Source organism: Stylophora pistillata, chromosome 2, assembly GCF_964205215.1.
Source record: "Stylophora pistillata chromosome 2, jaStyPist1.2, whole genome shotgun sequence".
Lineage (NCBI taxonomy): Eukaryota > Metazoa > Cnidaria > Anthozoa > Scleractinia > Pocilloporidae > Stylophora > Stylophora pistillata.
The window spans coordinates 53,789,808-53,855,663 of NC_142520.1; the positions used below are offsets into that span (position 1 = coordinate 53,789,808).

Here is a 65,856-nt window from a genome sequence, read left to right on the forward strand (position 1 = left end):
GTACTGCTGCGAATTATTGACATTTGTGACAGGCTGTACGCATGAATAAATATTTGATTGATCTGCGTTTAGTAGGTTTTGAATGTTTTTCAACTGGCACGCGGAAGAAAATTTAGCGGTGAACAATAAAGACAATAGAGTGTTTATGTCTCGGAACTAGTATAATTGCCCTCGAAGCTTCACTTCTCGGGCAAGTATTTGTTTTAAGAACATTAAATTTTCGCGGGGCAACTATCAATCGATAGTTCCTCGACAGAAACACTCTGTTGTTTAAATAGATAGCGTTTAGGGTAGTCCATCAGATTGCAGCATTCATAATGTAGCGTTTGTAGATAAATAGTAAAAATTGTTCGGATCATTTTTACCCAATTACAATTACTTTTCAATGAGCGAAGCGAGCAAGGGTATATAGAGTTTATTTCTTGGGCTCTTTTAATGTCAATGCGTTAGACTTATGATGAAAAGGTCCAGTTCAGCCATTAGAGGAGTCAAGTTGTACTGTTCCTGGAAAATAAACTTTACTGCTAAAATGCCTCTCCCTCAAGTCACTCTACCCAAGAGTGTCCCCAGGAGTGTCCCCAGGAGTGTCCCCAGGAATGTCCCCAGGAGTGTCCCCAGGAGTGTCCCCAGGAGTGTCCCCAGGAGTGTCTTCAGGAGTGTCCCCAGGAGTGTCCCCAGGAGTGTCCCCAGGAGTGTCCCCAGGAGTGTCTTCAGGAGTGTCCCCAGGAGTGTCCCCAGGAGTGTCCCCAGGAGTGTCCCCAGGAGTGTCCCCAGGAGTGTCCCCAGGAGTGTCCCCAGGAGTGTCCCCAGGAGTGTCTTCAGGAGTGTCCCTAGGAGTGTCCCCAGGAGTGTCCCCAGGAGTGTCCCCAGGAGTGTCCCCAGGAGTTTCCCCAGGAGTGTCCCCAGGAGTATTAATGGTCCAAGTGAAATGATAAAGAAATGAGAAAAAAAATGCTGTGGAGCGACCTGTCAAGGAGTAGGATCCCGTCCAGGGGTGGGTGAAAATATTCTTGGTCACTTCATCTCACAGAAACTTAGATTGATTAGCTTTGTTCACTATGTAAGTCATTCTCTTAGGCAGACTTTTACCCTTCACCGCACGAACGACTTTATGTATACTTTATCATGTTAGAACTTCAGCTCGGTACATGAACAACATAGATTCTTTGATAGTCATGTGTTTAGTCAATTTCATTAGACTTTATTCAAACAAATCTGATTTAGCCACAATGATATGTATTTGACACAAATTCCTTCTCCTCTTAATTCTTTTTTAATTAAACCCAAGTTATAGCCTCAAGAGGACTGTAAATTTTTCACGAAATTAGCGCTCACCTGGGTACTGAGATAGCTTATAGCAGCTATTGTACTCTGTATTCTTCTCTGATTTGTCTTATTTCTTACTTTCTTTCAGTTCACAGAAAATCGTTATTTTAGTAATTGGTGAAACTCAATTTTTTGCTTTGTTAAACACATCAAGCTTAGAAATAAGGAGTTGGCAATTATGGGGGCTCTCAAAAGTTTGATACACTTAAAAGTTTAATGGATGGATGACTCATGTAACTATTGAATAATTCTCATTATTTGTAAAGATTTAAAGGCCATCTCTGGTATTAGTGTTATCAGCTCAGTGGTCCATCACCATCAGAGTTACTTCACGTTTGTGGAGCATGGAGAATGCCGGAATGCTGATGCACCACACGTAGCCTCCAGCATTTCTTTAAGCCTCCTCGGGCCCAGTTCTTCAAAGGCTGATTGGCGCAAACCCAGGGGTTAACTTTTAACCCTGATTTCTCTATTTCTTTGTTTAAGAGCCTTTTTCGGATAATAATCTCTTTTCTTTTCAGGGCATCTAATCGAAAAATTGTAGACAAAAAAAAAATCATTGAATTTTCTTTCAAAGCTTTCATATCTAAAATTGGATTTTACATTCATCCTGGGTTCTCTTAACCCACCTTTGAACAACCCGATCTCGGTAAATTACTAATACTCCTGTGCAATCATAAGTGAAGTAAGGGGCTGTGAGAGCATAGGGCCTTACTGAAAAACTCAAAACAATACCATGAGCACAGTGGTTCAACCAACTGACTGTACCACTGACTGGACTATGTAGAACAATACTTAAAAGTTTCCGGGCAAACGGAGGAATAACTATATGTACACAAACAAACAAAACTATAAAACTTGACGTGTGCTACAACCAACTTAGAATAAAACCCGTTTCCATAGATGCAATTAGAAAAGCAGAGACCTTGGAAACCGGACTGGCGGTTAAATCCTTATGTCACAATATTGTGCTCTATTGAGAGTGCATCACAGACAGTTAAAGGCGAAGTGAATATATCTTAAGGTAAGAAATATGCATAAAAAGTAATATGTACGCTGCTTTATCTCTATGTTTGGTCTTAAGTTACCGCTGGATATCTCCCTTCTACTTGTTCTAAACTTGGATGACTGAGGTTAGGTCCTGTTTCACGCTGAATCAGTCTTCTACAAACCATTCCATGATCCTAAGATCAGTTGACGATGACAGATACTGTATCTCATAAAAGTTTGCGGGAGTTTTACTTGGCGAAAGAAAAGTTTTTCTTTTCCTTTGGGAACACATTGCTGCGTTTCACTCTTGAAATTTCTGCTTTCAAATAAATTCTTGTTCGATAACTGAAGGCGTTTTCCGGAATTTCTGTCTTCTTGATGTGTTAAGGATATTCCGGCTTTTGAACTAATCTGAATTAAAATCGATCTTCTCCTCCTTATCGTTGCTTTCCTTTTCCACAGTTTTTGATCAAATGTTCGCCTTAGAGTCGCTGTAACTGAAATGGGGTGGGGAAAGGAGGACAAGTATTAATGAGGGGGTAGGGGAAGGGAGGAGGATTAGTGAGGGGGTAGGGGAAGGGAGGAGAAGGATTAGTGAGGGGGCAGGGGAAGGGAGGAGAAGGACTAGTGAGGAGGAAGGGAAAGGGAGGATTAATGAGGGGGGAGGGGAACGCAGAAGGATTAATGAGGGGGAGGGGAAGGGAAGAGAAGGATTAATGAGGGGGGAGGGGTGTACTTATTAAGTTTCGCTGTCAACAAACTATCACTTCTACATTAGATGAATCTTCGTTTGAAAATTATTTTGTCTTCTCTCCCTAGTCCCCATACCCAATCAGGGGTGTGGCGCTGATCACGGGTGCTGTCTAAAATCGGGTGTAGCCCTCAATGATCTTCGAAAACTCCTTCTTCAGAAGACCTACCCACATGGCATAGTCAACTATCATATCAACGGTGTGTTAAACAAAAACAGACACAGACAACATCCCTGTGTCTATCGTTCCCAAGAAAGATATCATTATCCTACTTCCCTACTTAGGTTTGCAAAGCAACCAAGTCGCTAAACGCCTGAAATCATGTGTGTACAAATTCTATTCTTTTGTTAACCTGAAAATCGTTTTTCAGAGCACTCGATGTATAAAATCTTTCTTTCCTTACAAGGACCGCATTAATCTTTCACAACAATCCAGAGTTATTTACAAAGCAAATTGCTGGGATTGTAATCATTGTTACATTGGTAAAACTAAACGACGGCTTCACGATAGAAAAACCGAACATCTTAAGGCCCTCGCTATCAATGACAATACTTCAGCCATTGCTGACCACGTCAAGGCCACTGGACATAATATCAAGTGGGATCATTTTGATATTTTGGCGAAGGGCAAAACAGACTACCATTGTAAAATCAAAGAGACCTTACTTATTCAGGAACTTGAGCCAGCTTTCAACGTGAACGTCGGAAGTGAGAAGCTGTTGTTTTATTAATCTGCTCTAGTGTTATTGTTTATTGTTAAGTTTTATGCTTAATCTTGGTTCCAGTCCCCTCACCTCAGTTATAGATATACATAGCCGTTTTACATTTCAACGGTTACTTTTGAAAATGTATGTTGAGTACATACGAAACGTCAAGTCATAATCAAAATGTGCAAGTTCAATATGTTTATCACTGCTGTTTGTGTCTTATTTTTGATCAAATTACGATGGCCTAAGAACAAAAGTATTTACGATACAGGTGAAGATATTCTTGGATTCTTTTGATAAGAAATTTATAGTAAGTATTAACGAATCGGCATCGAGGGGAGCATTGGGAAAAAAGAAATGCTAGTGTCCCTAAATCGTGTCATTACTGAAAAGCATATTAGTTTAGATTTTTCTGTGATTTCTGTAATTTATAAGCACTAACCGCTCTAGCTGCGTTTACAAGAAGCTTATACAAGCATAGCAGGTATTTGGGCAAATAAATCTACTCTACCAACAAAATATTTCAAACCTTGCCTTTAAACCCTGAATTGTATTTACAAATGCTCTATCGCTCCTCATGACTAACAAAATTACTCCGCGTAAATTGTTCAAGTTCGGTGTTTTCAAACTCTCTGTCCTTCTCCAATCTAAACTGCATCTAAATTAAAAAAAATTTTCTCGTGCTTTCAGTAACGTAAGTCATTTACGGTGAATTATCGTTTCTTAATGCTTTTCAGTTTTTATAGACGTCTTTATTCGGCCGAATTTTACTTTTTTTTAAACACAGATCTGAGTCGAGTATAATGACTGTGTAGATAGCCTGTCTTTTGACCTGTAAAAACAACAAACACAACAATGCGATTAGATAGCCAAGGAGAATAAACTGCATCAAATGCCGTTTGATTCTACAAACTGGAGCGGGCGATTAACCGTCAGTTAGTACTGGAAATAAGTTTATGAAAACCACTCATGTCATCCATTCTCCTTCTTTGCTCATTTGACATAGGAAAAAGGAGAAAAAGCCTTGACGTCAAAGCCTGAATTTACTGTCATCTCAGAGTTAGGAGGGGAATTTATGATTCTAAGTAACATGTTAGACGAAATACACTGACTGTATAATTGGAAAAAGAACCCTACGGCCGGTTATTTAAACAAAGTTAAGCAGCTGTTCAACAAAATCGCGCTCTGAACTATATTGAATTAAGCTCAATCTTAGATCTGTACATTTCTTCTTCTGAAAAGTGTCACTTTGTTCATACATGTCTTTGGATTCTAACCCAAGAAATCAGAGAGGTGAATAACATGTGTCTCATTAGCACAAAATATCAAAAGCACCATTTTTACAAAGCGTTGGTCTAAAGTTGAAAGTTAAGGAAAGGAGCAACTGCTGGATCGTCTTGTAACCTGTCTGTAGTTCTTTGGGGAAGTCAATTACCGTGTGTTATTGATACTTTGTTACTCACCTGGATTCAGTAATGAATCACTTGTTGCTTGTTCGGTTGACGTGTCAACAACTTCGGCCTCCCGAGTTTTCAAACTTGTGTCTCGTCTTTTAGAAGCTGCAGTTAAGGAAGAAAAGCAAATCAGTACTCAGGTTTTTTAACACCTTTTTTGCATAAGTTGTTCACGCTTTACGTCAAAATTTATCAAGAGCCCGAAAGCCGAGTAGCCCCCAATATATACGGTGTCTCCGCCCCCAAAACACCTTTTTTTAAGGATATTCAAAATATTCTCACCATGAACTATGTCCCACATCTTCTCCACAAGAATGTCACACTGTTTCTCCCAGTTGAACTTCTCTTCATAGGAACTCCTCAGTTGCTGAATCTCATGGAGGCGGTCTGATCTTTTCTTCTCTCGGACACCAGCAATTGCCTTTGCCCACTCCTTAGGGTCCTCAGACTCCACCACAAATGATTTGCCTGATGGTACAGTGCACAATGCTTCACCAAATCCTGAGTTGCCACTGACAAGAATGGGAAGACCGGCAGACAAAGCTTCTAATGCTGTCAGACCAAATCCTTCCGTTCTGGAAGGCATCATGCAAAGATCAACTTCACAAAATATTTCCTTCAATCTCTCTTTACTCTGTACGAACGTCCTCACAGTCAGCTGGCTTTTATCGATTCCGCTCTTTTCCAAATTTTTTGCAACCTCATCCTGTTTACCGTCAGGTGCACCCACGAAGATGAGACAGTAAGATCTGTCTTTCAGTTCAACTATTGCTCTAGCAGAGATGTCGTATCCCTTCAGGCTGAAGTCCTCTGAATCACCACGGCCAAACGTCAGTACCTTGAACGTTTTACTCTCCTTTGGGGCTTGTTGTACGTCAGAGAATTCACGGAAAGTTCCAGGAGTCAGTTGAAGGATGTCTTCGTGACTCTTGCATGAGCGGAGCTGAGCGGAGAAAGCGTCTGTTAGCTTTGGTCCAACTGCTATAACAGTATCTGCCAACTTACACAACTCCACTTCAGTCAAATTCTTCTCTTCACCTTTGGATCTAGCCTTGGGATAGTTTTTGTGCGTCGCAAGTTCTTCAGGTGCAGTATGCACTACCTGTATCCACCTGCACTGGTGCGATTCTTTAATAAATTGAGCTTGTTTACCCAGCTTTGCTCCATGACCCAGTACTATGTCAATGGCCAGATCTCTCGGTGGGGCACTCAGCCAGTCAAGGGGGTCGGCATAACCCGGGCGTCTCTGTGCCTCCCTCAAGGATACATTGTGACCCGATGCCATTCTCCTCTCTTCTTCAGAACAAGCAAACTGTGGGACTAGGAGTGTGACGTCCACTTGCGGATGTTTGGCCAACAGAATGGCAAGTTGTCTGTTTATGGTGGACAAGCCTCCCATTGACGAACTCCATTCACTGCCCAGAAGAGTCACCCTCAGTGCTGTGTCAGACGTAATTGGAATAATTTCAGCTGCTGCACCCTGTGATTTGGCGGTGACATTTGAAGACCAAGACCCCTGGGCAAAAAAGAAGAGGTCATATAAGGTTTTATCACAGATATAGCATCATAAGGTTTGGGTATGCTCCTTCTCATTTATAATGAGAAGTTTAGTAACATGGTACACTGAGAAATATAACCCATGAAATAAATTGATCTTGAAAACAAATGTCCGACTTATCTTTGAAATTGGAGTCATATTAACTATAATCACATTGTGCACACTTACTAGAATACATTTAATGTTCAAAGAAAGAGAATCGAGGAGAGCGATAGAAAATACGAATCAGTGAGAGAGAAAAAAAAAACACTATAACTGGAAATACCTGGTTTGTTCCTCTCGAGAACCACTTTTGAAGTCCACTGATGGTGAGTTCTTCATCCCAGATATCTCGACTACACATTGTTGGGTTACCCTTATTTGCATCAACAAGATGAAAGCAGTCCTTGTGTGTGCAAGTGGTTTTGATGTAGTCTGAGCATGGTTGAAGTGGTTCCTCTGTCCCTTGATGACAATATGGACAAGCAACACACAGCTTATACTGCAGTCCCCTCAGGTAGGGCAGTTCCTGAGGCAAAGCCTGTAGAGTTGCTTCAAGAAATTCACGAACGAAAGTTGCTAATTCAGCTGTGTTCTGACCCACAACCTGATAACTTTGCTTCTTTCGTCGCAATATTATCTTGATGAATCCTGTTTTGCAAATGAGGACAAAATCATGAATACCTTTCCCAATCATGAACCGTGCTCCATTTTGGTACAGGGTAGGTTGATGCATGTGTGGCCATGTTGCAGCACACCAACGAATGGATCGTGAGACAAGGTGTAAGAACAGACCATGTGGGACAAAGCCATGCATGAAGAGAAGATACACTGGACATGGATCAGTTGATGATGGCTTCAACTTTACGAGCTTGTCGGGTGATGACTTCAGCTGAGCTGGTACAAAGTACTTCACATTATTTGGAGAAACAGAGAACTTAGCAATTAAACCAAACTGCTCCATCATGCCTAGGATATCATCTTTGATGATACCTTGTCCAATAAAACTGGAGAAAACATGATCAACATGTTCCATCCTGAGGATGCCACTTCCTTCAAGTTCCTGCCAGTACTTGGCATGTAAAGGATCCTACAAAATGGAGATAAAAACAGTTCTAAGAAGAAGGGGAAGAAGATACTTTTATTTGGTTAGGGTAACTCCTACAGTTACGAAAACTGATATCCTTAGAGGGCCTAATAAAAAGAATAAAAGCGTTAAAAATAAATAGAACTGGTCCAACTAAGTTTATCGAAAGATATCCTAAAACAGCATTAAAGTTATTACAAGCATTGATAAAAACTATAAATTACGATTAAAAACTTCACATCTACGATAATAGAAAGCTTTTTCCGTACATTCTAGTTTGATAGAGAGAAAACGGAGATGATCACTTTGCCGCGTTTTTCTGTGTACAATATCTCTATTAGAAGAAAAGTAATCCATTAAAAATTGCGGGCAGCGGTTATTTAGACATTTTTTTCACAAGGTTTCCCGCGCGTGTCTTCCATCTAAGCCCCAGCGTAACATATGTAAGGCGAGCTAGCGCTTCGTTACTGCTGATGGTTTGCATGATAATCCTTGCCGCACGTCTCTGTAGTTTTTCTATATTATCAGCATTTACACGTCCGCAACAATTCCAAACGGTATTACAATAATCGAGAACAGGAAGCATACCAATGCTACCCCCCATAGTGCGGCCAAGAATTCCTAATCCCTTACTGACTTTGCTAATTAAATAATTCACGTGTGCGTTCCATGAAAGCGACTCATCCATAATTACTCCGAGGTATTCATACTCAGCAACCCGTGTTAGCTCCTTACCATCGATATTCACAGAGAGATTAGCATTGCTAATTTAGAACTAGTATCAAATAAAACACATGCTGTTTTGCCTTGCTGAATAAAAAACTATTGTGTATGTTCTTCCGAACGAGTTCCAGATTCGAAGCAAAACAAGTCTTCACAAATTTAACTAATTTAATTTAACGAAAATAACAAGCTGCATCAGTACAACAAAAACAACATGGCGGACATCTGACCTCACGTCAGACTAGTACCCAGTCCTTCTAAACAGTGTACAAGCCAATCATTGACCTTGGCAAGTTCACTGGTAAGAGTACTACTGATTTCTTGGGCGTCACTAGCGCTAGCGGCGAAATACATAACTGTATCGTCAGCATACATCAGAATATTGCATCGCTTTAAAACTATAGGAAGGTCATTGACAAAAAGGACAAAGAGTAAAGGATCAAGGAATAAGTAAGAGAACACCGCTCAAAGTTCACTTTGAAATACAAAATCACTGAAAGCAAGGTAATTCAAACAAATGAACGCTATTTCAAACTGTTTCGTTGTGTTACTTTTGAAATCTAGCAATGAAATCAAACATAATAAACATAAACAAGCAGAGGTGTGTTACTGGTAAATGTGCCATCCCTTAACACTTAATACTTCTGCAACACAGAGCTTTTGATCTTACACAAGTTTAAGACTATGAAATTATAATTGTAATCTTTATTATCATTATTATTATTATTGTTATTATTAATAAGAAAAATTATCAAAATGCAAAATATGATGTACCACTGCTTGCAGTTGGCTACAACTATTATAACATACTTGTAGCATTTTAAGTCAATATTGTCTGTAAAATTAACCTCCCTGAAAGGGGGCTGCAAAACAAGAAAACACTTTAAATCTTTCAGTTTAACCTAGTCAATATTTCAAATTAAAAGTGCAAATGAAAAGAGAAAGCTGGCAGATCAAAATATCATTAGGGTTTGTTGCATTCAGCTGTTATCTTTAAATAAGGAAATTAATCATGGTTTCTTCCAAATTACTCAGGTTAGTCTTTCTTTCTTATCACCTGGCTATTAAACATAACATTTTCTCACCACTTTATCAAAATGTGGTATGGTTATCAGCTGCTTGAACAGCTCAATCAACCATTGAGCCTTCAGTATAACTGTACTGTGGTGCTTGATTATCATCCCCAGGCCATGGTAAAAACTGATCATGGAGTCAAACTCATCTGGATCTTTCATTAAACACTCTTTCCTTGCATAGTATTGAAGCTGTTGTAGATTTCTGTGATAAATCTGTTTAGCCACCAAAGCTTCAATCACCTTTTCAAACAGGAACCACCTTGGGAACAGTGAAAACAGTCAAGGTGAAATTTGGAATAATACATTATGTAATTTGATTGTTTCTCAAGAAAACAGCATTTTTGTTGTTTAAAACAATTGACACTAAATACATTGAATACATGTTGATGGTGTCTTGATCATAAAAATCTGCAATACATGGAAACCAAGATGGTGGATCCAGTAACATATTTCACCTGCTTTGATGTTTGACCTTAATCAGTAGATCTGACCTACCATACAAAGCTATCTATAAATTAAGTAAAGGCTGATAGTTTTGAAAGAAACTGTTTGGGGCTGCGTCGGTGGGAGTAACGAAATAATTTGGATATATCAACAAAGTTGAAATGGTAAATTGGCCACCGTAATGATTACAAAAGCTGACGTTTCGAGCGTTAGCCCTTCGCTCCGACGAAGGGCTAACGCTCGAAACGTCAGCTTTTGTAATCATTACGGTGGCCAATTTACCATTTCAACTTTGTTGATATATCCAAAATATAAATTAAGTAAACTCATTAATTCTAGCACTAAATAGTTTCCATTTGACTCAAGACTTTTCTGTTTTACCTCTGACCTAGTACTAATTCCCATTTCCCAAATTTGAAGCACATTGCAACAATCAAAGTACATGTTGTGGCTTTAACTAAAAATGCGATGATCTTATTGTAATCAAAATGCTTACCCATGATACTGATGAACCTAAGCAGGCCTGCACATTAACCTTGAGCAACACTTCGAAGCAAAATTATTGCAAAGGAGAAAAATACAGACTACATCAAAGACAAAGAGAGCTTCCCTTCACCCCCACCCCCAACAGAAGAGAAAATTTCTTTTTTGAATAATTTTTACTTTTTGTGCATTTGGTATTCAAGGAAACCAACTCAAACTGACTCATGTATGAATGGTGGAAGGGCTAATTACAGACACTGTAAGAAACATTACAAGAACATTGTTATTTACCTGATAGGGACTTTCTCTCCCATGTAGGGTTCTTCTCTTAACACTTCCATGATTCTGTTTTGTAGTGAGTGAATTGCATCTCTACAGCTGTTATCAGCATTAATTGCATTCTCTAAAAAATAAAACAAATGTTTTTCATCAAAAACAGGCAAGTCTCAAGACAACACTACTCATGATTACAAAGATAGCCAAGTTGTTATTAGGGAATGTACGCAGTGTTCTCCAGATCTTTCCAGGTAGACAACCATAAAAAAAAACATAGCAAGGGGGAGAAAATTCATTTCTTAAAGAGAATCAGCTGCATCTACTCCACTGACATCTAGTTCCTTTTAGCCTAAACTTTTGGCTTTCCAGCATAATTTATTCCAAAATCCAGGAAATTTTGTTCACATCAAAACAAATCTCTTGCTGTTTCGTTTTCTAAACATAGGAGGCTCTTCACAACTGAATAGCTAGCAAAAACACTGGCATGTAAATGTTTGTGGAAAGCACTGCATATTGGTTATTTAAATACCTAACTTCAATTTAACTTAATATCCTAGTTAGTAGTAATACATAATTATTTTGAGCAACCTTTTGCCTTAGAGACTTCACATGGCTGTGTAAATAAACAATTGAATCATTACTACATTGATTGACGGATTCACTTTGATTTCTTCTTTGATACTGCAACTTAACTTTCACTACACTCTTAATTGCATATTATTCTTTTCTTCCCTTCACCTAGGATGTTTACTAATACTTTTGACCCATTAATTCCTATGAGTAACCAATACAAAAAAAAAACAAAAATTCAGGACACTATGAATAAAAAGGAAAAAATACAAGGAAAAAATTATCATTCCAAAAAAAAAAACAAAGAAAAAAAAGAAGCATCTGGCCAAATGGGAGGATTAGAGTCTCTGATAAAAGATATTAAGTAGAAAACCCACATAACAGAGATCTGAATTAATTTCGCTCCAGTCCAAAGTTTCTTGGTGTACCAGGTAGATTGCACAGAGGAGAAAATTGCTTACTAGGCTATGTACACAATCAGAATCAAACCAAACCTTTCCTTCACAGAAGATTGCTTGCCAAAATAACTGTTGATTCTAAATTGGCAATCTCTAATTGTCAATCACAAAATACAGTTCAACATTGTACCTGGCTGTCTTGAAGATGGTCTTGTGTTGTCAATGCAGTAGAGAGGCCGCACCACATGCTTCTCATATTCCTTGCCACAAATTCTCTCCTGGATTTGTTTTTTCATCACTGCAATGTCACCAACTGGTTTGTCAGCATGCGTGCCAACAATGAACACTGGAGGGCGGAGGTAGGGCAGTTTGTGTTGTGAATCATCATCTATGCCATCATTTAGTGGTGCTTGCGCAACACTGTGAACCGTGGCCAGCCACGACATCAAGGTCTCTATATTTGTTTCATTGTTAGAGTTTTCCAGTTTGACATCAATTGTTCCTTGTCTGATGCAAGGCTCAGCTAAGGCATCTAACGGCTTACTAAGATTGTGTACCAATATGTACACTGCTCGAGATGATAGAAAGATAGGGTGACTGGCATAATACATATGCTGCCCTGCAAAATCCCATAATTCTAAACTAAGGACAATTTCTTTGCTGATCTCAACTCTACCTCTGAAATACTCTAGCCACTGATGAAGATGTTTTATGATGTCATCTGGAGGCGAAAAAGCATCAATCTGTACCTCAGGTTCATTTGGTAAGTGTTCATGTTTGGACTCCTGAAAACGTTCACCCCTTTTGTCCTGCAGAAGGGTTCCCTTTGATTTCTTTGACGGTGAGGAAATATCTGAGTTATTTAAGTGGCCTTTAGTGTCACTGTCTGTCTCAACCTAAATAAATTATCACATAAGAAAGTAACGTAAGAGTGATAAATTTATATATCATGTATTAATCAACACATACATACAATCCCCAAAATACATACATCCCCAAATTTTCTCTTAAACCTCATCAGTGACAATAAAAATTTTTGACAATAAACCTTCTTCTGCCAAACAGCTTCAATTTGAGCTCATATTGCTAATAATAGCCATAGCTAGTTGTGCCTTTACTCAGTTTGTAATTGAAAATTTGAGGTGGGGAATTCTGTAAATTATACCATCATGCACAAAAGAAATTATTGCCAATCACCTTTTCCTTTCATTTCAATGATGCATAATGGTGCATTTTTCTGCTAACATAAACCTACATTTCTTTTTTCCTTCATCTGGAGCATTTGTTAAGGTAATATTGACTGTAGAAATTTAAATAATTATGAATTCATAAACGATTACAAATGGCCCATGTATTAAAATGCGTAATTATTAGCTGTGGTTACACTAGGCCTTTTGCCACGGGAAAGTGACACCTTACCAACAAGTCTGTGTTTTGTGTGTGACCTCTATTCCCACAGTGAAACTCAGCCCATGGGAAATCGCTATGGATACATAAAAAAAAACAAAACAATGACGTTTCCCGAACCAAGTCGTAGGGTTTAGCAGTGGTTTATCTAACCACAAGAGTAGTTCAACCAGTCGGATGGAAGAAAATGGTAAATCCGGAAACTGCAGCACATGCTGGGCATTTTTGTGGTGTTGCACTGAAATCGCAGCAAATATATATTATATATCCACACAAGTACTAAATTCAAGACATGCAGCATCAAACATGGCCAACTTTCGAGGTTCGCATGAAGTACATTTTACTTGTCTTTGCTCTGAATACTCCAATAAAAACCATAAGTTTCGCAGTTTGCGATCTCCATGATGAATTAATTTCCCACCTGCTAGGTCAAAAGTTGACCTCGGGAAATTATTTGCGATGTAACCGGGGATTAAACCTGACTGGAAACACAAACTCATCCCAACCCAAGGTTATTACACACAGGGTTACCTCGGGAAGGAGGTGAGTGTAACCACAGCTATTGTTAATACATACTGCTTTAATTATGTATAAAGATATTCAAAGTACAAATTTAAACATCAATTTTTCTGTTTCATGAGTGTAACTTCTAAACTTACTTCAGAAAAGTCTTCTTGCACTGAACCATCTTCTGAATCTTCTTCTCCTGAAATATCTTCAAAATTTCTTCTCAGCACTACCAATTTCTCTGCAACAATCTCTGCCACATCTTTCGCACATTCTAACAGTCCTGGTTTCTTCTCGTTGGTGGATTGCCAATTTCTAACTTGATCAACATCAATTTCACACTTTGAAGGATCCACTTCAATCCCCTCAGTACTCTGTTCTTTAGGGTCAAATGGAAGGCCTAACAGACTCTTCTTCAAACTGGTTTTACCAGCGCGATCCTGACCAATCAGCATGATTCGACCACGGTAAACTTTTACATACCCATCTTTCAAAGCCCTTTCATAAGCCAACTGTGCTCTGTGTCCATCTGCTATTTTTTCACTCATTATCTCTAAATTTAGAAAGTTGTAATAATTTATGCAAAGGAATAAACAATTTCTCTTTTAAAAAGTTTCAAAAAATTCTGAAACAAGCCTAGAAATAGATAAGTCAATTTAATTATATGTCTATTGAGTATAAATTTAGAGACTATGCTTGTATATAAAAGTCATACAATCAAAGTATTTTCCTGATCTTAGATGCATTGGTGAGTTTCATATTAAACACATACACCATGACTGTTATAAACTGACTCAATGAAATGAAATAAGTTTCAATAAACTGTGAGTGACCAAACTAAATGGAGGCAATAACTGTTATCAATTCTGTGGAATAGTGAGGACTCAAAAAGACATTATCTGTTTGGAAAACCAAAGGAGAAAAATTCACATATAAATTCCACAAAAGGAGCAACTTGAAGGTTCTAAAAGATTACAAGGCCAGTTCAAATTAACGATAAATAATCATCAGAATTACTCCTGGCCATAACTTTTGTATGCAGATAAGCTTTAAGTGTTGTTGAATGTTTAATTACTTCTTAGAATCTTTAATTACTTCTTAGAATCTCTGAATCTTCTTACCGGCGCGATCCTGACCAACCAGTATAACATGACCGCGGTAAACTTGTACATATCCATCTTTTAAAGCCTCTTCATAAGCCAACTGTGCCACTGGTCCTTGCGCTCTTTGTCTATCCACATGGTCTAATTAAAAAAGTCATCATGATTGAGCCAAAGGAAAAAGGCTAATCGGAGGAAGTTGTAATTATTATAATAACCCTAAAGGAAAAGCAATTTCTGTTTTATAAGTTTCAAACACAATGTGAAAAAGGTCTGATAAGTCAATTTAATTACATGTCCTTCATGCATAAAGTTAGAAACTATGCTAGTATATACATGTAAAAATCTTTGCATCGGTGAGTTAGGTAAACACATACAATATGACTATTATAAACTGACTCAATGAAATGAAACATTAAGAGTAAATTGATTAAAATGTGACTGATCAAACTAAACAAAGGCAATAATTGATGTCAATTCTGCCAAATGGTGTTTGGAAAACAGAAAGAAAAATCACATTCCCAAAATGTAGTAATTGATAGATTCTAAAATATTACAAGGGCAGCATAAATTATGGTGTAACAATTATCAGAATTACTCCTGACCAGTTAAGACAAAAGTTTTATTCCCAATAACCTGAACTCTCGTTTTAAAATCATATTAGTCCATAAATTCTGTATGATAAGCTAAATGTTGTTACATTCTTAATAACTTCCAATAAAATAAAGCAAAACTTATGGAGTTACAACTTACAGTACTACATTCCTGGATGAGAAATGATTTGTAATAATTTAAACTTAATTCTTCCTTTTAAAATTAAAATCAAATAAACAGAAAGCAAAAATTACAACAGCAATTCCTACAACTGTGAAATAATTTGCAATAAACTTCTTAAATTCCAATCAACTAGAAAGCAAAAATTACAACTTACAATTAAATCCCTTACTGTAAAATGATTTGTAATAAACTTAATCCCTCCTCAATTCCCTATCAAATTATAGTACACTGTAGTTCAACTTAACTTTCAATGTCAGCCAAATCGTTAAAATAAACCTTTCAAAATATAACTAAAACTTCCAGTACAAATGTCATGTATTTCTAAAGTGATGCAACCTTTGTTCGATCATACAGTATAACTGTGACAGCATTTACTTCATTATTCTTCTCAGGATTTATTATAAAACTATTGTCAGCTGCCTGTAATTATCAGTAACAAGCAGCATAACAACTTGCAAGTCAACCATAGAATCAATTTAGTAAATAATGCACATGTCACAACATTAATGTGAAGAGGAATTTCCTTTACTCACCTGGGACATCTGAATATACTCTGTGAATCTTATCCTTTAGCTCCATAACACTTCTCATTCCTTCAACTGTAAAAGGATTCCCTCTCACATCCAGATATTTTAGTTTCTTCAGCTGTTTTATAGCTGGACTCAACACAGTCAACTGGTTGTGACTCAGCCACAGGTCCTCCAGCTCCACCATCTCCCCAATAGCATCAGGGATGGTGGTTAGATTGTTATGTGAGATGTTCAGCCATCTGAGTTTCTTCAGCTGTTTTATAGCTGGACTCAGCACAGTCAACTGGTTGTAACTCAGCCCCAGTACCTCCAGCTCCACCATCTCCCCAATAGCATCAGGGATGGTGGTTAGATTGTTATCTAAGATGTTCAGCCATCTGAGTTTTTTCAGCTGAGTCAAACTTGTAGGGAATATGGACAGCTGGTTACTTCTAACATGAAGTACCGTAAGATTGTTTAGCTTTCCGAGATTTTCAGGTATTGTTGTAAGTTTATTCACTGACAGGTCAAGTTCCTCCAACTCAGTCAATTCAAACAAAGCTGCAGGCAATTCATGCAAACTTTCCCCAATGAGATCTAAACTCTTTCTTCTCATCTTTCCTCTTAACTCTTCTTTAGAAAGAAATTCCATTTCATTCATGGGAAACTGTCTGAACAAAAATAAAAGCTGTCATTAAAGGTGAGTAACTTAAACTAACTTGCTTTGGCATTATAACCATTGAGCCAAAAATGGAAAAAATGAGGTTTATAATTTACCTTCTACTAAACCAAAGTAATGAGTTATATTTTATTCCTCTAAGTACAATCTTTGGAAGCCATCCACCCTTCAGTGTTCTTTTAAACACTCTGAGTAAACACTGCTTATTTGTAAAAAGCTCTAGTTATTTATTTTCATGTCAGACATTTTGACTTTACTCTCACTGTATAATTTTTTTTGTCAAAAATAAACAACTGCTTGCGTTATACATGTTAACAACAAGGCTATTACGAACAAGAAAATACTTCAATTTTAAAACAGAGTTCTCCCGACTCTTTAAAAACAACATGAAGATTACCTTTATTGTAAAGGTTAATATCTAACAGGAAAGAAATCATTAGTGCAAATCTATGGTTGGTTATGTTTTGATGTGATAACCTTAAACAGTTGTAATATAAACCAAAACATGAATGATTTCCAAGCTGAAAATATTCAAACCAAGTGGCTATTTCCAGACCTGTTATTTCATTTTATCCTCTGTAAGTTGTTTTCATTTGCAATTGACACAGAAAATTACTCAGAAGATGGTTTCTTTTTTTTTAAGAGTTTGTCACCCAGTAAGATGCTTTTGAGACAACAATTTTCAATTTATGATACAATGTCATCTTGCATGAGATCTAGGTCAGCAACAGTTGTCGTACACATTATGTCGTGTAATGATGTGGTTGATGCAATAAACAATTTAATTGAAAAAAGTAACGAAAACTGATAATAATTTTTCGTTTATGTTTAAAGAATAACTAAAAATGGGAACCAGCTTCACAAAGGTACATGATGAACTTGCTTGGAAGCCTCTTAGTTTGAGGAGAGAACTACATACATTAAGCCAATTTTACAAAATAGCCAAGAATCTTGCTCCACATTATTCAACTTAGCTATTCCCTAAACTGTCAAGTGGATATGCATATTTTTGTCTTAAATCAAAAGAAAACTTCACTCAATTTCCTTGTAGAGTTCTACATTTCAAAAGTCTTTTTTTTCCATCCATTATCACTGGCTAGAATTGTCTGGACCTAGTTGTCCCAATCTCTGTATCTCTTCCCACTTTGAGATCAAACCTGGTAAATTCTCTTTCTGAATACTGACACTAAGTTATATGATTGTTCTGTTACATGGCATGCATCTGTTGATCACACCTACCTCAGACTGGGTTCCTATTTTCTTTGAGAATATCTCTTGAAAATTAATAGCTGTGCATCACCTATGTATTTCCCAGTGCAGTTTTGAATCTGAAGTAGTGAAATACTCTTTCTTGTTTTTCTAAGGTACACTGAGCTCAACGTGATGTCCTAATTCTACCTCTGCTACAAACATTCTAGGTGAAGCATGGTCACTGAGCAGTGATGCATCAGGAAACTAAATTTGTATTGTATGGTATTCAGTCTGTAAATTACAATGTCAACTGTGGTTTTTTTCACAAAGTACAAAGTTTGATAATTAATACTAATGGCTTCTCAGAGGCCATTATTTGATTGTTTAAATAATAAACCCCTCTAGCTTTGTAGGGTTAACTCATTGTTATTGCCAATGAAGGGTTGTTTGTGTGTCTGTTTGTCTGTGTCCCTGAATAAATTGGATAAAACTTGTAATATTGTAATCCCCTCCTTAGGCCTAGGTGATTTTGGGGAAAACAATGAAAAATGTGCTTAAATAAAAAAAATAAATAAATAAATTCAACATTCACTGGAAATATTTCATTTACCATGTCAAGTATACACACTTTAGTATGTTGATTGAAAGCTCTCAACCAAACAGGTTTTTCATAGTATGTCCAAAGTATAATAATCAAACTTATTGAATACAAACGGGGAAGCGTTTGTTGCTTTCGCAAACAAGAAACGTACAACAGGCCAAATACTGAAATCAAAATTTTTTGGCTTGAAATGCACATTCAAGTATGCTGTAGTTTCTACATCTTACCAAAAAAGCTTGTTAATGAATAAAAAATGAGTGAGTTCGAAAGTTTCTAAGAATTTGACTTGTACTTTTTCACTTGTCAATTACCGAAGCAGAAAGCGAGCAAGTATCAAATACGTGACATAACTGCCTGTAGATCATATAATCATGCCTACACTTGGTTACTTAACAGACCTTGGCGGTTTCGAGTACATTTCTAACTTCTATCAGTTAAAATTAAAATGAAGTACAATCCAGGGAACCATGGAAAAATTTTGCTATCAGTTTAAACACTCTCATTACTTGTTGTGAATACTAATCGATGCTTAACAACTACTAGACAGATAACGATTAGAGCTAATTGACGTCAACACGATCAGAAACAGTTTCTCTGGTGCATTCCAGTTCCAATAATATCCCGTTAAAAACGCTATCATAACTTAAAATCACTGTTTTCCTCTTGTTGTTGCTTGGAGTTTCTACTTGAACTCGTCTGTTACAGAACATTGACTGATTCCTGCAAGATCGTATGACGAAAGTGCTCTGCATTTGACGAGCGTCGTTAAAGTACGAACAATGGATCAGAACCCAGCAAACTTAGAATACAAAGGGAAAGAAAGAGTATTGGAGATACCAGAGAATTAGATTAATCTTACGGGAAATGACGGCAAAAACACTTGAGGGGAAATATTACATCAGTTCGATCGGGCGGAGAGTCCGAGTTAATTCTCAGCTGAATTATCTTTGTTCGCGTTTCAGGAGTCTAGCGAGGCTACAGTTTACACAAATGGGCTAAATTCATAACTGTGTTGAACATAATACTTACTTCTCAGCAAAGTGAACAAGAACTGCGGCGGCGAATTATGACGAAATCAAAGAGAAATTGTGAACAATCTAGCTGTTCGGCTACAAGTAGACACTCCCTGATTGACAACTTAGGTTTGATTTACATCACAATGCTTCTCACATGTCACGCGACCAGGTAGACTACTACAGGGGATGGGGGAGTGCTTGTCTCTTCGCTTCGTCGGCGGACTAGTATAGTGAAGTAGTTAATTGATGTTTCAGAAGGTATCAAAGTAATATTTGATGAATGGAAACTGATCGATCTTAAAAAGTGATAAAAACTTATCCGATCGTTTGCATTTCACCTCAACAAAAGGATGTTGGGTGTGTTCTGCAGAAAAAATGGCAAGAAAACGTGACTGAAAGTTTGGAACTGTTAGACTGAACCAGAGAAAAGACAATACACAGCAAGTGAGGTAGGTTTACAGTTATTTTGAGCCTTAGCAAAGACATTCGTCGATATAAGTTTACGATATTACGACTCTTCAACATTCTCCCATACATTTCTTTATATTTCGAATAAACGACCAGACACGCCGCTTCATCATCGTTTCATCATCATCGTTTATTCATAATAAAGCAGGTTGAGGGATAGGCAAGACATTACGTCTTGATGTGGACCTGCACCAATTAAATTATCAATTAATAAAAACCTAAATAGTGAATAAATCGAGAATGGGTATGTAAATAATGACCGTGAGTTGAAAGAAATATTAATAACGATACAAAGTAAATATTAAAAGTATCTAAAGTCAACAGTTTTGTTGGAAACACTACAGGAAGCTTGTGTGAGCCCCGGCTGTGATTTAATCAGCTCGGTTACTCTTGGCAATCTTAGATACTTTTTTATGGTAGAGATAAAAACTCGAGTGGGTTTTACTGCATAGTCCACCTTTAATGCTAGGCACAGTAGCGTCATTAAGAAGCTTTAGTAGAGTAGTATTTACTGATGCAAGACCTTTTGGTGCCCGTGCCCTTCAACGTCCGCGACCATTTAGCAAGGCCATTGGGCTGTTTACCTCGATCTGTTGGCTGGGGAAGATGACTGATTACCGAGGGAGAGAGGGTGAGAAGCTCTTTATTACTCCACCGGGACAAGGAAGAGAGATCCAAGAATCGTTTCTTTCATTTTCCAATGTTTTCAAGAGGTAAAAATGATTACAATGGTCTTAGCGACTCATTTCTACAGAAACGAATCCTATACTTTTCAGTCTTTTCTTTATTTCATTTACATGAATCAAGTTTATTCCCTTAAGGTACGCATGATAAGAAAAACACATAATAAGAAACCATCGAAATTTCCTTCAAGAATCAGGCTATAAAACAAAGGACTACGGGCTCGAGAATCAACTGTCACGAGTGGAAATCAACAAGGAACAATATGATGGTTTGTGGAAACCTACTTGTCGCCCAAAACTTAGAGAGATAGATCGTTTACTGAGTAATACTTTGCAGTCGTAAAACTGAATTGCGTATTTTACAGCCAACATTGGTTAAAATATAAAGCTAAATAAAATCATATAAATGTAAATGCCTAATATAATAAATAAATCTAGAATAGGTATGAATATCTAAAATTAAAGTCGACTTTCTCTGAAACTTTAGGAGCCATTGTGCGCACCCTGGGACATAGCATAAAAGAAAGAGCGTCGAAAACGTTTAGTGTGAGAACGTGTAAAATTATATATCTCTTGACGCCTTAAATTAGAGCTACATTTTTTCCTTGATGGAAGAAGATGGTATAACTTATGTTCGGGATTTTTAACAATATAATCGAAGAAATGACAACAGAGTTCTATGCGTCTATCATACAACGTTGGCAGGCCTAAACTGTCAAGGCATTCCCAATATGACATTTCAGGTGAAATTATAGCTCATCTTAATGTGCGAAGCATTTTGCACAAGATGAATCATGTTCGACTATTATTTAGTGACAAGAAATTCGACATTTTTACTTTTTCTGAAACATGCCTTAGCCCATCTATAAAGGATTCTGAAGAAGATATTACTGGCTATTCAGTACTGAGAAATAACCGAACAGGTAAAAGAGGGGGCGGCACGGCAATTTACGTACACGATGGGATTCCCTGCAAACATATAACGGATTTGACTATTGAAAATATTGAAACATGGATTGAAGTACATCGACGCAAGTGCAAGAAATCGTTTATTGCTTGTGTATATAGGCCACCTGACGTCTGTTCTGAGACATTCATCGATGCACTAAATGACTCACTCACTCTCGAAACTGCCAGCGGGATCGGAAATTGTCGTTTTGGGGGATTTCAATATCGACTATTTAGCTGTAGAAGACGACTCTGCATTTAATCTAAAACGGCAACTGCAAAAATTTGCAATAACTAATGAATTTGAGCAGTTGATCAAAACCCCGACCAGAATATGTGAACAAACGAAATCCACCATCGATCTGATCTTTGTCAACAACAACCATCGCATTGTTGAAAGTGGTGTAATTCATTCTGGAATTAGCGACCATTCCATTGTGTTCTGCACCATAAAATCTGGTGTCCCTAAATCCCAGCCAAAAACAGTTGAATATCGTTCGTACCGCAAGTACGATAAAGATGCCTTCGTCAAGGATTTAGCTGAGACTAACTGGAACTTAATTGATATAGATAGAGATGTAGATCCTGCTGTGGAAACGTGGAACATCCCTTTTACTGATGTTGCAAATAGACACGAGCCGATCAAGAAAACTCGCATCAAAGGAATAAAAACACCCTTGATGACTTCTGATCTATCAAACGCCATGCGAGACCGAGATTTTCATCATAGAAAGGCGATAAAAACGAACTCGAAATACCACTGTGGATTGTTTAAAAAGATCAACTGCTTCGTAAACAAACTGGTGAAAAAATGTAAAACGGACTATTAGTCGGATTTAATTGACAAGAAGAAAGGTAATCCCAGTGAGCTTTGGAAGACTAAATGAGATCACGTCAAAGAAATCCAACTCTATCGTTTCTCTAATAGAGGCTGATGGCGTTTTTCACACTGAAAAAAGCGCCATAGCTCGGGTTCTAAATGAACATTTTTTCCTTACCGGAACCAAACTAGCTCCAAAATCAAAGAAAAACTGAAATCTACAGTTAACAACAATATAAACTTTTTCTCACCCTCTTACACTCATTGCATCGGAAAAAAGAACTTGTTCACCTTCTCTACTATCACTGAATCATTTGTTCTCAAGCAACTGAAAGCTTTACGAACTAACAAAGCCCTTGGACTAGATCGTATTAGTGCAAGATTATTAAAGGATTCGGCTCAGTGTCTGGCACCCATGCTGATCAAATTATTTAACCGGTCAATTGAGACAAGCACCTTCCCATCGATCTGGAAACTTGGCAAAGTATGTGCTTTATTTAAGACAGGTGAAAGAACGGACTGCAACAAATACAGACCGAAAACTGTTCTCGAACCATCAGCAAGATTCTTGAACGAGCCGTGCACCAGCAACTTTACACTTTTCTATCAGACTCCAAACTACTTACTCCAAATCAGTTTGGTTTCCGTTCCAAGCTTTCAACTGAAACTGCCCTTGCCCATTTCACTGATAATATACTTCAGAGTCTTGATAACGGCTGTTTTACGGGAGCAGTTTTCCTAGACCTCTCCAAGGCGTTCGATACCGTAGACCGTATGCTTCTTGTTAAAAAACTCAAGGCTATTGGTGCTGGTTCTCAAGTCGTGGAGTGGTTTGTCTCATACCTCAATAATCGGTACCAAGTAACATCTGTTTAAGGCTACCAGTCCCCTCCTTGTGAAGTTCATGTTGGAGTGCCTCAAGGTAGCATCCTAGGCCCTCTGACTATTCTTTATCTACATTAACGATCTTCCGAACTGCTTAGAACACTGTCGAGGTCCTGGGTTCAAGTCCTCCACTCTGCCACTCACTGGATTTGTTCTCGGTTGCCCCCAGTTCAACTCCTCCTCAAGTAAATAGCCCACTGGTCTGCCTCCTGCCAGTGGGGATTTTTAAGCTCTTAGTTAGTCTACATTGTGGCTGAAAAGCCCCTAAGGGGGAGCTTCAATTAACGTATGTCATTACTATTACTATTATTATTATAATTATTATTATTATTAATATTATTATTATTGTTATTATTATGTATGCAGACGACACTATGATATACTCAAGTGGAAAACGCTGCCAAGATATTCAATACCATCTAAATGCCGACCTTGCCAATTTAGCTCAATGGTTTGACAGTGACTATCTGACACTGAACACTAAAAAATCAAAATCTTTATTGCTTGGTAGCCATCGCAGATTGCAAACCTGCCAAGGTATCAAGCTTGAAATAGATAACAAAGAACTTGAAAATACGGATTCAATCAAATATCTCGGTGTAGTCATCCAAAAGAACATGACATGGCACGAGCACATCGAATCATTAATCACCAAAATAAAACAAAGAATCGGTTTACTAAAGCGAGTCAAGCATCTGTTACCATTAGAAACGCGAATTATATTGTACAATTCCTTAATAAGTCCACTTTTTGACTATGCCGACATCATTTGGGGAGACAAGAATAACGCCACTATCATGGAAGATTTACAAATACTACAAAATAAAGCTGCAAAAGTTATCCTTGATTTGCCGAATCACGCCTCAGCCACCGATGTTCTAAATTCTCTGAACTGGTTAACACTGCTCCAACGGCGTCTTGTACACAGATACATTGCCACCTTTAAGTGGATTAAAGTTTTAATATCCCAAGGAATTCTTACCTCCATAGATATAATACAAGAAGAAAGAACGATTTCCGCCTCTATCGTGTAAAAACGAACTATGGAAGACAGAGACTTTTATATATGTGCGCAGGAGAATGGAATTTCTTAGACACTTCTATTAAAGAAATTGACTCCTTTCTCATTTTTAAGCATAGAGTGGAAAATCATGTATTTAGTTAAGTTAGCGTTGAGATCTGATTTTATCATGTTCACACACCCTGTATATTACTTAGTTTTTGTTTGTAATTTGTTTTCCATTTCTATAATTTTATTTTACTTATTTTTAGTTTTACAGGGCCTCACAGAATACCATTCCCCAGTGATGTGAGCCCTCTGTATAAAGATTGTCATTATTATTATTATTATTACTATTATTATTTTAAAGCATGCGTTTCTGAATTCTTTCTATATCCTCATTAAGATAGGCCGGGAGTGCATGATGGAACAGTGGAGAGTAGTTTTCTAGAATATGTCTACTTGATGTACAATACCATTCCCCAGTGATGTGAGCCCCCTGTATAAAGATTGTCATTATTATTATTATTATTATTATTATTATTATTTTAAAGCATGCGTTTCTGAATTCTTTCTATATCCTCATTAAGATAGGCCGGGAGTGCATGATGGGACAGTGGAGAGTAGTTTTCTAGTATATGTCTACCTGATGTACAATAGAAGTTCACAATGTCTTTAAGGGGAACACGGGCCCTTTTCAAGAGAACAATAAAATACAGGCGCTTATTTGCTTTCTTAACGCAATCTACAATATCCTTGTTCCATTTCAAGTCACTGGATATCGTAGCACCTAATATCTTCGCGCAGTCAGTGGGTGACAGGAGGCTCGTGACCATCTACTTCGACAGGGGAGAAGTTATTAGGGTTTTTCTTGAAGTCAATAATCATCTCCTTTTACTTGTCGGCATTGAGTTGCATCCGCTGAGACCGAGACCATTCCTCCACGGCAGTAACAGCGTGTTGCACATCACCCAGAGAGCCGCGGGGTATGGTTTGGGAGATTATCGTGTCGTCAACATACTTCCACATGAGAGTGACAACCTTGAGATCATTGATCATGAGCAAGAAAAGCCAGGGACCGAGCTTGGTCCCCTGCGGAACTCCGGCAGGGACTGGGCCCCACTCAGAAAAGCAGTCAGAGGACTACTTGACGCGTTGGTGTCGATTCATCAAAAAGTCAGTCACCCAGGCTTTGATGCTGTGCGGTATGTCGAGGCCGATGATCTTAGCGACAAGTATCTTATGATCGGTAAGCTAACCGCCTAGTTGTCTCAGAAAAGCAGTCAGGGGAAAACTTGACGCGTTGGTGTCGATTCATCAAAAAGTCAGTCACCCAGGCTTTGATGCCGTGCGGTATGTCGAGGCCGATGATCTTAGCGACAAGTATCTTATGATCGATGAACTAACCGCCTCCGGTTAGCTCAACTGGTTAGAGCGCTGGACTGTTGTGCGGGAGGTCGAGGTCGATGGTTCGAGCCCCGGCCGGAACAATACTCAAAGTCTTAAATTAACTGAGGAGAATGCGCTACTTTTCTATAATATCAAGAAATGGATAGACATTCTAGTCTTCTCGGATAAGGACGAATAAACCATAGGTCCAGTCTCCTGCATCTATTAATTAATTAATTTGGTTAGGCAGGGGACGTTAAAGAACCCACTCACGAGATTACTGTGATGTGGTCTGGCCTGTTTACTGGGAATTTGGGGAGAGGGGGCATCTTCAAATAAAGTTTCTTTCGATTGTTTGTAAACTGCTGATGCAGTCCGGCCAAAGTCCCCCGAAAATTGTTGTGATGCGCATTTGATCATATCCACGTGTTAATTTGCGCAATATAAATATTAAATTATTATTATTATTATTATTTTTATTATTAAGGCCTTGCGATAATCAAATAACACGACTCTAACGGCTGCCTCGGTACCGTCTGTAGCTTGTGACTAGTGGTGAAACATCGAGATCAGAGCGAACAGGGTGGAGGATTTAGGGATAGCACCGTATTGATCACAGTCAATGATCTTCAATACAGCGGGGCCAACATCATGGGTCGATACAACAAAACCTTCCGCGAGTTTCGAGATGGCGGGTGTCAGGGAGATGGGGCGCAGCTGCTTGCTGAGGTCTCCTACAGGCTTCTGCTTCGGGAGCGGAGCGACGTCAGTTAGCTTCCAGAGTGAAGGCAGTCTTTGCTCTCCATAGCTAGAGTTGACAATGGCCGTCACGGGCTCGACAAGAACCTCAGTGTACTCATGCAAGAGCCAATTAGGAATACAGTCGGATCCGGCCGCTTTGCGTGGATTTAGTTGTCTCAGGGCGGCCAGAAGCGCAGGCTCGGATAGAGTGAATACATAGGGTTCGTCCTCTACAGTTGCAACTGGCTCTAATGGCTGGAAGATTTTCATGGGAGCAAGGAAGGCGGAGTTAATTTTTTTTGGCGACTTCAAGTTCACTGAGTTCGCTTTCAAATTGTAAACTGGAGATAATGCTGTCCGAACTGGAACAGGGAACCATTCCAGCAACCCGTTTGACAGCATTCCACCACTGCGAGGGCTTGGTGGACTTGAGATTGTCATTTTTTGAGGGAAAGTACTTGCTGCGCTGCGATTTACGGTCTCGGTTTACAGCATTAGAGTAGTAGCTCCTCTTGTCTCCACTGTTGAATGCTTTCTGTCGTAGCCTTATAAGGTTTTTTGACTCAGCGATGATCCAAGGTGCATCGTTGACGTGAATCTTGTGGTGCTTGATCGGCATAGTATGATCCATACCAATGTGAATCGTGTCTACAAATAGATTCAACTTGGCCAGGCACGAATCAGCGCGGTTGAACAGGGACCACTCGATAGACGAGAGGTAGTGTCCGAGCTCCAACTTCCTACTTGCACGAGTATCCCGCTTTGCAACAGATTTCCAACCGGAACCCTTTCCAACTGGCCTCGCCTTGTGGCCTCGCCTTGGGGCCCACAAGAACGACCTTATGATCGGACAGGCCGAAGGGGGGAATGGTTTGGACTGAGTTTGCATCGTATAGTTGAGGGAGGTTTGTGATCACTAAGTCCAAAATTTGGTCCTTCCTTATAGGCTTGTCTACCAGTTGTTTGAGCTTGAATTGGGTGGTCAAGTGGCGAATATTTAGGCGCTTGAAATCTCTGCATAACAAGAAGCCGCAACTGGGTATACACCTTCCATACATGTTGTCAATATACAGGAGGGGGGGGCATTGCATGGGGCCTCTGGGAAACCGCAAAACCGGAGAAAAAAATCTCCAAAACCGAAAAACCGACGAAAAAAGGCAGCAAAACCGAAAACTGCATGCAAACCTGACAAAACCGCTAAATATTCACCTTTGAAGGGGTCCAAAAGGAAAAACCGAAAACCGTCTCAGGGTCTTCGTGAAAACCGAAAACCGAATGCAAAAACACATATTATCCGCAAACCGCTCTGAACATCAAAACCGAAAAACCGAACCTTTTTGACCGAAAAACCGAAACACCGATAAAAAAAAAAAAAAAAAACAGTCAAAACCGCAAAACCGACAATCCCAGAGCCCTCCTCATACAGGCTCATATTTTTATATTTGATGATACAAATGGATCAGGTCACGCACTACTCACTTTACGCAGTATCTATCATGGATTATAGTTCACCACTAAATTTTCTTCGATTCTTTTTGGTTTAAGTTGATCACGTGACGCGATAGTGTTTATCCGTGGAGAGACACTATTTAAACAATAGAGTGTTTCTGTCGAGGAACTATCGGCTGATAGTTGCCCCTTGGAAATTTGATGTTCTTAAAACAAATATTTTCCCGAGAAGCGAAGCTTCGAGGGCAAATATGGTCCAAGTGAAATGATAAAGAAATGAGAAAAAAAATACTGTGGAGCTACCTGTCAAGGAGTAGTAGGATCCCGTCCAGGGGTGGGTGAAAATAATCTTGGTCACTTCATATCACAGAAACTTGGATTGATTAGCTCCCTTCACTATGTAAGTCATTCTCTTATGCAGACCTTTACCTTTCACCGCACGAACGACTTTATGTATACTTTATCATTTTTTAACTTCAGCTCGGTACATGAACAATATAAATTCTTTGATAGTCATGTGTTTAGTCAATTTAATTAGCCTTTATATTCAAATAAATCTGATTTAGCCACAGTGATTGCCGTGTGTTTTAATAGGAATTGTTGTTTTGAATAAATAATATATCAGTGATTGGTTAAGATCTAGCCTTCAAAATATATTGATGTCAGTTGAATAAGATACTTCTCAAACTAACGTAACCCCAATAGTTTTTTGAACACAAATTCTTCTCCTCTGAATTTTTCGTTATTAAAACTAAGTTTTCGCCTCAAGAGGACTGTTAATTCTTCATGAAACTAGCACTCACACGGCTACTGAGAAAGCTCATGGCAGTTATTGTGCTCTTTGGCTTCTCTGATTTGTCTCATTTCTTACTTTCTTTCAGTTCAGAGAAAATCGTTGTTTTAGAAATTGGTGAAATTCAATGTTTTGCTTTTTAAAGATATCAAGCTTAGAAATCATGTAAGGAGTTAGCATTCATGGTGGCTCTCAAAAGTTTGAAACATTTTAAGTTTGATGGATAAATATGATTGCTCAGCTCTTTAAGGATGGATGACTCATGTAACTATTGAATAACTATCATTATTTGTAAAGATTTAAAGGTCATCTCTGGTATTAGTATTATGAGTTCAGTGGTCCATCACCGTGATCAGAGCTTATTCACGCTTTTGGAGCATGAAGAATGCCGGGATGCTCATCCACCGCACGTAACCTCCAGCATATCTGCAAGCCTCCTCGGGCCCAGTTCTTCAGAGGCTGATTAGCACAAAGCGCAGGGTTAATTTTTACCCTTGATTTCCCTATTTAATTGTTTAAAAAGCCTTTTTCAAATAATTTTGTCTTTGCTTTTCGTAACATTTAATAATCAAATTGTGAACAAAAAAAATTATATTTAATTTTCTTTCAAAGCTTTCAGATCTAAAATCGGATTTCACTCTCACCGTGGATTTTCTTAACCCACCTTTGTGTAATTTTTTGGGTTATTTTCTAGTCAGTCCTGTGCAATCATGAGAGAAATAGGGGACTGTGAGAGTATAGGGGCGTACTCAAAAACTCAAAATAATACAACATGATGAGCAAAGTTGTTCAACCGACTGATTGTACCACTGACTGGTTGGCTGACTGGACGATTATATAGAACAATACTTAAAGTTTCCGGGCAAACGCAGGAATAACTACACGTACACAAAGAAACAGAACTTAAAAACTTGACGTGAGCTACAACCAACTTAGAATAAAACCCGTTTCCATGGATGTAATTAGAAAAGCAGAGACCTTGGAAACCGGACAGGCGTGTATATCCTTATGTCACAATATCGTGCTCTATGGGGTAAATCACAGATAGTTAAATGCGAATATATTTTAAGGTAAGAAATATCTATAAAAGGTAATATGTATGCTGCTTTATCTGTCTTTGGTCTTGACTTACTGCTGAAGGTCTCTCTTTTACTTCTTCCAGACTTGGATGACCGAGATTAGGTCCTTTTTCACGCTCAATTTCAAACTATTCCAGGATCCTCAGATCACTTGACAATGACACATGCCGTGTACCATAAAAATTTTGTGCGAGTTTTACTTAACGAAAGAACAATTTTAGTTTTTCTTTTGGGAACACAATGCTGCGTTTGATTCTTGAGGTTTCTGCTTTCAAATCAATTTTTGTTCGATAAAGATGTTTTCCGAAATTTCTGTGTTCTTGAGGTCTTAAGGATATTCCGACTTTTAAACTAATTTGAATTTAAAATCGATCTTCTCCTCCTGATCGTTTCTTTCCTCATACCAGCAGAAAATATATTTACGTTCTAATTTGCTGCGCTCAGACGAACGTAAAATATTTTCTCCTTAAATACTATAGAAATACAACACCAAAGGAATGATGGTTGGATGCTCAGGCAATCCAACCCAACGTGATACATCACAAAGAAAATAAAGGTCCTCCCGCGAAAAAGCTGAACATCGCTAGCAGCTTTAAAATTTTTAGAAGCATTGTCAGAGTTAGCTTTAGATTCCCTCCTTTTATTTTCTGTCGATATCTTAGCCTTCCGAATTTTCTTTTCATCTTCAGAGTCGGAAGCAAGTCCGACTCGTATTCCTGCCCAACCAGCCACCCGTCTTTGCTTCTATCTGCGAGCTTTATTAACTTCTGTCGTCTCTTTATGAGCTGTCGCCCTTCTGCCACCAGCTTGCGGATCTCTTGCAGTTCGTTCAGGCTGACCTCTATCGGACCAAAGATGTGGTCCAGAAGAGCATTTAACTCGAACTGCTTCCTATTACCCTTGAATTTGAACTCGGCGGCTTCCTTAACGACTTTCGACTTTCCTTCGAGCTGCTTGCTTTGTTCGTCGAGTTGGGAGGACAGATAGGTTTTGAAAAGAGAGAACACTTGATCTACCAAAGGTGGATTTGATTGTTCTTGCTGTGATGAAGAGTTTTCCGTGACTTCGGGTGCCGGAGTGATAACGACTTCTGCTTCTGATCGAGCCGTCTTACTGTCCATTGCTACAACTTCGATGTCAGCGTGGAAAGCGAGAGTGAGAGGACTAAATCACATTGAACCGTCTATAAATAGTGAAACCACACCAATCAGGAATACCCAAGAGACACGCCCAAAATGGCGTGTTCAACAGTGACTAGAATCAACAATGAAACAAACTGTTGATGAGCTGTAAACTCCGTATACCAGCAGAAAAGAAATTTTTTTTTTTAAAACATCTAATTATCAAATTGTAGACAAAAAAATTATTTATTTTTCTTTCAAAGCTTTCATATTTAAAATCAGATTTGACCTCCACCCTGGGTTTTCACCCTGGGTACAGTTGTTCAACCAACTGCATGACTGTACCACTCACTGGTTGGCTGACTGACCTAAAAAGAACAATACTTTAAGTTTCCGAGTAAACACAGGAATATCTACACGTCTACAAATGAAAAAACTACAAAACTTGACGTGGACGACAATCAAATAAAACTCGTTTCCATGGATTTAATCAAATAAGGAGAGACATTGGAAACTGCACTTGTGTGTACGTCCGTATATCCATATGACACAGCATGATACTCTATTAAGAGCAAATCACAAACAGTAAAATGCGAATATTTCAAGGTAAGAAATGTCTAAAAAGTAAAATGTACGCTGCTTTATCTTCATGTGCAGTCTTTAGTTACAGCTGGGATCTCTCTTTTTCTTCTTCCAGACTTGGATGACCGAGATTAGATCCTGTTTTACCCTTGATTCTCTCCACAAACCATTCCAGGATCTTCAGATCATTTGACGATGACACACACAGTGTACAATAAATATTTGCGGGAGTTTCATCGGGTGGAAGAACAAGTTTTGTTAATTTTTGTGCGGGAACACATTGTTGAGAGTTCTGCTTTGAAATCATTTCTTGCTTGATAGAGGCGCTGTCCGGTCTCTCTGTCTTCGTGAAGTCTGAAGGATATTCCAGCTTTTGAACTAATCAGAATTAACATCGTTCTTCTTCTCCTGATCGTTGCTTTCCTCACCGACGGTTTTTGACCAAGTGTTCGCTTGAAAGAGTCGCTGTAACTGAACGGGGGAGGGTAGGGTAGGAGAGGGATTAATGAGGGGGGAGGGTTGGGTAGAAGAGGGATTAATGAGGGGGGAGGGGTGCACTCATAGTTTCCCTGTCAACGAACTTTCACCTTTACATCCCATAAGTTGTCGCATAAAAATTTCTTTATCTTCCCTCCTCGGCCCCCACACCCAGTCAAGGGTGTGGCTATGATCACGGGTGCTGTCTAAAAACAGGTCTAGATACTCTTGCTTTATTCTTTTCAGAAATTTAGGATAGACAATGACGACGCTGCATTGAGGAGAGTGTTAGGAAAGAAGAAATGCTAGTATCCCTAGATCGTGTCATAAAATACATATTTATTTGAATATTTCTGTGATTTCTGTAATTTATGAGCACTAATCGCTCTAGCTGCGATTACAAGAGGCGTATGCAAGGACTAAAAGTACTTGGTAAATAAATCTACTATACCGACAAAATATTTCAAACCTTGACTTTAGAAATTCAACTTTATTTACAAATGTTTCATGTCTCCTTATGAATAACAAAAATAATACGCGTAAACTGCTCAAGTTAGCTGTTTTTAAATTCACTGTCTTTCTCCAGTCTAAACCGCACCCAAATAAAAAATTTCCTCTTGTTCTTTCAGTAACGCAACGAAATCATTTTCCGTGAATTATATTATCTTGATACTTTTCAGTTTTTAGAGAATATTATACACCGTGACAACTACTCAATTTATCGACAGACTACTCCAAAAGAAAAAAATTTTAAAAACTTCTCATAAAATTTGTTTCTTTTTTTTAGGACGAAAGGAAGTCTACTAGTAAATAATTTTATACTTTAAACAAATTAGCCACATCTTCATTCGGCCGGGTTTTTTTAACAGAGATCTGGGCCGAGTATAATGACTGAGTAGATAGCCTGTCTTTTAACCTGTAAAAACAACAAACACAACAATGCGATAAGAAAGCAAAGGAGAGTTAACTGCATCAAACGTCGTTTAATTCTACTCACTGAAGCGGGCGATTAAGTGTCAGTTGATGCTTGAAAGTTATTTATGAAAACAACTCACGTCATCACCTATGATTACTGAGCAAAGAAAGAGAACGGATAGTAAAATGGAGAAAAAGTCTTGAGGTTAAAGTCTGAATTTACTGTCATCTCAGAGTTAAGAGGGAGATTTATGATTCTATGTAACACGTTAAACGAAATACACTGTTAGGAAACTACGCCTAAAATTACTAACTGTGCTGTAAATGAGCTATACCTTGAGCGGGTTGAAGGCTGACATAGTGCACCTCATGAATATGTCCCAGTACAAGTGCTTTGCTTTCGTCAACTGGAAAATGTGGCGTAATCATTACATCATTGCTCTGGGGTAGACTGCTGATCACACGAATGCACGTTTCATAGTAGTTTGCTGCGGCACATAAAATCACGTGATCACCCCAAGCGCCATCTTGTTCCATGTGTGTTAAATATTCAGTCCATGTTTGATGTCCATGGACAAACTTAAATAGATCTGTTCCATCCGGCTGTAAAAAAATCAGTTAAAGAAACAAACTTTAAAGAGGATTTTTGATAGCACCTTGACCGCGTGGGGTACGAGTGATGGAGTAATTTTTTTAAGAATGATACGAGAAGACCTTTAATTAGCAATTTAATGTAGAACAACAAGGATTCGTAAACAGCAGAAAAACAACAGGAAAGATCCATCATCTAGAGAACAACTGGAATTCTGTTTAGTGTTATCTCACGGACGTTTAAGGGGGGCATTTATTAAACCAAAATATTCAAATGACTAAAACCGTGAAAGTCTGCTTCTTCGGAGGCCACGTTAAGTAACAAATGGATTCAACTGTAACCAACATCATTGTGCGGCTTCTTAAATAATAAAGTTATGCAGTGAACACTGGGATAGGCTCTGGTGGTGTTGACCCGTACACACCTTTAACCTCAAAAGAACAGCACGTGACATACTCTGTTAGACATACGAACATCAACTTACTAGCTTTGAGTTACTTCTGAGGTACTGGACCAAGGTTTGTCTTAATCTGCCATGCGGGATTTTAATTCCTTTAACTATTTCCAGTTGTTCTGACAAGGCATAGAACATACAATTTCCTGATCCCTGATTGTCAGATATTCTGAAGCCCTTGTCCGATGCACTATTCCTCAGTCCCAATGATAGATCTGTTTTGCTCTTGACTTTGCTTGCATTAATGTGCATCTGCTGAAGTTCCCGGATGATTCGGTCGAGAGAGCCTGGAAGAGACAAAGCTTTTATTATTCTAACAGCACGAAAGAAACGAAACAATCATCAGCTGAAAAATATTAATTTCCAATCTAGTAAGAGAAACTTGAACGGTAAAAAAAAAAAGGGAAGAAAGGGCTTCAGCCACCAAACAACCGGTATTTTGCCGAACAACTGAGCCTTAAAGCGATAAACTGGAGGTCAATTGACTTTTTATGGGCCAATGAATACAATAATAATCAAGAGTGAAGAAGCAGAGAAGAAAAAAATCACGGAAAGGTCTACACTCTGACATACATGTGTAACTGGGAAAAGAACCCGAGGGCAGGTCATTTAAAGAGAGAAAAGTGCCGTTGTTTAACAAAACTGTAAACCAAAGCTGCGTTCTAAACTATACTGAAATAAGCTGAATCTTTTATCTAAACATTTATTTTTGTAAACAGTGTCAAGAGGGCCAAAAGCTCGCAGTGGAAAGACAATTATTTAATGAAAAGAAACCTCTTAGAAAGAATACAAATGGCCCACTGCTTGCGTAACACAGCGGTTAGGGTTAGATTTAATAGAAATGAACTGGCCCAAATGTATTTCCTCTACCCAAATGTATTTTCCTCTACCTGTGTCGGATGACCACTTTATTCTGAAAAGCCGGTACGTAAAAGTGTTTTTATAGGAACGGCATTTACAATTTGGCTTCGCTTTGACAACGAGCAAAAAAACGCTCCAAGTCTCCCTGTTTTTGGCAATTTATGTTTGTTTCCAGGTGAAATGGGAGAAAAACTTCCCCTGACTGAAAAAAATTACACCAAGCCATCCGTCCTGATCGGAAGTAAAAGAAATTTAAATTTATGTAAACATGTCTTTGGATTACAACCGATGAAAGCAGAGCTATAAATCTTGACATGAATCCCTCGTGCGAAACATTATCAGAAGTACCATTTTCGAAAAACGTAATTGGCCGAGAGATCAACGTTAGAGAAAGTAGAAATATTGGATCTACCTGTAACCTGTCTCTAATTGTTTGGGGATGTCAGTTACCATGTATTACTAATATTTTGGTACTTACTTGGAGTCACTAATGAATCAACTGTTAGTTGTTCGGTTGGTGTATCTACATTTCCGGCCTCCTGAGTTCTGAAACCTGTGTCTTGTCTTTTAGAGAATAAACAGATAGAGAGAAACCTTTTTCAATATTGCACCAATCAAAAAGACGATAAAACAGCTGATTTCTATTCAGACTATTCAGGTTTAACACATTTTTTTATAGAGGGTGTCCCTGCTTTCCATGACGCTTTAAAAGAGACTGAACGCCGAGAAGCCCCCAAAAACACTTTTGCAGAATATTCAAAATATTCTCACCATGAACAATGTCACACATCTTTTCCACAACAATGTCACACTGTTTCTCCCAGCTGAACTTCTCTTCATAGGAACTCCTTAGTTGCTGAATCTTCTGAAGTCGGTCTGATCTTTCCTTCTCTCGGACACCAGCAATTGCCTTTGCCCACTCCTTAGGGTTCTCAGACTCCACCACAACTGATTTCCCTGCTGGTACAGTGCACAATGCCTCACCAAATCCTGAGTTGCCACTGACAAGAATGGGAAGACCAGCAGACAAAGCTTCTAATGCTGTCAATCCAAACCCCTCGGTTCTTGAGGGCATTATGCAAAGATCAACTTCACAAAATAATTCTTTCAATTTCTCTTTACTCTGCACGAACTTCCTCACAGACAGCTGCGTTTTATCAATTCCACTCTTTAGCAAATTCGCTGCAGCCTCATCCTGTTTACCGTCAGCTGCACCCACGAAGATCAGATGGTAAGATCTGTCTTTCAGTTCAACTATTGCTCTGGCAGAGATAATTATCGTAGCCCTTCAGGCTGGAGTCCTCTGGATCACCACGGCCAAACGTTAGAACCTTAAACTTGTCCATGTCAACTGCAGCTTGTTTCACATAGGAAAACTCACTGAACGTGCTCGGCGTCAGTTGAATGATATCTTGGTGCTTCTCGCATGAGCGCAGGTAGGAAGAGGAAGCCTTTGTCAACTTTGGTCCAACTGCTACCACAGCATCTGCCAACTTACACAACTCCACTTCAGTTCTGTTCTTCTCTTCACCTTTAGAAATAGCCTCAGGATAGTTTTTGTGCATTCCAAGTTCTTCAGGTGCAGTGTGCACAACCTGTATCCACTTGCAACTGTGGAACTTTCTGATAACTTGGGCTTGCTTACCAAGCTTAGCACCATGACCCAGTACAAAGTCAATGACGAGGTCTCTTGGTGGGAAACTCAACCAGTCAAGAGGGTCACTGTAGCCTGTAAGTTTCTCTGCTTCCCTGATGGAAACATTGAGGCTTCTTGCAGTTCTCTTGTCTTCTTCAGAACAGGCAAACTGTGGAACAAGGAGAGTGACGTCCACTGCGCATGTTTGGCCAACAGAATGGCAAGCTGTCTGTTTATGGTGGACAAGCCTCCCATTGATGAACTCCACTCACTGCCCAGGAGAGTCACCTTCAACGACGCGTCCGACTTCATTGGATCAATTTCACCTGCTTCACCTTGTGATCTAGCAGCCAGATTTGAAGATAAACCCTGAAGAAAAAGACGTCATGGAGGATTAGGACAATAACATAACATAACATAACAAATAAAAGTATGTTGATCAATAGTTAACCGAGAGAAAAAAAAGAAAAGAATAAACTTCAAAACTAATTTCATCTTCATAAAGATTCTCTCACTTATATTTAAAACTGGAGACAAACTATCAGGGCTACCTTTCTCAACACTCATGACGGCCCATTTAATTCTTAGATCAGGTAACATAGAGGAGAAAACTTGCAAAGATAGATCAGAGGCTGTAAATCTGTGCTTAAAAATCGATCATACCTGGGTTCTTCTTTTCAAGAACCATTTCTTCAATCCACAGGGAGGAAGTACTTTGTCATCGAGATTTCTTTTACATATTTCCGCTTGGCCTTCATTTGCATCAATGAGGTGGAAGCAGTCCTCGTGGGTGCACGTGGTTTGCACGTGGTCCGAGCATGCACGACTTGGTTCCTCTGCCCCTTGATGGCAGTAAGGACATGCAACACACAGCCTATACTGTAGTCCCCTCAGGTACGGCATCTCTTGTGACAAATTATGAAGGGTGTCTTCAAGAAATTCACGAACGACACTTCCTAGTTCGGCGGAGTTTTGTCCTACAAACTGATCACTCTGTGTTCTTTGTCTCAAGGTTACCTTCACAAATCCTGTTTTGCAAATGAGGTCAAAATCATGAATATCTTTCCCAATGATGAACCATGCTCCATTTTGGTACAGGGTAGGTTGATGCGCGGGCCATGTCTTTGAACACCAACGAATGGATCGTGAGACAAGCTGTAAGAAGAGACCATGAGGAACAAAGCCATGGACAAACAGGAGATACAATGGACAGGGATCTGCTGACGACGGTTTCATCTTACAGAGTTTATCAGGTGATGACTTCAGCTGAGCTGGTACAAAGTACTTTGCGTCAGTTGGGGAAACTGAGCACTTAGCAATCAAACCAAATCGCTCCATCATGTCTAAGATGTCTTCTTTTATGACCCCCTGTCCAATAAAGCTGGAGAACACATGATCAGCATGTTCCATGCTGAGGATGCCACTTCCTTCAAGTTCCAGCCAGTACTTAGCATGTAGAGAATTCTATAAAATATATAAAAATGAACAATTCAACATTAGGAAAGGCCACTTAATGTTCTTTGAATTTTTTCCTCGTACATGTACAAAAACTAAAAAAAGTTATTTCTATCAATGCATCGAAATGGTGGGAAATTAAATCCCTAACGAGCAAATTTGTATCTTAGCTGATAAGAGACGTATACTAGTTGTTTAATCACAACCACAGAGGCCGATAGCCCATTTCCGAATTACCCTTGGCCTCATTTTCAAAACGAGTCCTGGTGCTCATCCTTTCATATGATAATAAGTTTTCATTCACATGCAAATTAAACTCATTTTCAAAAGAATGGTCGAGCGCAAGGCCTCATTTTGAAAACGAGGCCAAGAGTAATTCGGAAAAGGGCTCTTAGTGCAGGAAAAAGAAGTATTCACTTCTTTGAAAACAATTAGCGAATCAATGCAAGTCTCTTGCAACTTATGACCTGAAAAGCTGCAAAAGGTACATGACTGAAATAGTTTGTGGTCCACAATTGAAAAGATTTTAGAGTCACACTCTTAGTTTTCTGTTAGTCTCAATTGTTGAACAACATTTTCCAAGTAGGGTAGCCTTTCTCAAAACAGAAATTTATTTTCTACCTGTTTATTGAAAGGTGGTATGGTTATCAGCTGTTTAAACAGATCAATCAACCACTGAGCCTTCAGTACAACGGTGCTGCGGTGCTTGATTATCATCCCCAGGCCATGGTAAAAACTGATCATGGAGTCAAACTCTTTTACATCTTCCATGAAACACTCTTTCCTTGCATAGTGCTCAAGTTGTTGCAGATTTCTGTGATAAATCTGTTTAGCCATCAAAGCTTCAATCACTTTTTCAAACAGAAACCACCTAGAAAGCAACAAAATACCTACAATGTATTATATGGCATAAAATTGGGTCTTAAATTCAGTCAGACATGCATGCTAGTGTTTAAAGTCCTCAAGTGCTAATACATGAATTGCCTCATACTATCTGCAACTAAAACAGACATGATTATTTTTAGCAACATACAAAGTCAATTCCAAGAACTGTGGCTAACTAATCCCGGTTAGCTCAATGGATCGAGTGCTGGACTGTTGTGCGGGAGGTCGAGGGTTCGAGCCCCCCCTGGGTCTTAAAATAATTAAGAAGAATTTGCTACCTTTCTATAACATCAAGAAATGGTTAGATATTCTAGTCTTCTCAGATAGGGACGAATAAATGGAGTTCCCATCTCCTGTAGGGTTAGGGGTAGGAGACGTTAATTTCCCAAGCTCGAGATTACTGTGTGATGGATGTCCTCCCTGGGGTGGGATGGGTGGGTTTACCGGGCCCGCTGTAATTGGTGCAAGCTGTTGCGGTGTCCCTGCCAGTCGGCGAAGCTAAATAAATCAAAAATCATAAATAAATCATAAATCCATATCAATCACATCTTTTTATCTTTTAGAATTATAACATTGTCCTAATGACACAAATTTAAAATTTGTTTCTCTGCACTGAAGCAACTACTGTGTCTGTGTATTTGTACAATCTACAGTTTTGCAAATTTTGATGTATTCACAATTTAATCTAGTGGTGGAAGGATATTTTTTACTACTTACCTGCACATATAATTATGCTAAATACACTGTGTTCCATTTAAAAATGTTATCATGGCTGATTTGAGGGAAAAAATCGATTTTGAAGAGCATGAACTGGGGTTTTTCCAAATAAATTGTGTTTTTTATTTACCTCACGGGTATCTTTTCTCCCATATAAGGCTCTTGTTTCAACACCTTCAGGATTGTGTTCTGTAATTCATTTATACCATCTACTTTTCCTTCTTGCTCTGCAGGATATATTTAGAAAAGGAATTCAAAGCATAATACAACACAGAAACACGCGCTTACAATGAGCATAGTATGATACCATAATTTTATACTTGTATAATTGCAGAGATTTTACAGCTGACAACTGAGCTAAGATGACAATCTCTTTAAATCCCCACATTTTAGCTCTTCTTTTCCCTATAATTATCCCATACTCTGAAATTAATGGCTCCATCTCCAAAAATTAATTGGACTCTATATGATGCTGCCAGTATATTCAGAATATAGAGTAGCTGAAAGCTTAAAGCAGAGTGCAGGTTATTAAAAAAAAAAAACAACAACAACAAACAACTCTGACTTTTTTCCACTACAATCAAGTCCTAACTCATTCCACCATGGTAATATCTTTTAATCCCTCTACAACTTCCACTAGAAAAATTGTTCTGTCTCTCTATCTACTTGCAATTCAAACTCTGACTTTTTTCCACTATAATTAAGTCCTAACTCATTCCACCATAGTGATATCATTTAATCCCTCTACAACTTCCACTAGAATGTTCTGTCTCTCTATCTACTTGCAATTCAAATTATAATGAAGCACAACACACTGCCTGCTGCTGGATAACATGTAACAAATGTGAGTCAGATAATAATTATTGTATACTCAATGCTTGTCAACCATCTCCCAATATCGGGCTTTTGGTTTATCTTACCTGTTTTATCTTTTTCAATCTGCTTTCCAATCTTTCGGATAAATTTTTTCATCAAATTAGGCCTCTGAGTGTTGTCGATGCAGAATAAGGGTTTGACCACATGCTTCTCATATTCCATACCAGAAATTCTCTTCTGAATTTGTTTCTTTATTACTGCAATGTCTTTATCTGGTTTGTCAGCATGTGTGCCAACAATGAACACCGGGGGGTGAAGGTAGGGCAGCTTATGTTGTGGATCCTCATCTGTGTCATCATTGGCCAGGGAAACACTGTGTACTGTAGCCAACCATGAGAGCAAATTCTCCATGTTTGTTTCATTGTTAGGGTTTTCCAACTTCACATCATTACTCCCTTGTCTCACGCAGGGCTCAGCTGGGGCATCCAGAGGCTTGCTGAGATTGTGCACCAATATGTAAAGTGCCCGCTGTGATAGGAAGATAGGATGGCTGGCATAGTATAGGTGCTGCCCTGCAAAGTCCCAAACATCCATTGTAACATAGGATTCTTCTGCGAGTAAGGCACTTTTGATGGGTTTGCGTTCAGCATACTTTAACAACTGATTAACATGCTTCACAGTATCAGAAGGTTGAGAAACATCAATCATCACATCAGGCTCAGCTTGCATGTTTTTACCTTCACATTCAGTAGAATGTTCATTGGCATTGTTTTGCAGAATATCTGTGAAACCTTCATCCTCCTCAACCTGAATGGAGAATTAAATGAAACATTATGCTCACTTAAGTGTATATAATTATGTATTCAAAACTTGATGTTATGAACAGGCTGCTAAATTGTAAAAAATTATGATCACCTCAGTCTAGAATAATTTTAAGGGGCAAGTTTCTAAAAAAACTGTTGTACTGCTTTGGTGAGGGGGGTATAACAAGATAACTTGGTTTACCAACTGAGTTGAAGTTGTAAATTAGCTACTGTAGAGAGTTCTGAAGCTGACATCTCAAGTGTAAGAGCCTTTAGACAGAGAGAAACTTAATTGCATAGAATAAGACATTGAAGAGCAAATCCTCGCACCCTGGAGATAGTCAACTCAGACCAAGAAATGTTTGTTGAGACTGAAGTTACATAAGCATTAGCATAACATACATTCATTAAAGCTCCTCTATAAGGATTTTATAGCCAAAATGCAAAAAGAGTTATGAAAACATTATATCAGAGAATAAAAATTAATTACGACTAAAAATTTATATATAATTGGAGAAAAAGATCTCAAGTTTCCTTTAAGTTAAGAGAAGACACCAATGGAAAAGCAATTGAAGAATGGAAAAATCAAAAGATGCCCCTCATTTTTGTAGTAAAAGTTTTGCATGTATGCCTTCATTCAAGATGTTTAAACAAAAATTACTTGCAGTTCTTTTTTACCTGATGTGTAAATAAAATTTAGTCTCATCTAAACTTTTGTGAAAACATCCAAAACAAACAGACTGTTTCAGACACAATTCTGAATGTAAGAAATTTAGAATTTTAATAAAGAAGAGAATTTTAAAAAATAGCAAGTTCTAATCCTATTCATTCTCTTTAAAAACAAATATTTCTCAAAAGGCTAATTCGGCTGCTTTCCTCCCTTCTCCTCCTTTTATAAAATTCTCAGCATTTTTATTAAACTCTCAAACCTGCTTTGACTTGAAAACACCTTCAACTTCATCTTCTAATTTCAGTTCTCCTTCTTCGGTTGTCTCTTCCTTTAAAAATTGAGAAATATCTGCTCCACACATTTTGCCAACCACAATCTTTGCTACATCTTTTGAACATTCAACCAGTCCTGGTTTACTCTCCTTGGTCAACTGCCAGTTCTCGACAGCTTGGTCAACATCAATTTCACATTTTGAAGGATCCACTTCAATCCCCTCAGTACTCTGTTCTTTAGGGTCAAATGGAAGGCCTAAAAGACTCTTCTTCAGACTGGTTTTACTGGCGCGATCTTGACCAACCAGTATAACACGACCACGGTAAACTTGTACATATCCATCTTTTAAAGCTTCTTCATAAGCCAACTGTGCTGCTGGTCCTTGCGCTCTTTTTCTATCCACATGGTCTAATTAAAAAAGTCATCATGATTGAGCCAAAGGAAAAAGGCTAATCAGAGGAAGTTGTAATTATTATAATAACCCTAAAGGAAAAGCAATTTCTGCTTTTATAAGTTTCAAACACAATCTGAAAAAGGCCTGACAAGTCAATTTAATTACATGTCCTTCCTGCATAAAGTTAGAAACTATGCTAGTATATACATGTAAAAATCTTTGCATCGGTGAGTTAGGTAAACACATACACAATGACTATTATAAACTGACTCAATGAAATGAAACATTAAGAGTAAATTGATTTTAATGTGACTGATCAAACTAAACAAAGGCAATAATTGATGTCAATTCTGCCAAATGGTGTTTGGAAAACAGAAAGAAAAATCACATTCCCAAAAAGTAGCAATCGATAGATTCTAAAATATTACAAGGACAGCATAAATTATAGTGTAACAATTATCAGAATTACTCCTGACCAGTTAAGACAAAAGTTTTATTCTCAATAACCTAAACTCTCATTTTAAAATCATATCAGTCCATAAATTCTGTATGATAAGCTAAATGTTGTTACATTCCTAATAACTTCCAATAAAATAAAGCAAAAATTATGGAGTTACAACTTACAGTACTATATATTCCTGGAAGAGAAATGATTTGTAATAAACTTAATTCTTCCTTTTAAAATTAAAATCAAATAAACAGAAAGCAAAAATTACAACAGCAATTCCTACAACTGTGAAATAATTTGCAATAAACTTCTTAAATTCCAATCAACTAGAAAGCATAAATTACAACTTACAATAATCCCTTACTGTAAATTGATTTGTAATAAACTTAATCCCTCCTCAATTCCCTATCAAATTATAGTACACTATAGTTCAACTTAAATTTCAATGTCAGCCAAGTCGTTAAAATAAACCTTTCAAAATATAACCAAAACTTCCAGTACAAATGTCATGTATTTCTAAAGTGATGCAACCTTTGTTCGATCATACAGTATAACTGTGACAGCATTTACTTCATTATTCTTCTCAGGATTTATTATAAAACTATTGTCAGCTGCCTGTAATTCTCTGTAACAAGCAGCATAACCACTTGCAAGTCAACCATTAGAACCAATTTAGTAAATAATGCACATGTTACAACATTAATGTGAAGAGGAATTTCCTTTACTCACCTGGAACATCTGAATATACTCTATGAATCTTTAGCTCCATAACACTTCTCATTCCTTCAACTGTAAAAGGATTCCCTTTCACATCCAAATATCTGAGTTTCTTCAGCTGTTTTATAGCTGGACTCAACACAGTCAACTGGTTGCCACTCAGCTCCAGGCTCCTCAGCTCCACCATCTCCCCAATAGCATCAGGGATGGTGGTTAGATTGATGTGTGAGATGTACAGCTGTCTGAGTTTCTTCAGCTGTTTTATAGCTGGACTCAACACAGTCAACTGGTTGCCACTCAGCTCCAGTCTCCTCAGCTCCACCATCTCCCCAATAGCATCAGGGATGGTGGTTAGATTGTTAATGAGATGTCCAGCCATCTGAGTTTCTTCAACTGTTTTATAGCTGGACTCAACACAGTCAACTGGTTGTAACTCAGCTCCAGGATCCTGAGCTCCACCATCTCCCCAATAGCATCAGGGATGGTGGTTAGATTGTTATATAAGATGTCCAGCCATCTGAGTTTCTTCAGCTATTTGAGTTTTTCCAGCTGAGTCAAACTTGTAGGGAATATGGACAGCTGATTTGTACTCACATCAAGTAACATAAGATTGTTAAGTTTTCTGATATTTTCAGGTATTGTTGTAAGTTTATTCCCTGACAGGTGAAGGTTCTCCAACTCAGTCAATTCAAACAAAGCTGCAGGCAATTCATGCAAACTTTCCCTCCAGAGATATAAACTCTTTCTTCTCAAAGATGTTAACATCTTTCTTCTTAACTCTTCTTTAGAAAGAAATTCCATTTCATTCATGGGAAACTGTCACAACAAAAATAAAAACTGTCATTAGAGGTGAGTAACTTAAACTAACTTGCTTTGGCATTATAACCGTTCAACCAAAAATGGAAAAAATGAGGTTTATAATTTAACTTCTACTAAACCAAACTAATGAGTTATATTTTATTCCTCTAAGTACAATCTTTGGAAGCCATCCACCCTTCAGTGTTCTTTTAAACAATCTGAGTAAACACTGCTTATTTGTAAAAAGCTCTAGTTATTTATTTTCATGTCAGACATTTTGACTTTAGTCTCACTGTATAATTTTTTTTGTCAAAAATAAACAACTGCTTGCGTTATACACGTTAACAACAAGGCTATTACAAACAAGAAAATACTTGAATTTTAAAACAGAGTTCTCCTGACTCTTTAAAAACAACATGAAGATTACTTTTATTGTAAAGGTTAATATCTAACAGGAAAGAAATCATTAGTGCAAATCTATGGTTGGTCATGTTTTGATGTGATAACCCTAAACAGTTGTAATATAAACCAAAACATGAATGATTTCCAAGCTGAAAATATTCAAACCAAGTGGCTATATTACACATTCCAAGAACATGTATGCTGGTTAAATTATTTCAAATCCCATATTCAGCTTCAGAAATATATTAAATAAATATTTATTGCTCTTTGCAAGTAAGTGAAGTTCCAGTACTACAAGTGTACTAAACAGTACTTTGGGGTCCTTCGAACACTCCGCTGAAGAACTGAAACGTACACGTCATTTTCGACCGCAACTACGTTTAAAAGAAATATTTGTGGCGAAAAGCACGCATTTTTTCTGGTTAAGGAACTTGCATAGCTCGGAAAAGGGATAAATAAAGTATTCGCTTAAAATATTTTTGAGTTGGGGCAAAATACCAAAACTAAGTTTTCGTCAATTTTCTGCCGGGACACTCACTCGCAGGGCAAAAACATCATCTACGCCGTACGTAATAAAAATGATAACATACAACACAATAAAAGAAGATCTACTAGGTAAGACTATTATAACAAATGAAATGGACTCCAGGAGTACCTCTAAAGCAGACTTAAACGACATATCCCATAGACGTTCACTGCGATCTATGACTTGGAAAAACTACCATAATTTGCTCCGTAGAAATGCACTAAAAGTACTCGCAATAAAGTGTTAATCCTCGTTGCTGTACATTTTTTAAAGACTGCAATCCCCAGCGGCTGTAAAGAAAAGGTAAAGACACTATTAATTGTCAAAAGATACGAGTCGAAAAAGCGAAACAAAAACCACGTGCGAGCCGTTATGTAATAATGTCATAGAGCATGCGTGTCACGCATGACGTCCCAACGTGACATCTCCTCTTCTTAAAAAAAAAGTTAAAACATAAACAAGATTCTAACAAATAAACAAGGTTCTAACATGTTGTATTCTGTCCGTAACTACGTCTCTTTAATCACATATAAGATAACTAATAACAGACGAATTTAATCGACCTCTCTCGCTCGTCGCTCCACGTGTCATTACATCCTCCGGTCATGTGACCGACACAACATCCGTTCTTTTCTTAACAGAAAAAAGAAAAACTTAATCTTAAACTAGATCATACGATCAACGCAACTGCAACTATGTCCAAAGTTTTTTTTTTTTTTGCTTTACATAGCTCATGTCTTTATCTCCATTGTTCGCGCTGTTTCCCTTTTTTTTTTCTTTTTTTTTTTTTTTTTTTTTTTTTTAATCACAACAAGGTTCAAGCCTGTAAGAGTCTACTATCATGTCAGTTTTCTTTCTGGGTTACTCCCATTCACCATAGCGATCTGGGGGATGCCTATCCCGTTGCGGCCTCTGCTCTAATTCATTGTCCTCTTGTAACTCAAACTGATGATCACTGTCAACACATTGTTCATCTCTGGGGGTAAACTTCTTTATTTCTGTGACGTTCCTCTGGTATTGAACTTTCTCAGGTGACTGTACCACAACACTATTGCCCTTCTTTTCAATGATTTCATAAGGCTCACTTTCAAATTTGGTTGACAACTTGTTTCACTTTTTCTTCTTTAGAAGCGCTTGCTCGCCAGTCTGAAGTTCATTGGGTTAAGCACCCCTTCGTTCATCTGCATATATCTTTGCTTTTATTTTCTTTTCCCAGTCGCGATCTCGTAGCTCATCATCATTTACGGTAGTTTCGCGCAACTCAGGCATCTTTGTGCGGATCTTTCGACCAAATAATAACTCCGCAGGGGAAACTCCTGTGACGGTGTGCGGCGTTGTTCTGTATGTAGCGAGGTAATGAACGAGCTCTTTCCTCCAATTTTTTCCTTCTGCTTGTGCAATTCTCATGCTTTTGAGTAGGCTTCGGTTTTGACGCTCTACTTCGCCATTTGCCTGTGCCCATTGTGGCGTAACCTTGCGGTGTAAGATACCATTATCAACAAGAAAATGCTCAAACTCTTCACACCGGAATTGTGGTCCGTTGTCGCTCGTTGTGGTTACTGGCAGGCCATGAACAGCGAATATCGTCTCAAGGCGTGAGATAATCTGGGATGCAGTAACTGACATCAAGATCTCCACTTCATAGTACCTAGAATAATAGTCAATGACAACAAGCAGGTACTCTCCTGTTGGCATCGGTCCCAGGAGATCCAAGGATAAGTCCTGCCATTTGCCAAGCGGCAGCTCAGTAGGCATCAAAGGCTCCGGTGGAGTTGCTTGTCCAACTAATTGACATCCATGACACGACCTTACATATTGTTCAGTGTCTTTGTCGATACCGGGCCACCACACTTTAGTCCTCAGTCTCAGTTTCGTAGCAACAATTCCAACATGTCCTTCGTGTGCAATAGCTAGTACTTGCTGTCTCAGAGTTTGGGAAATAACAATGCGAGTTCCACGCAAAACAACTTTGCCGATGGCACACAGTTCGTCTGTTACTGGAATATATTTAACACATTCTTTGTTGTTCCAGACACCTTCACAAATGCATCGCCTTACTTCACTCAGTTCAGCATCACGATGGGAATGTTCCTCTACTTCTCGTGTTGTCATGGCGTTTGAGGTGGCTGTCTGGGCTATAAACCGTACATATTCTTCTGCAACACTCCTCGTTTTCTCCTCGTCCAGACTGTGGTAGCAGATTAGTCGAGACAGGGAATCTGCTATGTTCTCGCTACCAGGCTTGTATTCAATGGTGTAATCAAAAACTTGCAACCGCAGTACCCAGCGCTCAATGCGGGCAGGGGGTCTCGACTTCTTTGAGTACAAACATTCCAAAGGCTTGTGATCAGTTACAAGGTGAAACTTGATCCCATATAGGTAAGTGTGGAACCGTTCACAAGCCCATACAATCGCCAGCACCTCGCGCTCTGTCTGGCTGTATCTGCGTTCTGCATCCGTTAGACTTCGACTAGCATACATAATGACCCTGAACTCTCCTTGCTGCTTCTGAGCAAGAACGGCGCCCAAACCCACAGGAATTGCATCAGTGATTACACGAGTCTCAGCATCTTTGTCGTAATATCCAAGAACCTCTGCTCGAGCCAGTTTATTTTTCAGCTTCTGAAATGCTGCTGCTTGCTCTGATCCCCATTGGAACACAATATCCTTCTTTGTCAGTCTTCGTAGTGGCTCTGACAGTGTCGCAAGATTTGGAATTAACCTTCCACTGTAATTTACTAGACCTAAGAATGACCTGACTTCTGAAACCGATTCTGGTTCTCTTGCTTTGACGACTGCCTTCACTTTGTCAGCGGCCACACCCACTCCTCGACTTGACGGGACATGGCCCATGAATGTCAACTGACTCATGAAGAATTGGCACTTTTCTAAGTTGAGGGTAAGGCCGCATTCACGTACACGCATCATCACTTTTCGCCGGCGTTCATCATGCTGGTCATGTGTTGCACCATGCACTATAATATCATCTGAGATATTGTGTACCCCTTCAATACCTTGCAATGTCTGCTGGATAACCTGCTGGTATTTCTCCGGAGCTGCTGATATCCCAAACATCAATCTTTTATATCGGTACAGACCTTTGTGTGTGATGAATGTGGTAATCTCACGGGATTCTTCAGATAATTCAATTTGATGGTACCCCCATCTTAAGTCCAGCTTGCTGAACACTTTAGTATTGTTCATGTCTTGAAGTACTTCATCAATGGTTGGAATGGGGTATCGTTCACGTTCTACCGCACAATTTGCTTGTCTCATGTCTACACAAAGTCTCACTTCCCCATTGGGTTTTGGGACTACAACTACAGGGCTGACCCACTGAGATAGACTGTTTACTTTCTCAATGATGTCTGTGTTCTCCAGTTCGTCTAATTTCTTCTCGATTTTGTCTCTGAGATTGAATGGTGGTCTGCGCGGAGGCTGAACCACTGGTGCCACATTCTCTTTTATATGCAACTTAAGCTGATATCCTTTTAGCTTTCCTACTCCTGTAAAACAATCTTTGAATTCTTCTACAATGTCACTGCTTACAGAGTTTATGGAACTTCCTATCTGAAGCACTCCAAGCTTGATTGCTGTACTTCTCCCCAATAGGGGTTGTCCTGTCCCATCAATCACTACAAACTCTGCCTCACAAACTTTGTCACCCAGGACTACTCTTGCTTCGAAACAACCGATAACTTCTAAAGGCACACTACTCCCATAAGCATACAGCTTCTTTTTACACCTATAAGATTTGCATTCAATCTTCTGGGATTTTAGCTCCTCCCACGTTCCTTTATCAATCACATTAGTGCTTGCCCCAGAGTCAATAAGCATTCGCACAGAAATCCCTCCAACTAACACATTTATCATCCCACTTGTACTTCCTCTGCCCACAGTGAATGCGTACTCGTCATCGTCGCTCTCAACTCTCAAGTTGTCATCATCAATCGAGTTCACATTCGATCTCCTTTTGTCTGGCACATCTCGTGGAGAAAATCTTTTGTTTCTGGTGACAGTTTTGGTTTGGCAAACCTTAGCAAAATGTCCTATCTTGTGACACCTCTGACACTCAGCATTTCTTGCTGGACAACAACTGTCACGACTAAAATGACCTTCTCTGTCACAACGATAACATTTGGCTTTCGTTTCTCTTCCTTTGAACTGGACAGCGGTTTCTCCACGTTCGATACGGTTAACTTGTTGACGATCATCTTCCACACCAGTCATCGTTTTCAACTGAATATCTACTGCCTCAAAAGATCGAGCGATTTCTTGTACCTTTTCCAGAGTTAGATGGGTTCCCTTTAACAATAATTTCCGCCGCAAGTCGTCTGATCTGCACTTGTCGATGACCTGATCGCGAATCGGCTCGTCTGCGTTATCCCAATTACAATTTTCCGCTTGGTGTCGTAACCGAGTAATAAACTGATCGAACGTCTCTCCTCCCTCTTGTTTGAGATTTCTGAAGACGTGTCTTTCGTATGGCTCATTTAACCACGCGCTAAAATGAGCATCAAGTGTGCGTAGGGCTTTCTGATATTCGTCAGCATTGTCTTCACCTACATCTGCCGGCGGTCCTGGATCTTGCAGCGTTTCGAACAATTCTTGCACTTCACTGCCAGCACAGTGTAACAGCAAACCTTTTTTTGGAGCGCTGTTGGTGATTCCTCTTGCTAAGAGGTAATATTCAAAAGATTTTTTCCACTTTTTCCACCGAGGAGCAACTGAGGTAATCGCGCCTTTACAGTCGAACGGCAAAATTCTTCCAAACTCAGCACTTGCCGCTGCCATGTTGATTTATGCGAAGGTATTGAATATCCTCGTCGCCAGTGTTGTATTCTGTCCGTAACTACGTCTCTTTAATCACATATAAGATAACTAATAACAAACGAATTTAATCGACCTCTCTCGCTCGTCGCTCCACGTGTCATTACATCCTCCGGTCTTGTGACCGACACAACAGTTACCACTTCTATCTCCCACTTACTGACAAAGTCCTTAAATTTCACATTATCGAAAGGCATGTTGTCTGCGATTAGCCTCTCAGGGATTCCATGACGTGCAAACATATCTTTCATGGCCAAGATAACTGCTTCACTATTCTTACAGGAGAGGCGGGCTACTTCAGGATATTTGAAGAAATAGTCAACTACAAGCAGGTAGTCTTTCCCTTTATAGTAGAAAATGTCTGCTGCAACTGTCGCCCAGGCTCTCTCAGGGACCTCTTGAGGAATCAACGGCTCCCTCTGGTTGCTTCGCTGGTGTTGCTGACAGGTACTACACTTGGATACCAACTCATCCATCGCACCATTGATACCTGGCCAAAACACTGCACTTCTGGCTCGCGCTCTGCACTTCTCTATCCCCAAGTGAGCAGCGTGTATGCGTTGAAGTATTTCGGGTCGCAAGCTATGGGGAACAATTATACGATCACCCTTGAACATTAACTCCTCGTAGCAGCTTATTTCATCTCGGTAGTTCCAGTAAGGTCTTGTCTCAACTGGTGTCTCTACTTTAGTCTGCGGCCAACCACTCATGACAACTTTCTGCAACTGTTGAAGTTCAGGGTCACTCTCAGTCCCGACCCTCAACTTGTGAAACATCGTCTCCGACAAATGTCCAGAGTCCAGGACATGAATTTCAAACTCATCAGTTTGGTCTGTACTGTTGTGGGGTAAATATGCTCTGGAGAGTGTATCAGCTAAGGGCAGTTTGCTGCCAGGTATATACTTAACCTTAACCGCGTAAGGCTTAATCCTGAGAATCATCCTTTGAAGGCGAAGGGGTGCTTGATGTATGGGCTTCCTCAGGATTGCTTCCAACGGTTTATGGTCGCTTTCAACCGTAATCTCCCGTTGCCCATATAAATAATCATGAAACCGTTCACACCCAAAGACGATCGCCAGCATTTCCTTCTCCATCTGCGCATAATTTTCTTGGCTGAGAGTCAGGGCTTTGGATGCGTAAGCAACTGGGCAGGTCATTCTGCAGAAGGACTGCACCAACCCCTTTTGAGCTTGCATCAACAGACAGGGTCACTGGTTCTTTCGGGTCAAAGAACTTGAGGACTGGAGCTGATGAGATTGAAGTTTTCAGGCTTGTGAATGCATCATCCTCTACTTGTTCCCAGGACCATTCGACATCTTTCTGGAGCAGCTGGCGAAGTGGGGCACTCTTCTGAGACATGTTTGGAATGAACTTAGATAAATACGTTAGCACACCCAAGAATCTCTGTAAGTCTTCACGATTGGCTGGGGTTGGCATAGCAATTATTGCTTCAACTTTATTCGGGTCTGGCTTAACACCATCTGCACTCAACACGTGGCCCACATAATGAACTTCGGATACTCGAAAATGGCATTTCTCCCTGTTAAGCTTGAGGTTACCCTCACGGCAGCGGTCCAACACCTGCCTAAGCCTTACATCATGCTGCTCCACATCTTTTCCCCACACACAACCAGATCATCCACAATTACCTCAACACCGTCAATGTCCTGAAACAAATGAGACATAACATTTTGGAACACTTCTGGAGCCGATGCTATCCCAAATGGCAAACGTGTATAACTATACCGGCCAAATGGGGTGTTAAAGGTAGCTAGCTTGTTACTGTCCGTGGCTAGTTTAACCTGCCAAAAAGCCATGGTTAGCTTCAAGGACACTGAGCACTTTTGCACTGGGCATTCTGCTAATCACATCTTCCACGGTCTGCATGCGAAAATGTTCGTGCATGACGGCACGATTGAGGATCCATACACACTCTGAGTTTGTTATTCTTCTTCTTAGCAACAACAAGACTATGTACCCAGGCAGTGGGTTCTGTACATTTCTTAATGACTCCCAGCTTTTCCATTCTCTGAAGTTCCTCTCTGAGAGGTTCACGAAGGGCCAAAGGAACCCGACGGGGAGGGTGCACAACAGGGGTGGCATTGGGATCAATTTGAATCTTGTACTGGGCGCCTTTGATTTCACCCAAGCCCTCAAACACGTCTGCATATTCGGATTCCAGGTTCTCTTCTTCAAGGCGGTAAATTCTCTTTATCAGGCCTAGATCGAGACAGGACTTCAATCTAAGAATGAATTGTAGATCTTGCTCAACAAGTATGAAGTCTATCACTGTGAATTTTCCTTTATACTGGCAAGTTAGGCTGACCTTGCCGCAAGGTGTAATTCGACGTCCGTCATACACTTTCAGTTTGGCTTTGCATTGGCAGGACTGTCTGGGATCCACTGGAAGCCGATCAAACAACGACTTGGAGATGACATTACAATCAGCCCCCGAATCTATTTTGAAATTCACATTGATATTGACGGTCTTGAGCGAGACGTGCCACTCGTCTTTAGAAGGATCTTCTGCACTGGACTCCACTGAGAAAGTTAGCAAATCGGCTTCGTTGTCACTGCACTCCGATTCAACGACTGCGTGTACTGTTTTCCCGCCAAAATCCCGTAGTCGCTTACGGCAAACATTCGCAACATGATCCTTCTTCTGGCAGTAGTCACACGTTTTTCCGAAAGCAGGGCAGGAGCCCCACGAGTGAGAACCACAAAACGTGCACTTTCCATTTTGTGATCCCGAACCTGGTCTCGAGCGACGCGAAGGGTTTTTCTTCAATCTGTCGCCGCCGCCGCCTGCTTGGCCACAAATGGGATAAACAAGAAAATAAGTTTACCTTCAAGAAAGAAAACGTGGTTGGTCTATTGAAGGGCTTCTCCAAAATAAACTGCCTGAAATTTCTCGCTGAACTCTGGGATCCCATCGGACTTGTTTCACCCGTTACTATCAAGTTCAGAATTGATCTGCAAGCACTATGGAGTTCAGGTTACAGCTGGGACGACATCCTCCCCGAGAGTATTCAGCAAACATGGTTAGAGAATGTTCAGACCATAAATGATCTCTTGTCATTTCAGTTTGACCGCAAGCTAAAACCAAGCAATGCAGTAGGTGTGCCTCAAATTCACGGATTTTCCGATGGTGGGGAACAGGCTTATGGTGCAGTAATCTTCCTACGATGGAAACTTACTGGTGGAGACTACCAATGTGTTCCAGTCATGATAAAGGCTTTCGTTGCACCGCTGAAGAAGAAAAGCATCCCGATACTAGAACTGTTGGGCTGTTTAGCACTTGCCTTGCAAGGATGTACGTTACATGCGTAAAGGCCTTGGAGTTGGCAAAAGCTCAAGACTGGGAAAGATTCTTCTGGGTCGATTCAACAACCGTTTTGTCCTGGGTCAGAACGCCACCACGGGAATTCAGACCCTTTGTATCTACCAGAGTGGCTGAAACCCAAGAGTCAATTGGGGCAGACCGAATTCGCTACATCAAGTCTAACCATCACCCTGCAGATGCTCTAACGAGAGGAATCCATCTTAATCATCTCGTGAAGTGGTTGGAGGGACCATCCTTTCTAAAGTTGCCAGAAGAAAAATGGCCCAAGTTTCAAGACTACACCCAAGTTAACGCTCAAGTGGACGATCCCGAAGCAATAAAAGAGAGGAAAGCATTAAAAGAGAAGAAAGCATTTCAAAAAGAGAAAAAAAGCCAGTAAACATTACAATGCTTTCGCAGAAGTATGCCCTGAACTAAATCAGCCTGAATCTGAAGGAAATCCTATCCTTTCACATTTGTTGAAAACTTGTTCTACGTACTCCAAAATACGGAGAACTCTTGCCTACGTCTGTCGTTTTATTCGCAACGCACGAAAAATGAACCCTAAGTCAGGACCCATTCAGTTCCGGAACTAAAGGCTGCTGAGGCCCGTCTTCTGAAGTGGAGTCAATTTCCCGTAGACGAAGGGAGATTGGATAAGAAACTGGTGGCAAAGAAGGGTGAAGACCGCCTCCTTCGTGCGCATGGTCGCCTTGAAGTTATCAGATCTCTCCCTGAAGAATTGAGAAAGCCTATTATCTTACCACAAGACCACCCGTTTGTAATCTTGCTTCTGCGTGCTCTCCACGAACGACGTGGGCACTGTGGCTATAAGAGTTTAATGCACGAGGCCAGAAAAAGATTTTGGATCATTGGACTCCGCAGAATGGCTAAGACCGTCACCTCAAAGTGTGTCACATGCACAAAACTACGGAAAAGGCCCCTCAACCAGCTCCTGGGACAGATTCCAAACCTAAGAGTAGCAGCTGGCTTCCCGGCATTTTCAAACACTGCCATGGACATGTTCGGACCAATACAGATTAAGCTCGGCCGCACGACTTTAAAAGAGGCCCAAGTGATCATCTTCACCTGTATGACGTCACGTGCGATCCATCTAGAGCTGGTCACTGATAAAACCTCAGATGCATTCTTGATGGCCTTTCGACGATTTGCCTGCCTTCGGGGTTACCCCAGTGTATGCTGGTCAGACCATGGAACAAATTTTGTAGGTGCCCAAGGTTACCTAAAGGAAACCACACAGAACTGGGATTTTCCTAAGATAAAGAGTGTCCTCTCCGATAAATTTGGCTGCGAGTTCAGATGGGAGTGGAACACACCACATGCGAGTCACCAAAACGGAGTTGTGGAGACCCTAATTAAGTCAGTCAGACGAGCACTTAACGCCACTTGCAAGAACCAAGCCTATTCTGAGGAACAATGGAGAACATTCTTGTCAGAAGTTACCTTCCTAGTCAACGGACGACCGCTGTACCCCAGTTCCGATGATATCTGGGAAGTACCACCGATCACTCCCAACGACCTTCTTCTAGGCCATCACAATCCACCGCCACAGCCAGAACCAGAGGAAAGAACCAATCCGCGACAATTACTCAGAAGCACACAAAACAGAGTCGCTGATTTCTGGAGGAATTGGATGAAGTATCTCGCCCCAAACTTGTTACCAAGAAACAAGTGATTTCGCGTGCGAGACAACATTCAGACTGGTGATTTGGTATTGGAGCTAGATCCCAAACACAAAAGATGTGAATGGAAAATGGCGCGTATTATAGGCACCTAACCTGGAAACGACAGCCTTGTACGAAAAGTGAGAATCAAAACAAGAGACGGAGAGTACGACAGACCTATTCACAAACTGTGTTTGATTGCAACAAAGGAAGAGCTTGATGCAGGACTACTTTAGTTTACATTAATTCAAGAACAATGAACACTTGCATGAATCTTTCAATCTTAAATGACAATTCGTTGCTAAATTAGAGTTAAACTCTTAATTTCCGCACTCGGGCGGAGTGATTTGCACTTAGTGTTTTATAGTTTTGGCGCCAGAGCGGTGTCACAGGGAGTCTGGGGACCAAACCCTCTTTTTATTTAAAGTCGCGAAGAACTCAATATTCCAGATAACGGTCAGCCAGAAATCACCAAAAGATCTATAAGAAGTATGCAATGCCCTACGAATTGTAAGTAAAAATTTCGTTAAACTCTCAAATGCTATTCAATATTTAAAAAAATCTGTATTTGCTTTTTAGTTTGACTTGCTTCCTCTGGCAACCAGTACAAAAATAAACGGCAACCATACATTAGAAACCTTCAAAGCTACAGTAGCGCTTCAAAACGAAAGCGCGAATCACTATCGATTAAGCAAAAACCACTTTACACGCTACAAAAACGTTTTTTTAAACACTTAATGGAAAGCAGATGAGCTTTTTATGGTTTTGAGTCAATAATTTATCTCCTAAAAACAAAATAACAGCATATTTTTGTAACGTCCTACCTTCAACCTGAAAAGTGGCGTTCTGGCGACGTGACCACGCGAACTTCATGACATCCGCAGTATGTACATAGTTCCTCTAATGACTTCCGGTAGGCGTTCGTGACCTCAAGAACGTCTGGTGCTTAAGCTCACTATTAAGAGCAATATTTTTAAGTTGGGGCACCGGTAGGATTTAGAGAAATTTGACTCTAAAGCTAATGCAAATTCAGAATAACATCAAAGTTCCCCCGTTAAAAGGGGCCTTCTGCCTTACGATCGTCTTAAAATACACACACCAAGTTTATCACAACACAAATTCTAAGGTCTGTAGACTCACCTTAATTGCTTTGGCACTTGTGGGAACATCCGGAAATCAGCTGATGTTAATTTAAATCCCGTGGATTTGCCAATCTCTTAGCTGTGTTTAGGCAGTTTGATCGTAAAAAATCCTTTAATGGGAAGTCGAAGGAAACTCCAGAAGTACCCAGAGCGCTAGAAATGTATGTAGGTATTTAACTTTCTTTCATCTCGTTCCATGATCTCCCTTAGAAGATTGGTAGATCACCCAGAGAAACCCCCCATCGCAAGCTCGAGAAATCAAAATGGCGCCAGGATTCTATCATTCCAAAAGATTTAACGCATGCGTAGACAGAATGCCCCAGTAATTACTTAGAACTTTCTCTCCAGTCATGAGAGGTAGCAAGGCTTCCCGAGTGAGGGAGGGCGGGAAAAGGTTTGGTCGCTTTGCCGGAGTGGGTGGCGGAGAGCTTCTATGAGCTTCGGAGAGATTTTATTATCAGCAAAAATACAGGAAAGAGAAGAAAGGTGAGTTAAGTCACACAGTCCTTTTTGTCCATCATCTCAAATGAGATTCTTACTGGCTAACGTCGTACAGAAAGTACGAACACCTCACGAACACTGTCTCCTGAATGCTAACGGTAAGCAGTCAGACTTTCTGGTCAGCTCGGTCATTCATTCGTTCTGGCAAGTCTGGTAACAGTAATTTATTCAGCGGAATCAGATAAACTCCTTGGCTGTGGAAGAAATAATTTAATGATAGACGAACAGGTTAATAAATAAATGAAACCAGACCCCAAATATATTGTCCTCTTTCTGATACGCCCCTCCGTAAACTATATCTTACCTTGTGGTGACCGAAAGAAATAAAAAATAACTTGATAACTTACTTATCAGCTTTATTACATATTTACATCACTACCTAACTATAACACTGGGTTAATTGACAAAGTAATGATACTACGACAAATTAAATTCTGTCGTTTTTTTTTTTCTTTCTTTTTACATGGTTCAAGAGAACGTCCTGTGCTCTTTGTATTTTGTAATCAATTTGTTGAATTTATAATCAGCGAATGAGGATTCTACTGATCTCAGAATTTGTAGATGTTTCAAAGCTGACAAGGAAGCCAAGACAATGTTTTGATAGCCTACGAGGAGACCTTCAATGGTAGCGCTTCTGTTCAAGCAATTCTTCGAAAATATGAGACCTTGAGCGAAGCCCGCTCTGATAATTAGTGTCAGACCTCCAGCAAACCTCTCCTCGACTCCGACGCCTCGTCTCCAATCTTCCCACGGGTGGAGAAACACGTGTCCTGCAGCGGTATATATCAGGGCCTGGGGTCAGGATGTAAGATAACGTTCTGGACGAGTAACTTGATCACACTTCACGTGACTCGACCGAGACAAGACTCTAGTAGAGTCCAAAGCTCAGAATTTCATTATCTATGCTTAAGTGTCAAAAATGGCCAAATTTCACTTAGATTACGTTTCTCTTTTAATTACTGCGTAAAAATTCTTTTTAGATGCTGAAATTGGTTTAACATCAATGAATGTTTTATTATTATTATCCTTATTATCGTTATTGCTATTATAATTATTATCATATAAGGGGCAAAATTACTGAATTGTGATTGGTCTAGACCGAGGGTATTTTTTCTTAATTTTTATAACTGCCCCGGGCAAAATTACTTGAAAATGATTTGCTTAAAATCGCTTAGCAACGGCTGCCAAGGTAAAGAAATTTCTGTTTGTTTTGTAACAATGGCGTCCCGTTTTGCACGAGATCAGTAAGAAAACATTTTGCCCCTTATATTATAAACAAGTAATCACATGGTACCTCGTAAAATTAAGGATTAATATCACTTGTGTTTTCGGAAGTTGCAGAAATTGCCCTCGTCGCTGCGCGACTCGGGCAGTTTCAGCAACTTCCGAAAACACAAGTGATATTAATCCTTAATTTTACTCGGCCCCATGCGATTACTTATACTTATTAAATACATATAACAGTACATTGCTAATATTACTTGAATCACTTATAGTAATTACAATACTAACAATGTTTACATTACTGACAACGCTACCCCTATTACAATTAATACTTAACTTATATAAGAACATAGCTAGCAGAGTCGCGCAATTAAATTCATTATACGTGAGCGTGCTCAAAATCCCGATAGTGCACGCTGATAGCGTCAGCAAATCCGACTTCGCCAGAACTTTTTTTTTCGCGCGAGCGGCCATTGTTAGCGCGGGGAAAAATAATATATTTCGCGACAATAATGGATACAAACAGAAACTCGGCCTACTAGTCCGAAAACGAAGACAATGTTTCGACCTTTTCCCGTGGGCTAGAGCTCTTAAATGAGGCAGAAAGAGAGAAAAACAAAGGAAAAGGAGACTCGGAAACAGCGCCGTCACGATTCGCTTCAACTGATATTGTTGTCCGTTTTTCGCGTCGGATTTGATGCACAATTCCACCGGCTATGTTCTAAAACAGTTGGTTCATGCTTTTAGCTGTGCACTATCGAGTTATGGAGCACGTGGGAAGTTTGGAGAGCACTCAAGAAGCTAGAGTTTCCCTCGGCTATCGCCTCGGGCAACTCTTACGCTTCTTTCGTGCTCTCCAAACTTCCCGCGTGCTCCATAACTCGATAGTGCACGCTAAAGCATGAATCAATTGTTAAATATATATATTCTAGGGAGGTAGACAGCACAATACCTCACAGAGATGGTGCAAATACTTCAATTAGATTTTTAGTTGATAATGAAAATAGACAATGCAGTATTTCAGTGAGCCATCCATATATTTCCTCCTGGCGCACAGTATCACAACAAAAATTCTCACACAATAATGGTTCTCATCTTCTCCCGAAATCTCGAAGCTTCTTGTTTTTTAAGGCAATAAGTTTTTCACTCTCCTTCTTATTAGCTTCTACTTTGCGTAGAAACAAATTAAACTTTGGGATTGACTTCTTCCTTCTACACTCCCTTATACACAGTTTACCGAGCATGATAAAATAATTTAAGAGGTCATTTCTATTTAAAAAGCCAATTATAACTTGTTTTAGAGAGTATGTTCAGATTTTCACTCCGAAAATTAGATCAACAATTGCAAAACCTGTTCCAAAACGCTCGCGCATAGGAGCAGTCATAAAAGAGATGGTATAAGTCTTCTCTTCTTTGTTAATTGCACAAAAGGAACACATCTTTGACTCAACTAACCCAATTTTAAATGATTTGGTATTTGTAAACAAGATGTTATTTAATAATTTATATTGAAAAGCACAGACATAAGTTTCCCCAGCCGCGCTGAGGGGGATCGAGAATCATTCATGTAACGGGGTTGAAAGTTCCAAATCGGCTGAAAGAGTTTACAATCCATTCGGATATTTAGCTTTATTAACAATCAGCAGGGAATAGAACTGTTTTAACTGAGCTGAGTACGTGTGGAATTCGATGATATTGTATTTGAACGTCCCAGGACCAAATTCCACCAGTGGAAATGAGGATAACTTGTCCTTAGACACAGACAATCGTAAGGCAGAACATGTCAAAACACTGGAATCAAGCGCTGCATTCTTTAGGTACTCAAAAGACCGTAGATTATACAAATTAAATAATAGATCATTTCAATGAATAATTCCGCACTCTGTATATTTTTTATAGAAGATAGATTTGTTATTAATTCTTATCTCTTTATCATTCCAAATTACATAATGGGAATAATTGATATCAGAGAAAGCATTTCTTAAATCTGCCCACCAGTCAAGTAAATGTTGATAAAAACCGTTTAAACTTAAATTGAGATCCCTTACATCATAATTGCATTTTAAGAGTAGAGTTCCTCCCTATTTTTTCAAATGAAATGCAATTGAAAATAGCACTTCTATGGACCTACTCGCTCGTTAAGAGCCTGTTAAATCAAGGAGAACCTTATGGCTTTAATTTGGGTTTCAAGATCTGTAAGATTCAGGCCCCCGTTCTTCAGTGAGTTAATGACTGACAGTCTTGTCAATTTATCTGGACCTTTCCACAAAAATTTATATATTATCCTCTCCATCTGTTGAATGATTTCTTGTCGAACTTCCAATAATAATAATAATAACTTGTATTTATATAGCGCTCATATCTTAAACTCATGGCGCTTTACAACACTGTACGGGGGACTTTACCAGACTGCTAAGCAGTTTACAATCAAATGAAAGCGAATATAACAGATGCCCCCTCCCCCCTATTCCCAGTAACCAGGCCAGACCACATCACAGTAATCTCGTGAAGTGGGTTCTTTAACGTCCCCTGCCTAACCAAATTAACTAATTAATAGTTGCAGGAGACGGGACCTCCATTTATTTGGTCGAAATAATGTCGAAATATTGTCGAAACACATAACAGCTTTAATTTGGTATGACTGAGAAACGATCTTTTGATGTTCACTAGGCCAAACAGGGACAAACCACTCAGACTCCATAGGTTTATGGTTTTTTTTTCTTTTTAATTTGTCTTATTTCTTACTTTCTTTCAGCTTACAGAAAATCGTTGTTTTGGTAATTAGTGGAACTCAGTGTTTTGCGTAGTTAAAGATATCATGGTTAGAAATCATGTAAGGAATTAGCATTCATGGTGGCTCTCAAAATTTTGAAACAAGTACCTTAAGTTTGATGGATAAATATGATTGCTCGGTTCTTTAAGGATGTTTAACTCATGTAATTGTTGAATAATTTTCATTAGAGTGATTCCCGTGAGGATCACCGAATGTGACCATGCTTTCAAACGACGTGAAGCTCCATCAGCACGTGTTATTGAGCCTTTACCCATGGTACCCCCGCGCTAAACAACATGTGCGGTAACAGCAGTAGCAGTAGCAACAACAACAACAACAACTTGATTACTAGTCAGAAAGCAATGCTACCAAGTCGTTTTACTTATTGAATGCACGTTCCCTTTTTCTGAAGCTAGACGAATTAACAGCATTACTGGCAACGTATCCAGTTGACTTATTAGTCGCTATCACAGAGTCGTAGTTGCGTAGTAATATCGATGACAGCCTTTGATCAATCAGTACTTTCGATCTCTTCCGCAAAGATCGAGTAGCTGGCCGAGCTGGCGGAATCTGCGTTTACTTGAACAACGTAATACCTTGTAGGCGGCGATTAGACTTAGAAAACCCGAACCCAATGCCTGTGGCTCACTTTTGCGCCCCAAACGCCGGCCTAGACCTTTATCTGGCATAGCCATCTGCGTTGTTTATCACCCTCTTGGTCGACCTGACTAAAGTCATAAAGAACTGAATGACTATTTATTTAATGCTACTGATCGTCTACTTGACGAACATCCTGATCAGGGTCTGGTTCTTCTAAACGATTTCAACGATTAAGATTGTAGTGACCTGGTTTCTTATCACAGTTTAAAGCAAGTCCTTCAACAACCTACTGGAGACTCTACTATCTTAGATCTTATTGTAACAAATATGCATAACCTCTAGAGCAGCCCAACTATCCATGCCCCGCGAGGCTCAAGTAATCATAACATCGTATTTTGGAAACCTAGTCTAGCGCACAGGCAGTCCCCGCGGGTTAACACCCCTAAGCACGCGGTGCATCAGCGTTCCCCAGGGAACAAAACTCGGCCCAACATTGTTCCTGCTAATGATTAACAATGCTGATGATGTTCCACTGCACGTAACCTCCAACGCTAACATTTCTGCAAGCCTCCCAGGCCCAGTTCTTCAAAGGCTGATTAGTGCAATTCCAGGGTTAATTAACCCTGGTTTCTCTATTTCTTTGTTTAAAAGCCTTTTTCGGATAATTTTCTCTTTTCTTTTCAGAACATCATATTATCAAATTGTAGACAAAAGAAATAAATCAAATTGAATTTTCTTTCAAAGCTTTGAGATTTAAAATCAGATTTCACACTCACCCTGGGTTTTCTTAACCCACCTTTGAACAACCTGATTCCGGTGTGCAACCATGAGTGAAGTAAGGGACTATGAGAGTATAAGGGCTTACTCAAAAACTCAAAACGATACAATGAGCATAGTCGTTCGACCGACTGACTGTACGACTGATTGACTGACTACATGTCATCTTAGTGAATGACCGGCAACTGGTTGACTGACTGCATGTCTTAGTGAATGACCGGCAACTGGTTGACTGACTGCATGTCTTAGTGAATGACCGGCAACTGATTGACTGACTGCATGTCTTAGTGAATGACCGGCAACTGGTTGACTGACTACATGTCTTAGTCAATGACCGGCAACTGATTGACTGACTGCATGTCTTAGTGAATGACCGGCAACTGGTTGACTGACTGCATGTCTTAGTGAATGACCGGCAACTGGTTGGCTGACTGGACAATATTTAAACAATACTTTGAGTTTCCGAGCAAACACAGGAATAACTACACGGCTACGAATAAACAAAACTACAAAACTTGACGTGTAGTACAATCAAAACTCGTTTCCATGGATTTAATCAAATAAGGAGAGACATTGGAAACTGCAGTGGTATGTACATTCATATGACACAGCATGATACTCTACTAAGAGCAAATCCCAGACAGTAAAATGCGAATATTCCAAGGTAAGAAATATACGTAAGAAGTAAAATGTACGCTGCTTTATCTTCATCTGCAGTCTTTAGTTACTGCTGGGATCTCTTTTTTACTTCTTCCAGACTTGATGACCGAGGTTAGGTCTTGTTTCACGCTTGATTCATTCTACAAACCATTCCAGGATCCTCAGATCATTTGACAATGACACATACAGTGTAGAATAAAAATTTGCGGGAGTTTCATCTAGCGGAGAACAAGCTTAATTTTTGTTATTTTTTCTTCGGGAGCACATTCTTGAGATTTTCGCTTTGAAATCTTTTCGAGTTTGATAAAGACGCCTTCGGGACTTTCTGTGTCTTCTTGAGGTATTAAGAGCGACTTTTTTTCAAGACCGCGTAAGAGGCGACACATCGACCGAAAAATGACTATCCTCATATTTCAGTCAGAGACACCTTATGGTGAACATAGCGACGTGGTATGGCTTTTTTTTCCAGACATGCCTCTTCATCCTAAAAAATTCACGAAAACTAAAACGAGCGTCGGTAGCCATGAAATGGCGGATATCAGTGCCCCGAGTAGAGACAAATGAAGTTGCTCATGAAAAGCGCGAAAGAAAGTAGGCCCGTATTACTTTTATAGATTTGTATACGAAGGATCGAGGTATGGTTTAAGTAAAAGGGACCATTTCATTTAATTTGGAGCCCATGGTACGCTTTTGAAAATCATCAATATTTTAAAATCCAAGTATCGCATTTCGTGGCAAATTTCCAATTATCATTTTCCCCATGCGGTATAACTCAGAATCGGTTCAGGTTAAGCTCAAGTGAGAACTGATCAGAACGCTCGGATTTACCACAACTCTATCCTGCCATAGTAAGTTGTCATAACCTTCACGCTCAAGGTATTTTCATCAAAATTTTCTTTCTCACCGAGTTTTTATGATTGAAAATACATCTCCTTGCAACCTTTTTACCTCGTGTCTGCGTTTTTCTGCTCGAAATTCATCGTAGAAAAAGAGTCACTAATAATCACGAGTTTGTCTTTTTTTATGTAGGTGTGGTTATTAACTCAATCGAATTATTTTTACTTGGCGTACTAATTGACATTCCCTTTTTAGATTTTCAAGTTCAAAAAATGTTAAATCGGTGTCAGTGACGTTGTACACCGATTAATTCGCAGCTTCACATCTGGGGCAACCCACGGGCTTTTGACTGTCGTCCTTTGAACCTTACCAAGGTGGGGAAGGGAATTTGAACTGGAAGGGTCAAGTCTTTCCAGTAGAATAATGGTGGTTTATCTTTTAATTTGGAGGCACTTAAAGCGAATGGCTCAAAAGAGAGGTTCTACAAGGTCTACGTTTTGAAGCTTGAATAGTCAAATCAATCGCTGGTCAATAAGTAGAAAGTCACGGTCGCTGATCTTGCCTTTTACTACAGATGCGACAGTCGAATGAGGGCCCCTCAGGTATATGACTTTCACAGCTAACGGTTGATATTGTGGCCATTTTATACGGCTAATGCTAAAATTCTCTTCCTAATCATTGCTATCCCCGTCGACAGTTTTTCACGAAGTGTTCGCCTTAATGGGTCGCTGCAACTGAAGGGGGAAGGGGAGGGTAGGAGAGGAAATAATCAGGGGGGAGGGGTGCACTTATTTACTTTCGCTGCCAATAAACTATCACTTGTACATTCGATAAATCTCCGTATAAAATTTCTTATCTTCCCTTCCCGTTCCCGCCTATCTCCCATACCCAGTCAACGGTGTGGCTATGATCACGGGTGCTGTCTAAAACAGCTGCAGATATTCTTGAATTCTTTTTATCGGAAATTTAGAATAAGTATTAACAAAGCTGCATTGAGGGGAGACCTAGGAGAACAGAAACGCTAGTATCCCTAAATCGTGTCATAAAAAGCGTATTTGTTTAGATATTTCTGTGATTTGTGAGCACTAACCGCTCTAGCTGGGTTTACAAGATGCGTATACAAGCAAAGCAAGTATTTAGGAAATAAATCTACTACACCAACAAAATGTTTCAAACCTACACTTTAAACATTGAAATTTATTTACAAATGCTTTATCGCGCTTTATGGAAACAAAAATATTCCACGTGAATTGTTCAAGTTGCGTGTTTTCAAATTGACCATCCACCTCGTCCACCGTCTATCTCCAGTCCAAACCGCACCGAAATTAAAAATTTTTTCTGGCGCTTTCAGTAACATAGCGAAATCATTTTTCCGTGAATTGTCTTATCTTGATGATTTTCTGTTTTTACAGAATTATATCCACCGTGACAGATACTCAATTTATCGAGAGAGACTACTTCCAAAAAGAAAACTTTTAAACTTCTGAAAGACTTTGTTTCTTCTTTCGCCCAACGGCAAACGTTTGGAGAGATCTTCACTCGGCCGGGTTTTCTTTACAGAGGTCTGGGCCGAGTATAATGACTGTGTAGATAGCCTGTCTATTAACCTGTAAAAATAACAAACACAACAGAACGATTAGAAAGCAAAGGAGAATAAACTGCATGAAATGCCGTTTCAATCTAGCGGGCGATTAACCGTCAATTAGTGCTGGAAAGAAGTTTATGAAAACCACCCACGTCATGACGTATGTTAAATAAGCAAAGAAAGAGAATGGATAGGAAAATGGAGAAAAAGCCTTGACGTTAAAGCCTGAATTTACTGTCATCTAAGAGTTAAGAGGAAGATTTATCATTCTATGTAACACGTTAAACGAAATACACTGTTATGAAACTAAGCCTTAAATTACTAACTGTGCTGTAATGAGCTGTACCTTGAGCGGGTTGGAGGCTGACATAGTGCACCTCATGAATATGTCCCAGTACAAGTGCTTTGCTTTCGTCAACTGGACAATGTGGCGTAATCATTACATCATTGCTATGGGGTAGACTGCTGACCACACGAATGCACGTTTCATAGTAGTTTGCTGCGGCACACAGAA

The 65,856-nt window shown here is 39.4% G+C and overlaps 3 protein-coding genes and 1 pseudogene across 5 annotated transcripts in view; 1 reads left to right on the forward strand and 3 right to left on the reverse strand.

The window, feature by feature from the left end:
• Nucleotides 1-3,769: 3,769 nt before the first annotated feature.
• Nucleotides 3,770-16,789, reverse strand: LOC111319108 (uncharacterized). Its single transcript, XM_088750489.1, has 10 exons — nt 16,147-16,789; nt 14,858-14,980; nt 13,889-14,289; nt 12,013-12,718; nt 10,870-10,981; nt 9,661-9,910; nt 7,052-7,855; nt 5,511-6,744; nt 5,238-5,333; nt 3,770-4,606 (listed from the first exon to the last, which is right to left on the reverse strand). Exons 1-10 carry the CDS (start codon nt 16,781-16,783, stop codon nt 4,542-4,544), a joined length of 4,428 nt encoding a protein of 1,475 aa, XP_088606615.1. The 5' UTR covers nt 16,784-16,789; the 3' UTR covers nt 3,770-4,541.
• Nucleotides 16,790-32,514: 15,725 nt separating this feature from the next.
• On the reverse strand, nt 32,515-45,761 carry LOC148740361 (uncharacterized; annotated as a pseudogene). The gene is made up of 10 exons (XR_015997108.1): nt 45,536-45,761; nt 43,693-44,496; nt 42,108-42,529; nt 40,480-41,182; nt 39,690-39,786; nt 38,579-38,828; nt 37,166-37,966; nt 35,638-36,871; nt 34,036-34,292; nt 32,515-33,562 (listed from the first exon to the last, which is right to left on the reverse strand). The product of XR_015997108.1 is annotated as an uncharacterized LOC148740361 (transcript).
• Nucleotides 45,762-54,444: 8,683 nt separating this feature from the next.
• Nucleotides 54,445-55,254, forward strand: LOC148740362 (uncharacterized). The gene has a single exon (XM_088749669.1). It carries the CDS (start codon nt 54,445-54,447, stop codon nt 55,252-55,254), a length of 810 nt encoding a protein of 269 aa, XP_088605795.1.
• A 9,680-nt stretch (nt 55,255-64,934) lies between these two features.
• Nucleotides 64,935-65,856, reverse strand: part of LOC148740363 (uncharacterized) — a 14,614-nt gene continuing 13,692 nt past the window's right edge. For both annotated transcript variants that reach the window (XM_088750474.1, XM_088750475.1), the window contains 2 exons: nt 65,689-65,856; nt 64,935-65,364 (listed from right to left, as the gene is read on the reverse strand). The exon at nt 65,689-65,856 is cut by the window's right edge and continues 100 nt beyond it. In XM_088750474.1, the coding sequence (XP_088606600.1) occupies nt 65,360-65,364; nt 65,689-65,856 (173 nt within the window). In that variant the 3' untranslated portion in view covers nt 64,935-65,359. The remainder of the gene's footprint in view (nt 65,365-65,688) is intronic.

What these genes read in the sequence shown, in the direction of transcription:
- LOC111319108 (XM_088750489.1), bottom strand. Translation starts at nt 16,783, where the DNA reads ATGAATGAAATGGAATTTCTTTCTAAAGAAGAGTTAAGAGGAAAGATG. An exon ending in GGAGAGAAAGTCCCTATCAG is followed by an intron (nt 9,911 to 10,869) that starts GTAAATAACAAT and finishes ACTGTTCCCAAG; the next exon opens with GTGGTTCCTGTTTGAAAAGG. An exon ending in TCTCGAGAGGAACAAACCAG is followed by an intron (nt 6,745 to 7,051) that starts GTATTTCCAGTT and finishes TTTTTTGCCCAG; the next exon opens with GGGTCTTGGTCTTCAAATGT.
- LOC148740362 (XM_088749669.1), top strand. Translation starts at nt 54,445, where the DNA reads ATGGCTAAGACCGTCACCTCAAAGTGTGTCACATGCACAAAACTACGG.